The following is a 72,089-nucleotide window of genomic DNA, read 5'->3' as shown; positions in this document are numbered from 1 at the left end:
TTTAATAATGTATAATACCTACTAGAATGCAGAAGTATAGAGTTATTTTAGGTTCACTTCTGCTCATCCAGGCAGAAGATACCAGCCTTTAAAGGAAAAATAAAGAGATTTTGAAAAGAAGAAGAAATACAATGAGGACATAATATACAAATAGAATTAAGTTTAGAAATATTCCATGCACAAGATAAATTGAAGAAAATAAAATGTAAACAAATTGAATTTATTTGATGGATTTGTTCTCAGTAAATTGGCAGTATTACAGAAAGCAATAAAAGAACATTTGGAAGTAATTGTGAAATTTAAAACTAAAACACAAAAATGCTGGCATTTTTTGTTGCATAAATGTGCATCCAACAACAAATAATTATATTTTTCCCTACTCATTCAAATTTTCAGTTTTACCACATTTTTGTTTGTTATCTATTAATAGAAACTGAGAGGGGTTTTTGGAGGTATCTTGGCAGAAAAGCAGAATAAAGAAAAGCAAAATAAAATGTTTTGGAGACATCAAAAATCACCCATATTTTACTTTCTCCATGCATAAAATAGCTGATCTATATTCAGATTACCTATAAAATGTCATAATGTTACTTTACAGTCAGCTGCAGGCAGGATGGAGGAATGAATATGGTGAACAATGACTAGTGATATGTTTGAGGGAGAAAAATCAAGAGTTGAATAACAAAGAAAATAGTTCTGAATTATAGGGCTGAGGCAAGTTATTATGCCCCATAGTCTGTGATTAATATCCTTAAGAATGTATGTGTATTATTTTAGCCTCTTTGGAAAGTCTTCCTTCTTATTATTTGAATTAGAGAATCCAGCAATGAGAAGATAAAACCTTAATTAAAAGTTACATTTAAGTCATATAAAGTTCTAAATGTCATCCCTGGTTCATTCTATGTCAATCTATCTGAAATATCAGAATTATAATATTCTGCTCTTAAACAGAAATCTTATTAACTATTTTGGTTAAAGAAGGATATTATCAACTCAAAAAGATAATTAAGGCCTGAAAGCAATAGTGATGGAAGCAAGAGATGATATATATTAAAAAATACAAATCATCACGAACATGTAATCATTTCAAAGTTAAATTTATGTGGAGCTTTTAGGAAGCTTTCATTTAAAAACAACTTTATAATAATGTTCATAATTGTTTAGCATTGTTTTTGCCATTAGAAGAATTCTGACTTATAAAAGCATTACATTCTCAGAAATAGTCATAATCTCTCAAAGTATTTTCACATAAAGGCCATCATGCAAATTTCAGGTCATATAATTACAATTGAATACAAAACACATATTTCATATGGAAAATAAGAAAGTGCCAAAATTGATATATGGTCTATCTCATCAAATAAAGAGAATTATTTTTCTTGTAGATTATAGAAGAAAAGTTCATATCCAAAAATACATTGTAACTTAAATTCCTAATGATATTATAAGAATTTCTTCCTCAGTTTCCATTTTGTTTAAACATTTACCAATCACATTTTTCAGATTTACATCTGAGGCCAATATCAATATAGTACAAAATGCATAAACTTTCACATTCTGAATTAAGGTTTGATACACTGCCACCTTGTGATTATATGAAGAAAGTTCAAGTCTTTTGGGAAATAATGTTGAGCTGAGAGCTCAAGATCACATTTACTTGAATGTTGAGTATGAAATTAGCACTCATTCATCTATCTTAATAAGAAGCAAGCTGGTTAAAGGTAAGACATAATAGTAAAGGGCAGTTTGAATCTCTGCTCCATTTACATTGGGACGCAGAGAAAGTTATATTTAGTATCTCTGAGCCTCACTCTACATCTCTGTAAAGTAGACTTTATTATATGATGACTTCAAAGGGTTGTCTGAAGAAATGAACACGATAAGGATACATTGTTGATTATAGTACATGGCATATCACAAACCCTGTTAGTAATCATACAACTATTTTGAAAAGCCAGTTTGCAAGTGATTTCATGACCAAGGCCAATTCTATTTTCTCTAAAATACTGCTGAAGGTACTTTTACTTGTATAGCAAAAAGAAAAATTGGATGGTTTACAGTAGGATTAGTGACATTTATAGTTGCCTTTCAAAAATGGAAAGAATACATGAGAATTCTAGGTTTGAATCATAACATAGTAATGGGTCCAGTTCCAAGGTGTATTTTCCAGTGAATTAGCAGCTATGATATTGTCTTTTACTCTTTTTTTTTTTACATCAAGTACATAATTATAATGACTATCACATAGTAGGTGTTCAACAAATATTTTTGTAAGATCTGAATAGCATATTGCCAACATGCTAGGTTTAGTTCAATGGGCACTTAGTCCCTGTTACAATTCAGTAATTAAAGTAGGTAGTTACAAGAAAATGAATGAAACATAGTTCCAAATTTTTAAAGGATAGAACTATGAATACAACTGACTGAATAAGTCAGAAGAATATGAAAATTCTTCAGGCAACAGACTTATAAACAAAAGAAGAAACAGAGTGTATAATTGAGGTAAATTAGAAAAAACAAAAAATAAAGAGAAGCACTCCATTTCTCTGCTAGACACTCCTTGTATCCACTAGCAATTTTTAATGGTTCATTTGGCAAAAATGGGGATGAAGGAAGTGAATTTGTACAAGCAGACTTAATGACTTCTTAAAAGATCAGTACAGATGAAATTACATCCGAGTAGATGATCATTTCCAGAATACTTGTCTTAAAGTGGAAAACTATTTGGAAAGTTTTCACCATAAAATTGCACCCCGTTCCTATATATCTTTTTAAAAAGAATTATTTAAATTTTAGATGGTCAAGAGAAGATGCATTTCAAATCAAAGAGCAGGGCAGCTGCTTTTGCATCATCATACCATGCAGCATAAAAGAAAGGCAAAAGGCGGCCTGAAAACCTCCTCTTTTTCTACCATATTAATGAAATAAGCTAGTGCCCCTGAGTCAACAGATCTGGCCATAAATGGATTTTGATAGTGGAGAGAGGACAACAGACAAGGAGACAGATGAAGAAAGAGTCTAGAAACATCGGTGAAATTCTCACCATAGTCAAAAAATATCAAGTAGCTGTCAGAGTACATGTTGATTGATGTTATTAAAACCTACTTGGATCAATAAAGATTGCTTCGCGGTCACAGTGTGGCTCCCAATTCTACTCTTGGACTTGATGTGCTGTAAATCGTATTTTAGTTGAACTTTAGTAATTCTTCATAGATATCCTGTGATATATGGTGCAAAGGTGCTCCTGAAGGAGAGGTGCCAACAAGGAGCATCCTATGCAGCATTTTCAGCAATGCCTGCCACAGGCAGAGAAGAGCAAGTAGGGAATAATCCATCATATACTCTAGAAAACATCATTTTGTCAACAATTCAAATTAGTGATAAGCAAAATATAGCAATTCAGTAGAAGACATATTTAAGAAGTATCCATTATATATATATAATATACAAATAATATACAAAGTTATTGTGGGAGCTGAAACATATAAAACATAAACCTGTAGATATCACAATTTCTGTTTACTTTCTTGCAGAGAGAGGAAATGAAGCAGAAGACAATGGAAGGAGACAATAAAGGAAAAGCAAAGAGAAAGTAATGGCCAGGGCTTTTCCATGCATTACCAAGATCATTCTCTAAGGAGCAATAGAATGAACAATGAAAGGAGATAAGAGCCATGCTTTATTCATTCATTCATGAGTATAATAAATAATAAAGATTATTTATTTATTTATTTATTTGAGAGAGAGAAAGCGAGAGACAGAGCATGAGCAGAGGGGAAGGGGCAGAGGGAGAGGGAGAAGCAGATTCCCCACTAAGCAGGGAGCCCGATGCTGGGCTTGATCCTCGGACTCTGGGATCATGACCTGAGCCAAAGGCAGATGCTTAGCCAACTGAGGTGCCCTTCATTCATTCATTTAACAGATATTTATTGAGTGACTAATTTATGCCAGGCAGGCACTGGGGCTGGCCCTGTAGATACAGTAGGGAGCACAACCAAGAAGCTTACCTGCTACTGGGAATGATTAAACACTAAAATGAAAAAGCAAAAGATATGTTAACTAACTTGCATTTAAATTAAAAAAAAAAAAAAAAAGCAGCACAGGAAAGATAATTTCACAAAGTGAGAAGCAACAAGAAAAAAAAAAAAAAAAGAGGGACTCCTGGGGCTCAGTCGGTTAAGCAGCTGTCTTCGGCTCAGGTCACAATCCCAGGATCCTGGGATTGAGTCCTGCAATGGGATCTTTGCTCAACGTGAAGCCTGCTTTAGGCCAGATTTAGGCCCCAAGGAGTGAAGGAGGACTGAACAAATCGAGTGAAAGCTCTTAGCAAGATTAAGATTACAAAACTGCATGCCACAAGGGATCTGTTGCACAATTTCCCCTCCAATGTATTATTTGACAAGGGACAAAATGACCTGCATTTGAAGGAACGGTCTTTTTAAATTAGTTAGTACTTTATTTTTCTTGTCCTTTCACCTACCTCTGGAATTTTATTTGTCTCTTTATTAAAAAAGAGGAGGGATTTCGGGGCAGAAGTCTCATCTAGCTAGCATTAATTAGAACCCACAGCAGAGTTTTCAGTGTCCATGATGTTCTTTTCCCAGGAACATTAACTGTTTATGATTCATATCTCTTGGGTACATCCTCTTTGATTCCACTGGGTAGAAGACTAGCACCTTTAGGTAGGGGGTGAGGGTTTCCTGGAGTTCTAAATCATCTTCCTAAATAATCTTCTTGCCCATTACAGTGAAATTCCACAATTTCTTTTTTTTTTAATTATTATGTTTAGTTAGCCAACATATAGTACATCATTAGTTTTTGATGTAGTGTTGAACGATTCATTAGTTGCCTATAACACCCAGTTCTCATCACCACACATGCCCTCCTTAATACCCATCACCTGGTTACCCCATCCCCCCACTCCCCTCCCTTCTGTAACCCTCAGTTTGTTTCCCAGAGTCCATAGGGGAAGGAAGGGAAAACTGAGTGGGAAGAAATCAGAAAGGGAGTTCCACATTTTCAATATGGCTTTAATTAATTCCAAATGAACTAAGGTCACGGGTACTACATCCTTACTGCCTTAGTATCTGGGAATATCCTGAGGTATAACTGGATATATATCCTCCTTGCATTTGTTTGGGGACTGCCCTATTTTTTTTTTTCATATTCATTACCATCGAGACTATTGCTGCACGGATTTGTAATTTTTTTCTTTGATCAAGAGAAATGCTTCAGTCTTCTTCCTACCTTTTGCTGTTTCTATATGGAAAAGAATAAATGCTCAATAAATATTTGTTAAATGAATAAGTAAATAATGAATAAAATATTAATACAATTTATGGGACCCCTACAATTCCACAGGTAAGGATGGTTCTTAGCAGCAATCAAGTATAGGTGCCAACATGCCAAATCCTTCTCCAGTGTGATTGATGCTCTTGGACACCAGGCTAATAATGTCCAAGACAATTATTATGTGTATTTTACATTGCATGACTTCTCACTAACAACCTTTGGCTTAAAACAGGCAATATATTCATAGATAGGGCATTCTCTAATGGCAATTCCATGATAATGACAGCTTAATTCATTTCTCCATTCTTTTCAGATATATCTATGACTATATATTACTTACAGAGAATCTTCTCTAACAATAGTTAGTCCCTAATAGCTTTTCAGATCAAGAGATCTTCACTGGTTTTTTTACTTTCTAGTCCTAGGTTTCAAATATCTGGGGCAGTTCTTTTTATCACTGATTTAGAGGCCATTTCATTCAGGGCTGGTATCATAAGGAGGTTCTTTGTAGATGTTTCCTGCTTGTAGCCAGAATGGTGCTCTAATGATTAACTGCACTGTTTCTGAAGATCTAATCCCCCAATTTTCACACATAAGTCCCTGACTTCCCTCCATGATGAAATTCTAGTTATGCATCTTAGCTGCTCTGAGAATAAAGTACTTACTTGGGTCTTTTCTCTCTTTTTGGTAGTTGTTCTAAGAAGAACCTCATTGTTAGAATTTCATTTCCTGCTCCATAAACATAAGCTATAAAGCCACAGACCACATTAAGATATCAATGATAGTGGGGCGCCTGGGTGGCTAAATCAGGTAAGCATCTACCTTCAGCTCAGGTCATGATCCCAGGGTCCTGTGATCGAGGCCCACATCTGGCTTTCTGCTCAGCAAGGGGGTCTGCTTCTCCCTCTCCCTTTGCCCCTCCCCCTCCACTCATGCTCTGTCTCTCACTTTCTCTCTCTCTCTCAAATAAAGAAATAAAATCTTTAAAAAAAGATAACAATGATAGGCTAGAATCATTAAAAAAAAGTAAACTGTGGCTAGGACTAACTGGCCAAATTGTGAATTTGGTTCACAGTTCTGGACCTCTCCTTGCCCCTTGCCCAACCATGTTTATGGCCATTGGTCATCAACTTGAGTCTTAACTAATGGATGGTAACTAGTATCAGAAACACACATTTTTAGGGGCACCTGGGTGGCTCAGATGGTTAAGCGTCTGCCTTCAGCTCAGGTCATGATCCCAGGGTCCTGGGATCGAGCCCCGCATCGGGCTCCTGGCTCAGCGGGGAGCCTGCTTCTCCCTCTCCCTCTGCCTCTCTCCCTGCTCATGTGCTCTCTCTCTCTCTCTCTCTGTATCTCTGTGTCTCAAATGAATAAATAAAATTAAAAAAAAAAAGAAAGAAACACACATTTTTAATAGGGAGTTTATCATTATGGTCCAACCCCTTTTTGTCAAGATCCAGTTAATATAGTTGGTCCTCAAATTCCAAAGCAGGGATTCAAACTCAGCAAAGAAATGGAGAGTAAAAAAGGAATCAGGGTAAGACCCCAGTTAAAGTGACTTGGAATAAACACCCTAGGTAAGATTATAGTTTTGTGGTTGCATTACCAAGAACCTTAGGGAGATAATACAGAGTAGGCCAAGGACCAGGATAAGGATAACAGAGTAATCCTCTACTCATCAAAAAGTGATGGGTATCCTAATAAACCACCAGATTTAGTTCTTACCAAAATAGGCCCTGCAGAGTCAGAACTCAAACCTATTCTCCTGATCCATAAAGTTTTATTTTAATATGCCATACAATCATATGTACAGGAAAGGAAACTCATTTATTGCACATATACTGAAGATAGTTCTATGATAGGCACTCTTTTGAGTACCAAGTACACAAAGACAAGAATAACAGTCTTCACCAAAAATCACAGGCTGTTAAAGAAGACAGAAAGTTAAGCAATTACAATACAATAAAATAATATGTGCAAAAAGTACTATGTGAACCCAAAGGAGAAGAATACTTACATAAATGTTTGAACAAAGGAGGTAACACAAAGTGACACTTGAAGGATTATTAGGAATTCAATAAAAGGACAGTGTAGTCATTTATTTTATAAAAAGTCATAGTCAACTTATAGTGGAAAAATTTTTCTTATTTTGATAAATATCTACTCAAAAACTACAGCAAATATCATCCTTTAGTGAAATCCAGGTATCTAGGATAACCATTATTACAAGCTATGCAACATTTTTTCTAGAGGACATGACAAAGAAAAAAAAAGATCAATAACATAGGCTCTAAAAGGAAGAACAAAATTCCCATTATTAGATCATATAAGTTTCATATTAGAAAGCTAGTAGGGCAAGTAAGCCAATAAGATGCCCAAACACATAGATAGGTGATAAGTTTAAGAGTTTGGCAAAGATGGATTTAAGAATCAGAAGAAAGGAAAGAATCTAGAAAGACTATGTTTTCTATGAGATGATGTCATCCTACAAAACCGGTACTGGATCAAAAACACATCTGGGGTAGGTAGAAGGCAGAGATCAAGGAGAATGAGTCTGATTTTGAATACAATGTGTTCAAGGTGACTAAGGCATTCCAGGGGAGAATTAATGTATTAATAGGAATAGATTATATATTAATAATTTATATATTAATAAGAATAGATTAGGCTATAAGATAATAATAGATAACCCCCAAATCTTTGTGTCTTGTACCAAACAAGATTTATTTCTCACTCTCACAAAATCTAGTACAAGTTGGAAAGATATAAACCTATCTTATCCTGTAGCTCTGTTACCTGGGGGAGCAAGGGAGGAAGGAACTGGCAGGTGGCATGACATGCTTTTAAGGACAAGGTCTTACATTGCTTTCATCCATAATCCACTGGCCAAAACTGAGTCATGTGACCCAACTTAATGGTAAAAAAAGTTAGAAAATGTACTCTTTCTATACACCTTGGAAGAGTAAACAGTACAGTAACCAAAGAACAACTTCTCTGACAGAAGGGGACTGAGAAATAGAAGTCTGAGCTTGGGGATGACATGATTTTCATTACATTCATATCTTGGGTAGTTAATGAAGTTCTAAATCAGAATTCCAATTTCTTCAAATGGAAAGAAAGTATAATAATATCTACATTATCAGGCTGCTATAATAAAATTAAATGATTATAGCAAAGAACTAAATTCTAAAACAGTATATAAATAAAACAAACAAGTGTATTTTATGCAATATTGACTCTAGAAGTACCAGCATAACCAGAAAGGACAGCAGTCACTCTCCATTCTTGTTTGATATTTGCGTCTTGTACAGTAAAATGGAGAGTATCAGATAAATTTTCTTTTCCACTAATTTAGCTCGGACGTTAGCAAACTTTTTATGTAAGAGGTTGGTAGCATATATTTTAGGCTTTGTGGGCTATGAGGTCATGGCATATCGCTGGCATGACTACTGAATTCTGCCACTGTAGCAGGAAAGCATTCCAAAAAACATTATTTATAAAATATAGATGGCATGCTTAAGACCACTGTTTTAGCCAAAAGAGCCTCTTTTGCATATATAAAAAAGTTCTTAGATCAAAAAGTTAAAAATAGAACTATCCTATGATCCAGCAATTGCACTATTAGGTATTTACCCAAAGAATACAAAAATACTAGTTCAAAGGGTATATATATATATATATATATATATATATATATATATATACACATACATATATACCCCAATGCTTATAGCAGCATAATGTACAATAGCCAAATTATGGAAACACATGTATCTTTCCAACTTGTACTAGATTTGTGAGAGTGAGAAATAAATCTTGTTTTGATGGCTGATCAAATCCCAATTCCATTATATATGGAATATTACTCAGCCATCAAAAAGAATGAAATTTTTGCCATTTGCAAGGACGTGGATGGAACTAGAGGGTATTATGCTAAGAGAAATAAGTCAGTCAGATAAAGACAAATACCATATGATCTCATTCATATGTGGAATTTAAGAAAACAAATGAGCAAAGGGGTAAAAAAAGAGAGAGGTGAACTAAGAAACAGACTTTTAAGTATAGAGAACAATCTGATAGTTACCAGAGTGGAGGCGGGTGGGAGTTTGGTTTAAATAGGTGATGGGGATTAAGGAGTGAACTTGTGATGAGCACTGGGTGTTGTATGGAAGTGATGAATCACTCTATTGTAAACCTGAAACTTGTATTACACTCTTTGTTAACTAACTGGAATTTAAATAAAAACTTTTTTAAAAAGTACTTAGATATTAGATAGAATTTGATAGTTTGTACGTGGTACTCAAAGGCATTTTTTAAGCCCCTGAACACCCTTGTTTTTAGCCCCTAAAATAATCAATGTCATCCTTGTTTTTAGCCTATAAAATAATCAATATCTATCAGTAGCGTTGAGTGAGCAAAAAAAGTTTTCTCTTGCTCCAGGATAGGCACGGGGATATATAAATAAACTTATATGGAATAATGAAATATTTTTAATAGGGAAATCTTCATGGATGTTATTAAACAGTAAAGACAAAATAGAAAAAAGATCAACTATTCATAAGATTTACACAATGGAGGTCAAGAAACCAGAAATGTCTGGCCCTTGAGAAGTTCGGGGAAATCAATCAATCAGTCATGATCAAATTATCCATTCCCACTACTTATTTTTAGTTGAGAAATCCTTATGTATTACTAGCCTTTCTTGGATAAAGAAACACAGTAACTATAATAAACAAATAAAGCAACACTATTTGTAATTTGTGACGCTGAGGAACTTATAAACAGACTGGTTGTCAATAGTCTCATCTGTATTATTCTTCAGCCTGTAAAATACCCAACTGTCGAAATATTTATTTATGAAGGGACTTCACAGCTACCATACCTCTTATTAATGTTTTTCTTTCCACTTTTATATTTTAAATCACACATTTACACAGTCCTCTGTTGCTTTTAGAATGATATAGTAGTTTTCAAAATAGTAAATTCTCTACCAGTTACAATATGTAAGAACATAAAACTTAACCTCAGCAGGAAAGAAAAATGTGTATTGTCATGAGATGCCTTTATTGTCTTTACAACAGCTGCTAAAGGAAGGTCTTGCTCCAAGGGCAATGTTACTGAGTTGGGGAAAAATTCTCTATATTCACAGTAGTATGTGCTTGTATTTTCTAACAGGTTAACACAATGGAAGCTAATTATTCTGTTGGGTCAGAGGCCATTTACAGTAAAAAGACAGCCTGTGATAGAGGAGAAACCTCTTTTCACCTTTGCCCATAGGTTGCTGAGTGATGTCAGCTCAGTCACTCTGATTATATTACAACAATTATATATAAAGTTGCTTTATACTTTAGAATTATCAGTAATACAACTGGACACAGGACTGAAACTTTGCATATACTTTCTCATTTTCTCACCCTTGATTATTGTCTCCTTCATACAGCTGCTTATTGATCTTTTACTCAACCCCTCGACAATTGGATATCTGAAATTTCACTTGCTAATTGCATTTGCTGGGTTCCAAAACAGACTCATGCCAGTGAGGCACCAGCAAACTTTATTTAATGGGCATAGTATTAATTTAGAAACCCCTTTATTCCCACCTTCATTTGCAATTTTCTTACAAAATTAAAATAGGAAATTTTCCTATAACCCCATCTACACAGACATTGCATTTTGAAATTTAATGTAAAATTATGTTATTGTGGTCTTATATTTGTTATACTTAATGTTATTACAAATCTGTTATTTAGAGATATAAATCCAATACTTTCAACAAGCATTTACTGATCACCCATTTTGTGGAAAGCATTGTTCTAAGAACAATGGCAGATACAATGAGATGAACTATAAGGAACTATTGTGATTAGAAAGAGCTATATGAGGGGCGCCTGGGTGGCTCCGTCGTTAAGCGTCTGCCTTCGGCTCAGGTCATGATCCCAGGGTCCTGGGATCGAGCCCCGCATCAGGCTCCCTGCTCGGCGGGAAGCCTTCTTCTCCCTCTCCCACTCCCCCTGCTTATGTTCCCTCTCTCGCTGTGTCTCTCTCTGTCAAATAAATAAATAAAATCTTTAAAAAAAAAAAAAAGAACTATATGATAAATCATGGATGATAAAGGTTATAACTGAACTTCAAACAAATTCTGTGAGAGTGTCAAAGAATGATAATTAACGAGTTAATTCGATTATTAACCTGGAAAATAAATAAAATTCAAGAATATCTTCCCTAACAAATGTTCTTTCGGCTCTTTTCTTGTGTATTGCCGTTATCATCAAAATTCACTCAATTATCCAGATCTGAAGCTGGGAGTTGCCTTTTGCAAGGATTTACAATGACAAGACATGGGTTCAAACTGTGCCTTCCCAAATCACTAACTGTGTAACTTCAGGCAAGTTGTATAATCTTTCTAAATTTCAATTTACTCATAACATGGTGGATAATTATTCCTACTTCTTCCACTGGCTTAGGTTGAGGATCAAATAAGATATTATGAATTGAGGTTAATGTACCCACCTAACTCTTAACAAATGTGAGATGTTTCTTTTTATATTTCATTTACCCAACATTTATACTACTTAGAGCAATCACTATTCTTTTAATTCTGTCAATTTTTATAATTGAAGACCACAAAGAATGGGGACAAGTAAAGAGCAGAATTATAATCAATCCCTGAGTCATCCATGGACCAGTTTCATGTAAAATATATTCCTTCAACATTAATGTTCTACTCTTAACAATCTGTTTGACCAATACCAAAATTATTAGTCATGATTATTGTCATTGCAAGGAATAGAAGTTCAATTCAAAAGAGCTCAAGCAAAAATGATCATTTTTGGCACACATAATTGGGAAGGACACTGGGTGGCTCAACTCAAAATCAAAGAAAGAAATGTAGAAAAACTATGAACTCAGGACAAATGTTTTCATAATTTCCTTGGTCCATTTCTGATTTCTGCTTGTCTCATTATTAACAATGCATCTTCAGAAAAAAAAATCTCTGGTATTGTACATAGTAGATTTATTGACTCATTCAACAAATATTTACTGACTATCTGCTATCTATGTGGTACTGTGCTTAATGTTGTGAATAGCATGGTGTAGAAGAGAGACACAATTCCTGTTCTAATAGATAGCTCTTTAGTGATGAAGAAACCAATACATAATTACAATATAATGAGAAATGCTTTATGCTAGAGGAAGTCTTGGGATTTCAGGGACACATAGGAAAGACACCAAAATTAGCCTTGGAAATCAGAAAATGATTCCAGGAGAAACATTGTCCAACCTAAGATCAGAAATATGATTAAGAGTCAACCAGGTCAATATTGTTAAAGACTAATTTTTTTAATTGAATCCAATTTTATGTTCTTCATTCTGAAAATATATTTCTCATATTTTTTTAAAGATTTTATTTATTTATTTGAAAGAGAGAGAAAGCAGAGTGTGAGAGAGAGCATGAGCATGGGGAGGGGTAGAAGGAGAGGGAGAAGCAGACTCCCCACTGAGCAGGGAGCCCAATGTGGGGCTCAAACCGAGGACCCTGGCTGGGATCATGACCTGAGGTGAAAGCAGATGTTTAACCGACTGAGCCACCCAGGCACCCCATATTTTTAAGGTTTCCTGTGAAACTCTAAAAAGAAGAGATTTAAGCTATAATATGACTAAACCTAAAAAATTTTAGACTCATATTAGCAGGAGGTCAAAGAACTGAACTCACCATTCTTTTCTAAGAAAAGGGAAAAAATTTTCAACTTATTTGCCATGATGAGGAGAAATAATAAGCACAGTGAAAAGCAAACATTTGATATTCCTTGTCCTCCTAAACATAAAATCAATTTAAAAGAGATTAAGTTGATAATGATGAAACATAAATTAGTTTAATGGGCTCATCTTATAAACCATGTTGTTGGGGAAAGCCTGATAAGCAGTAAACCACTTTCCAAAAAATAAAATATCTTATATTTCTTATTTAAAAACACATTAGAAGAAAATGATATTTCTGAAAATCTCAACCTGTGGGGAAAACATCTTTTATTTCCTTAGGAACTACATGCATAGATTTTGTTCAACCAAATTAAGTAACTCACTTATTCTCTTTTCACAGCATTTCCATCTTCTAGGTCAGAAAGGGGTTGAAATGTGAGAGAAAACAATTCTCAGAGAGCCTTGGAATTGAATAAGCTCTACCTTATTCACTCCAGCTAAGGGAAGCTTAGAAATTTGACAGACTTTGTTCATGACTAGAATGAAAACCGTATACAGAGGATTAACTTGATATAACAGCAGTTTCATCAAACCAAGTACATGCTACTTGGTGAAAAAAGCAAAAACCCAACTGCAATTTAACAAACCGAGCAAAGAAGGTGGATGTTATATATTGAAACCCTGAGAAATGGCTACATTCCCTTCTTATTAATGATATTGGATCAACCCCAAGTGCATTCATTGCATGATGCAGTCTGCTAAATCTGTGAACGCATGAAATAAATTGGTTAGTATATGTCAAGTATGGTGCTCGCTTAGTCATTAAAATAATTATGTTAGAAATATTATTATCCCTATTTTTACAATTAGGGTAATAGTGATACAGAAATAACTTGCTCTGTTTTAAAAGAGAGTTAGCATCTCTGATAAGATTCAATCCTATTTCTAAATCTAAAGATTTTTTCATTTTCCCTGCCATATATACAATAAAAGAATAAAAGAGATTAATGAATACATCATGTTTTAATTATAATGATATTTTTCTATGAAGCACCTCTTCCTAAGAGTATTTTTTTGTGAATAATCTGAAGTAATATGTTTCATGGTGTATTTTGGCAGGTGGTCTTTTGCTGACACTTCTAGGAATGGCTAAATTATATGACTTCCACTATCATATTAAGTATATATAATTGGTATAAATCAGTATATGACATGTATACATATTACAAATTACTTCTTTTGTAGAAAATTATTCCTGGGTTACCCTATTTGAATGAGCTCACCTCATCACAACTATTAGCTAACATCCTGCCCCCAATAATTCTGTATATTAAACATAAGGATGCATTACTCCTTATGAGTGAGGCATTTATAGATTCACAACTGGCCTGAAATTCTATTGTACTTGCTCTAGGTTCTTCCTCCTTCTAAACCCACAAATGATGCATATTCATCAGGATCTGTTGCAAATCCCTTTCTCAGAGATACAACACTTGCTCTAGGAAAACTCACATGTAATTTTTGACATTGGCAGAAAACTCCCTTCAATCCACCTCTAAGGAACTGTTACTTTTCTGACAACTTCCAGGAGATTTACTTGTTGCTCGCTGCCTTGTTTTATATCTCAATCTTAGAAATCACATTTCCAAATTGTTGGTGACAGGAGAAAACAGTTTATTTCTCTAAAACACTTGGTCTCCATATTTTATAGTTTCTTCCACCCCTTCCAGATGTCTTCACCTTCATGCACTTTTTCTCCCCCATGCTGTCATTTTAATCTCTTTGGAGACTCTTTTCATTTCTCAGCCAGCCCTTCAGTGCCTTCTTTTTTACTCTCCTACCTGTTGATACATTTTTTTAAAAGAAAGGGAGAAACAAAGTAGTCTTTTCACACAAACCACCTATAAACACATTGTACAAAAAAATTGACAAATGAGCTTGACAAAATAATAGCTATGACCAGAAAGATGTGGCGAACTTGAAGATAGTGTAATAGAAATTATTCAACCTGAAGAACATAAAGAATAAAGTTTTTTAAAAAATAAAAAGAGCTTTGGGAACCTAAGTGACAACATCAAGTTGTCTTGTGTATTTCAATTTAAGTTCCTGAAGGATATGAGAGAGAGAATGGTATAGAAAAAATATTTAAAACAGAGTGGTCAAAGTATTTCCCCCAAGTATGAGGAAAAATAATTAATTTTGGGAATCAAGAAAACTAGTGAATTACAAGGAGGATAAGTATAGAAAAAATTATGCATAAGCACAGGATAGTAAAACTGCTGGAAAACAAAGATAAATAGAAAAGCTTGAAAGCAGCGAAAGAAAAAGAATATGATATATACAGAGAATGATTCAAATGTGCAGTGACGTCTAATCAGAAACTATGAAGTACAGATAATGATGGAAAAATATCCTTAAAGTACAGAGAGAATAAAATAGACAAAAAAAAAAAAAAAAAAAAGCTTTTAAATTCCTAACTGTAGGGGTGCCTAGGTGGCTCAGTTGGTTAAGCGTTTGCCTTTAGCTCAGGTCATGATCGCAGGGAACTGGGATTGAGCCCTGTATTGGGCTCCCTGCTCAGCAAGGGGTCTGCTTCTCCCTTCCCCTTTGCCCCTCCTCCCCGCCTGTGCTCTCTCTCTCAAATAAATACAATTTTTAAAAAAATAAATTCCTAATTGTATATCCAATAAAAATTTATTTAAGAATAAATAAAAATAGTCATTTTAAAATAAATGTACATTGAGAAAATTTATTACCAGTAGATCTTAGTTAAAGAAAGTACTGGGGCACCTGGGTGACTCAGTCATTAAGCATCTGCCTTAGGCTGGGGTCGTGATCCCAGGGTCCTGGGATCCAGCCCCGCATTGGGCTCCCTGCTCCATGGGAAGCCTGCTTCTCCCTCTCCCACTCCCCCTGCTTGTGTTCCTTCTCTCGCTGTGTCTCTCTCTGTCAAATAAATAAATAAAATCTTTAAAAAAAAATACTAAAAATAGTTCTTCAATTTGAAAGAAAAATTCTTAGAAAATGCTAAATATCATGAAAATACATAGCCCCCTTTAAGGCAAATATTATATAATCGCTTCATGAGGTTTATAATATAAATAAATGTAATACATGTGACAACAATAATGCAATAGACAGCACCAGTAAATGGGCTGACATATTGAATTTTTCCTCATTTTCTGTGAAGAAGTACAATAATAAATCTAACTAAACTATGACATATATTTTATATCCCCTATAAAGCCACTAAACATCATGTATAGGGATGTAGCTAAAAATCCAATAGATAAATTCAATTTACATCTTTAAACACTTCACATTAACCAGAAGATGTTAGAAAAGAAGATTCAGAGCAACAAAAAGCAGAGGGGAAAACAGAAAGCAAAAAGTAAAATGTTAGACCTAAATCCAAGCATTTCAATCATTACATTGAATAATAATACATTAGTCAAGATATAGGGCAGAGATTTTTCAGAAGGAAAAAAAAGGGGGGACAAACTCTATACTATCTACAAGAGACACATTTGAGACATAAAGACAGACAACTTGAAAGTAAACAGATCAAAAAAGATATATACCATGCAAATAGTAAACTTAAGAAGTAATTTTGACTATATTAATAACAGACAGAATAGACTCCAAAACAAAGAGTATTAACAGAGACAAATGAGGACATTTCATAATGAAAAATGGTCAACTAATCATCAATTCATAAGTATCATAAATGTATTTTCAAGAAAGAAACTGGGAAGGTGGAAGATTTTACCCTATTTGAAAGCTAGTAAGTTAGACTGTCACAGTTTTATAGATAATAGCAGAAAAGACAAAGCTTTTGGCTCAGAGACAAATGACACTTTATTACCCACAGTGGTAAGAATAGCCAGAGTGACATTTTGTGCCATTTTCCTGAGCTCCAAGTCTCACAGAGTGATGTGATGAGGACCTAGTTTTGCCCATGCAATGGGATGAATTATAGGAGAGAAACCCCAAGATTAGGCAACCCTGATCTATTATGCACATTCTCCCCTCCAGAGATGGCACTTTCTTTATTTCCATGTAAGGTAAATAAATTGGGTCCAGAGAGGGGAGGGAGACATCCCTATCTTTAATTTCGGTAATGTAAATAAATATATGTATGCAGAAATGAGAGAGATCCAGGGAGAATTGTCCCCCATGGATTCCATTCTTGGTTTCTATAGTCTTGGCCTCTAGCAAATTTTCTATTGTGCATACGTCTCTGTTAGGCACTCTGATGAATCTCACTAACAAAGGCTGAGATTATATCCATTCAGTGTGTTCCATGCGGCATTTAACTAAAGCTATTTTCAACAAGATTCCAGGTAGTACCATGTGGCAAACATGCAGTACTGATCCAAGCTAGAAACCCCAGTGTCTCTATTCTAAACAGCTGAAGAGATCCAATAAATAATCAGGGTCTACATTAGAAATCCAAGTAGCTTTCACCTTAAATTTCTCTAAAGACCCTTCCACTTGGCAAGTAGCATTGACCCAGTTATAATAGGTGTATTACCAACTGCACAGACTCCACACTGGCCCACAAAGAGGAAGGGCAATTCTGTCATCAATATCAACCTTGGCCAGGGAGTTGAGACTGGGTCTAATGCCTTCCAGGGCTAAGGTGCTGTCATTGATTACTTGAGCCAAAGTCAAGGACAAATTCTAGACTACCTTTTCTAATTAAATGATTATTATAGGTAAAACTGACCACCAGGTGTGCATAAATAACCAATTTATTATCCCTCTGGAAATCACTCATATAACCTAGGATTACCTCATTTGCAGAGAGCTCTGCAGTCACCTGAGGGCTACATGATCTTCTGGTAATGTTTCCTTAAACACTTGAAATTCTCTTATAACCATCCCTAAGGTACAAGTCATCATGTTTCCATAAGAATAACATGTTCAAGTATGGCCTCCATACAAGAAGTAAAACACCAGGAGTGTACATGGTGCCCCTTGAAAGAAAATGTGGTTTACAATATTCAGGGCTCCCAAGGGAGACTTCCATTCATTGAGGGCCACTGGTTGACAGCGCCTCCCATGGAGTCTGCACATGGCCTCCCACCTGTTCATTCAAGTGCAAAGAAGAAAATCCAAAGCAAAAGTTAATTCAAACATGGGGGTGTTAGGGAAGAAATGACTAGAGATAAGTATCAAATACTATTTTGAAAAAATATGGGAGAAGTAAATACCATGATAAACTTCAAAATGTAAAAAAGTTTGATATCAAAGCAGGGGTGGTTCAATATCCACAAATTAATCCATGTGATACACCACATTAATAAAAGAAAGGATAAGAACCATATGATCCTCTTAATAGATGCAGAAAAAGCGTCTGACAAAACACAGCATCCATTCTTGATAAAAGCCCTCAACAAAGCAGGGATAGAAGGAACATACCTCAACATCATAAAGGCCATATATGAAAGACCCACAGCTAACATTATCCTCAAAGGGGATAAACTGAGAGCTTTTCCCCTATGGTCAGGAACATGACAGGGATGTCTGCTCTCACCAGTTCAACACAGTACTGGAAGTCCTAGCCTCAACAATCAGACAACAAAAAGAAATAAAAGCATCCAAATGAACAAGGAAGAAGTCAAACTTTCACTCTCCACAGATGACATGATATTTTATGTAGAAAACCCGAAACACCCCATCAAAAAACTGCTAGAGCTGATATATGAATTCAGCAAAGTCACAGGATATAAAATCAATGTACAGAAATCTGTTGCATTTCTATACACCAATAATGAAGCAGCAAAAAGAGAAATCAAGGAAATGATCCCATTCACAACTGCACCAAAACCCACAAGATACCTGGGAAATAAACCTAACTAAAGAGGTAAAAGATCTCACTTCTGTCAGAATGGCTAAAATCAAAACCATAAAAAACAAGTGTTGGTGAGGATGTGGAGAAAAATGAACCCTTTTGCACTGTTTGTTAAGAATGTGAACTGGTGTGGCCATTGTGGAAAGTAGTATGGAGTTTCCTCAAAAAATGAAAAATAAAACTACCTTATGATCTAATAATCACAGTATTGGACATTTACCCAAAGAATACAAAAACATTAGTTCAAAGGGATACATGAACCCCTGCGTTTATAGCAGCATTATGTACTATAGCTAACTTATGGAAATAGCTCAAGTATCCATCAATACATGAATGGATAAAGAAGATGTAGTATCTATACTCAATGGAATATTACTCAGTCATAAAAAAGAATAAAATCTTGCCATTTGCAATGACATGGATGGAGGTAGAGAGTACAATGCTAAATGAAATAAGCCAGTCAGAGAAAGACAAAAACCATATGATCTCACTTATATGTGGAATTTAAGAAACAAAACAAATGAGCAATGAAAAAAAGAAAAGAGTGACAAACCAAGAAACAGGCTCTAAACTATAGAGAACATACTGATGGTTCCTAGAGAAGAGGTGGGTGGGAGGATGGGGGAAATAGGAGATAGGGATTAAAAAGTACACTTATCATGATGAAAAAAATAAAATAAAATAAAAAACCTAAAAGTTTGAAAACATAATGGTGTAGAATAAGTAGACGTGTATTGAATTTTCAGTACTTTTTATAAATGTCCTGAGAATATTTACTAAAATTGCTAATAGAATATTTCACAAAATATATTTAAATAAGATTCAAGAAATTGTTTATTGCTCAAGCTACATTTTTCTAAAAAATAAAGATTTAGAATTAACATTTTAAAAATCCCAATTATATTTAATGTTAAATAGTTTCTTTATAATTTTTTAGGTCAAGGAAGATTTTAAGAATTTATTTAAATACCAAAAATAACATCAGATCAAATTCCAGGAGTAAGGAATGTTGTCTGAAAATTCTGAAGGAAATTAGAAAGACTTTGGATAATATTAAAAGAGAAAGGCACCTTTTTTGTTCTTCCAATCCATGAGCATGGAATGTTTTTCCATTTCTTTGTGTCTTCCTCAATTTCTTTCATGAGTATTTTATAGTTTTCTGAGTATAGATTCTTTGCCTCTTTGGTTAAATTTATCCCTAGGTATCTTATGGTTTGGGGTGCAATTGTAAATGGGATCAACTCCTTAATTTCTCTTTCTTCTGTCTTGTTGTTGGTATATAGAAATGCCACTGAATTCTGTGCATTGATTTTGCATCCTGCTACTTTACTGAATTCCTGTATGAGTTTTAGCAATTTTGGGGTGGAGTCTTTTGGGTTTTCCATATAAAGTATTATATCATCTGCAAAGAGTGAGAGTTTGACTTCTTCTTGCTGATTCAGATGCCTCTTATTTCTTTTTATTGTCTGATTGCTATGGCTAGGACTTCTAGTACTATGTTGAATAGCAGTGGTCATAGTGGACATCCCTGCCATTTTCCTGACCTTAGGGGAAAAGCTCTCAGTTTTTCCCCATGGAGAATGATATTCACTGTGGGTTTTTCATAGATGGCTTTTATGATATTGAGGTATGTACCCTCTATCCCTACACTCTGAAGAGTTTTAATCAAGAAAGGATGCTGTACTTTGTCAAATGCTTTTTCTGCATCTATTGAGAGGACCATATGGTTCTTGTTCTTTCTTTTCTTAATGTATTGTATCACATTGATTGATTTGTGGATGTTGAACCAACCTTGCAGCCCAGGGATAAATCCCACTTGGTCGTGGTGAATAATCCTTTTAATGTACTGTTGGATCCTATTGGCTAGTATTTTGGTGAGAATTTTTGCATCCATGTTCATCAGGGATATTGATCGGTAATGCTCCTTTTTGATGGGGTCTTTTTCTGATTTTGGGATCAAGGTAATGCTGGCCTCATAAAATGAGTTTGGAATTTTCCTTCCATTTCTATTCTTTGAAACAACTACAGAAGAATAGGCATTAATTCTTCTTTAAATGCTTGGTAGAATTCCCCTGGGAAGCCATCTGGCCCTGGCCTATTGTTTGTTGGGAGATTTTTGATTACTGCCTCAATTTCCCTACTGGTTATGGGTCTGTTCAGGTTTTCTATCTCTTCCTGGTTCAGTTTGGGTAGTTTATACTTCTCTAGGAATCCATCTATTTCTTCTATATTGTCTAATTTGCTGGCATACAGTTGCTCATAATATGTTCTTATAATTGTTTGTATTTCTTTGGTGGTGTTGTGATCTCTCCTCTTTCATTCATGATTTTGTTGATTTGGGTCATTTCTCTTATCTTTTTGGTAAGTCTGGCCAGGGGTTTATCAATCTTGTTAATTCTTTCAAAGAACAAGCTCTTAGTTTCGTTGATCTGTTCTACTGTTCTTTTGGTTTCTATTTCATTGATTTCTGCTCTGATCTTTTTTATTTCTCTTCTCCTGCTGGTTTTAGGCTTTATTTGCTATTCTTTCTCCAGCTCCTTTAGGTGTAGGGTTAGGTTGTGTTTTTGAGGCCTTTCTTGTTTCTTGAGAAAGGCTTGTATTGTTATATACTTTCCTCTTAGGACTGCCTTTGCTGCATCCGAAAGATTTTGAACAGTTGTGTTTGCATTTTTATTGGTTTCCATGAATTTTTTTAATTCTTCTTTAATTTCCTGGTTGACCCATTCATTCTTTAGTAGGATGCTCTTTAGCCTCCATGGATTTGAGTTCTTTCTGACTTTCCTCTTGTGATTGAGTTCTAATTCCAAAGCATTGTGGTCTGAAAATAGGCAGGGAATGATCCCAATCTTTGGGTATCGGTTGAGACCTGATTTGTGACCTAGGATGTGATCTATTCTGGAGAATGTTCCATGGGCACTAGAGAAGAATGTGTACTCTGTTGTTTTGGGATGGAATGTTCTGAATATATCTGTGAAGTCCATCTGGTCCAGTGTATGATTTAAAAACTTTATTTCCCTGTTGATCTTTTGCTTAGATGATCTGTCCCTTTCAGTGAGGGAGGTGTTAAAGTCCCCTACTATTATTGTATTGTTGTTGGTGTGTTTCTTTGCTTTTGTTATTAATTGGCTTATATAATTAGCTGCTCCCATGTTAGGGGCATAGATATTTACAATTGTTAGATCTTCTTGTTGGATAAACCCTTTAAGTAGGATATAGTGTCCTTTCTCATCTCTTATTATAGTCTTTGGTTTAAAATCTAATTTGTCTGATATAAGGATTGCCACCCCAGCTTTCTTTTGGTGTCCATTAGCATGGTAAATTGTTTTCCACCCTCTCACTTTTAATCTGGAGGTGTCTTTGGGTCTAAAATGAGTCTCTTGCAGACAGAATGTAGAGGGGTCTTGTTTCTTTATCCAATCTGATAGCCTGTGTCTTTTGATTGAGGCATTAGGCCATCTACATCAGGGTAACTATTGAAAGATAGGAATTTAGTGCCATTGTATTGCCTGTAAGGTGACTGTTACTGTATATTTTCTGTGTTCCTTTCTGGTCTATGTTACTTTTAGGCTCTCTCTTTGCTTAGAGGACCCCTTTCAATATTTCTTGTAGGGCTGGTTTCGTGTTTGCAAATTCCTTTTGTTTTTGTTTGTCCTGGAAGCTTTGTATCTCTCCTTCTATTTTCAATGACAGCCTAGCTGGATATAGTATTCTTGGCTGCATATTTTTCTCATTTAGTGCTCTGAATATATCATGCCAGTCCTTTCTGGCCTGCCAGGTCTCTGTGGATAGGTCTGTTGCCAGTCTAATGTTTCTACCATTATAGGTTACAGATCTCTTCTCTCGAGCTGCTCTCAGGATTTTCTCTTTGTCTCTGAGACTCGTAAGTTTTACTAGTAGATGTCGGGGTGTTGACCTATTTTTATTGATTTTGAGAGGGGTTCTCTGTGCTTCCTGGATTTTGATGCCTGTTTCCTTCCCCAAATTAGGGAAGTTCTCTGCTATAATTTGCTCCTATATACCTTCTACCCCTCTCTCTCTTTCTTCTTCTTCTGGGATCCCAATTATTCTAATGTTGTTTCATCTTATGGTATCACTTATCTCTCGAATTCTGCCCTCATGATCCAGTAGTTGTTTATCTCTCTTTTTCTCAGCTTCTTTATTTTCCATCATTTAATCTTCTATATCACTAATTCTCTCTTCTGCCTCATTTATCCTAGCAGGTAGAACCTCCATTTTTGATTGCACCTCATTAATAGCCTTTTTGATTTCGACTTGGTTAGATTTTAGTTGTTTTATTTCTCCATAAAGGGATTCTCTAGTATCTTCCATGCTTTTTTCAAGCCCAGCTAGTATCTTTATAATTGTCATTCTGAACTCTAGTTCTGACATCTTACTAATGTCAGTATTGATTAGGTCCCTGGCAGTCTGTAATGCTTCTTGTTCTTTTTTTTTTTCTTTTTGAGGTGAGCTTTTCTGTCTTGTCATTTTGTCCAGAGGAGAATAGATGAATGAGAGAACAGAATGCTAACAGGGTAACAACGACCCCAGAAAAATACACACTTCCAGAAAGTGGTCGCTTTTGTGTTCATAGATTGCTGCTATTTTATCTTCGATCTCCAGCTGAGTTTGTAGGTGTTCAGAATGGTTTGGTACCTATCTAGCTGAATTCCTGAGACCAGATGAAATTTAGGTCTCCTACTCTTTCACCATCTTGCTCCTCCCACCTATAAACTATTTTCAAGCATCAAGCTCTCTCACAGTATTATGAGCTATACATGATATAAAGACAAAAATGAAATAATTCCTTTTACCACTGGGTACTTGGATAATAAAAATGTCAACATCAAAAAAGAAATCAGGTAGTTGATGAGACTGAAACCTGGAGAAGAGAATAACCCCTCTCTGACAATCTTGAGTGGTAACAAATGTCAGACTGATCTTAGAGTTAGTGGTATGTGGACCACAGAATAAAAGGTGATGGAGCATAGATATGCAAGCGTAACCAGAAGTGGGGGCACAATCCAAGAAGCAAGTATGAAAATTAGAAATGTAAAGATTCAGGTATATTAAGTAAATACAATTCTTCAGAACCAGAGAATGATGAAAGGAAAGAGGAAAAAGAATAGTGTCATATAAGGAATTAAATATATACAATAGAGAGAAACTGAGGAGACGTATTTGGAATGACATGGAACAGCTTTTCTTTGTCAAAGTAACAGATTATCTAATTCAGAATAAATATTAACCTTGACATGTTGCTTATATGGGACAGCTGAATGCTTCCTTTTGTCACATAGTTAGAAAATTCTGAGGTATAAGACAATGAGCTAAGATCTTTGAGCTGGTCAATTATGCAAATATTCATACATAAATCCTGCAATCAAGAACATAAATCTAAAGGTGAAATGGATTGAACACAAGTTTTATTTTAGTAATAAGTTCAGTCTAGTCTCTGACAAAAATGTTTCTCAATATTGTTGACTAAATTCATTTTTCTGAAACTCATAATTGATTATATTGTTTTTATTTGTTTGTTTTAAAAGTTTCTCATATGGACGACCTTAGAATTTTCTTAATGGGTGACCTTTTCTCCTTGTGGGAAATCCACTGTGCCTCACTAAGGGCAGCCTGTTTTCAGCTTCACTATAATTTTAATACAATTATGGAAAAATATATGACATATAAAGCTATAATTCATTGGTAGGACACGGTAAGTAGAGATTCTTTGCCAGTAGAAGAATTAGAAAAGTCTTGATGGTGGCTTAACTCATGCCTCTAGCACTGAGTATGTTCAGAGCAAGCAAAGATGGACAAGAGGTGTTCAGAGCACAGAGAAGAGCACTTCAGCCAATAGAATGACACACTCAAAGGTCCTGTGGTAGAAGGAGGCCTGGCCAGCATGAAGAGCTGACAGAGGTCCATGTGGCTGGAATATAGTCACAGAGCTTAGTCCATGAAGAGGCTGAAGGAGAAGGCAGGTGTCATACCATGCCTGGCCTCACAGGATGATAGAAAATAGCCCCTGTGTAGCCCAAGACCAGTGGGAAGACAGTCATGGGTTTCTAAGGAATGGTTGGGGACCTAGTCATATTTGCATTTTGGTAATAACATGTAATGTAGAAATGTCATCATAATGTAGAAAACAGGGAAGGATTGAGTGAACCACTAGAACTGTTAGCAAAAGCAAAGTCTATATGCAATGTAAATGTTCATGAATTATTTGAATATATACCATGGACAAGTCATATGCTAAGTGCTGCCAGAGTAACAACAATTAAAAAAGAAAGGATAAAAAGTTACAAAAGTATAAAATTTATAAAAGAAGGGATATGTATATTTATATACATAAACATATGTGTATTTTATATATGTGTATACATACATGTATACACATATATAATACTAAAACGAAGGAAATAATCTACACAAAGGAAATCTTTAAAATGGTATTTTAAGAGTTAAAATATCTATTTTAAATATAAATATCAATAATATAAATATTTAAAGTTTATATTTATAAAAATAATATAAATGTTTAAATATTTATATCCAATGTCTATTTTTTATTAAATAACATAAAGAGTAATATAGGCCACAAAAGCTATGGAATATAATAAAAGAGAATATCAGAATGTGCTGAAGTATGTGGGCAATGCTTTATCAGAGAGGTGAAATTTAAGAATGAACCTCAAAAGATTGGCAAATATTCCAGTTATCTTTGCTGGATAGCAAGCCACCTCAGAACACATAAATCATTTCTACTGCTCATGATTCTGCAATTTGAGCATGGCTCAGGGAGGCAGGTTTGTCCCTGCAGTATTAGTGGGGGAGGGTCCCCTGGGACTGGAAAATCAACCTCCATAGTAGTTTAATCACATGGCTGGCAAGTTGGTACTCACTGTCAGCTGGGTTCTCAGCTGGGATGCTGACCAGTGGTTTTGGATCCATGCGACTACACATGAGGTTGTCTGGGCTTCCACACAGTGTGTTGGCTTAGAGTATATGGTCTTATTACATTGTGGCTCAGGCATTCAAGAGCAAGTATCTCAAGTATCCTGGTCCCTTGAGGCTGACCCAGAAATTGGTGTGGCATCATTTCTGCCATATTTTATTGATCCAGCCATCACAGAACCCATCTCCAATCCAAAAGGTAGAAACAAAAGCCACCTCTCAGTAGAAGGAGTAGCAAGGAGTTTGTAGCCAGCTATTATCCATTATAGGAAAATACAGATAGATAAAGTGGAATGCAAAATCTATTCAAGGTGAGGTGCACAGAAGTTGATCACCCTAACTAATAAGAATGATAAAAATTGAGATCCACTGAGCAATTAATATGTGCCAGTCGCTGTAAAATTTGTTTTGCAGGAATTATACAATTTATTCCTCACCAAAATCTTATAAATTATCATACTCGTTTTGCAGATGGAGAAACTCAGCCTAGAGAGAAAAATGAACTTGTCCAGTGTCACAGATCTGGTAAGGAGCACAGCCACTGTTTGAAATGAGAGTCTGATTTAGAGTTTGGCTGAGTAAACTACAACACATTACTAATTGGTTAAAATAGAACAAAAGTTTGAAATTTTCCTTTTTTGATATTAATAATCTTATTGATTTTAAATAGCCAGTTCATCAAATTGTAAATTTACATTTATAACCAGCATTGCTGTATCAATAATTCAATTATAAATCCATATTTTAATTTCATATTTGAACCAAAATGATGAATTGTTAAGCTTAACTATAGATTTAATGTTCATTGTACATGTAACTCTAACTCTATTTGAATACAAACTACATATAAACACAGAAAAAAAATTGTCTTCTAACTCTTCCTCATTGATTATTTGACAAACCTGGTGTTTTTCAGTCTAATTATGGGTAAGTATAAAAATGTAAATAAAATGTAATAAAAAATATTATTAAAATATATTTTATTGTGTTTGAGTTATACATTTTTAATATAACGAGCATTCTTTAATTGCTGGGCAAATATGATATGGGAGCTAACAATATTTTTACTGATGATCACAACTCACTTTTTTGTCGTATCCACCATTCTGACTTATCTGAGGCACCCTAAGAAATTTAATCCTCAATAGATTTACACCATTTTAGACTAAGGTTTATATTCTATTAAATTTGTTAATACTAAAGTACCTTCTGATTCAGTTCAGAGGATAGTAATATTTTTATGGGAAATTCATACAACATGGTTCTTAGCCTCACTATGTACTTAATCTGCCTGGTGATATTAATATTTGTAATAAAGTGGCATTTCTAATACTGAGAGAAATCATATTATCTAGCTAATCCTCAGAACATTCATCAGAACCAGCTTGTTGAGAAGTATAAGCTTTCTATTTCTAAAAGAAAAAAAAAAAAACAGACAATTTAAGCTACTTAACAAAGATGGTGAGTAATACCTGTTCTTTTCTTAGGGCATCAAATGAACTATTCCAAGGGTTAGGAAAAGGAACCTTCAGGACGGTTTTAGGACCAAGTTTTATAAGGCAAGACTGAGAGTCTGTTTAGAGCCTCCTGCACGTGGCTGAAGTTGAAGCACTCATACAAACTCCAATTTGAGGACTCACTGCCAAGTGAGAACCTAGAAGTTTCTAGTGGTACAGGAAGAATATTTTTTACTAACAGTCATTCAGCTTATGAATATATTTCTGACTAATAGCCCTTGGCCAAAATGAGCTCCTTTCCATGTACCTTCTCTTTTTAAAGACCCAACCTTTGAACTGAAATCAAAATAAGACACTCTCCCCATGTGAAACCTACAGGCTCTAACACAACTAACTCCCTCATGTGCCCTGTGGGGCGGTCCCACTGCAGTAGCCCTGCTGACACTGAAAGGAGCCACGGCACAGATCACAACCCAAAGTAATAACCCAGGTGAGAATAGGGATTTAGCCCTGAGCCAGGCTAGAAAGTCCTTAGAAGAATTATCAGTGATAGTGTCTATACAAATATGAACACAGACTCAGCACTGTTGCAGCCTCATACATTCTTGGCCACAGCGGAGCCTTTGCACCTGCCATTTGAGTCAGCAAAATTTGAGTCAGTAGAAACCTCTGTATTATTGTTGGGTATTCCCCCACTTCCCCAAATCACAAAGAATGTGGAGTCATCTTGGACTACCTACCTTCTGCCAAATTCTTCTGTAACCCATTTACTACTAAAGGGGGCTAGTCTAACTGCAACTCAATGACTTAGAAAGGGAAACAAGAGCCAGGCCACTACCAGGAGCTGGTGAACAAGATCACAAAAGAGAAACTAAGTGATAAGAAAATGTGTGAATGCTCAGGCAAAGCAATACATTAGAACAATAAATTAGCCAGCCTTTTCATGGAGTACTAGAAGGTATACAGGCTTTGGATTTAACTTTTATTTATTTATTTAAAATGCAAAAACCATGTAGTGTCCTGAATTACACATGCATGACCTTTAGCTTCCGTAAGAGAAGGAACAAGTGAAGGGATTCCTGTCCCAGGGCATGTTTGTGTATTGTTGTCTGCTTATGTTCATGTTCATCTCAGAGACTCCAGAAGAGAGAGCAGGGCAAGGGAAGAAGAAGAAAGAATATGTGAGGAAATCTTTGCCCTTGGGGAAGATGAGGAACCAAAAGGGACCTGAGCAAAGGGGAATGACCTCGAATCAAAAACTTCTGCCCTTACAAACAAGACATCATAGGGCGCCTGGGTGGCTCAGTTGCTTAAGCAGCTGCCTTCAGCTCAGGTCTTGATCCTGGAGTCCCTGGATCAAGTCCCACATCGGGCTCCCTGCTCGGCAGGAAGTCTGCTTCTCCCTCTGACCCTCCCTCTTCTCATATGCTCTCTCTCTCATTCTCTCTCTCTCTCTCAAATAAATAAATAAAATCTTAAAAAAAAAAAAAAGACATCATAGAAGGGACCTTTCCTATTTGTTTTCTTCTTTTCGCATCTGATAGACTTAAATTTCCATCTCTTTTACCTTTCTTGATCCCCACAGAGCTTAACACACAAGTGGAAGATTTGCAATATATACTGAGATGAGTAGGGCATTCAACTTTACAAGAAGTCATAATTTTGTAGGTTTCAACTAAAAAAAAAAAAACCCATGTCTCTTATACTCATCATCATTCAGTCATGTGTATACTTTCCTTTTATGGAGAAAAGTTCTCTTCCCCAGTGCTTCCTGCTGTTTTGACTTAATGCAACCCATTCGGTTTGCTAAACATAGTAGCTTCTTCTCAAGTTGAAAACACATCTCTAATGGCATGGAATGTATCCCCCCCAAAGCCCTTGAAATAGGAAAAAGGAGGGAAAAAACCAATCCTTCTGCTACGCTATTGAGGAAACTGTATATTTTTTAATAAGTTTAGAGGAAAGTACAGCATTTATTTGGTGACCTTTGGAAAGTCTCCATTATCTGCTCTATTTTAAGATGGAAAGAATGCAGTAGTAGCCTCACCTAAATTTAATGATTAGAATTTGCCTGTCCCAGAGCATTGAAGTTTCTCTGGACTCAGCCTCCCCATACATCAAATGGGGAAAGACTGCAGGGTTGATGACAAATCATGTATCTGAAGGACTGAGGACAATGAAACATGATGAGAATTCAACAGATGACTGTGGTTGTCTTTATTTTCTTTTGTATTATTTAATCACAATTTTATCAGGAAAATGGAAGAAAGGTTTTCCTAACAGCAGCTCTGTGTTTCTTCTCCTCGATAATTGTGCTTGTATGTGTTTGTATGTGTGCAACAGGTCCCTCCACCATGGTTTAGACCACCCACCGCACCCATACACACCTTTTCTCAAAAATTAGTATTCCAAGAAAAATAGATTAATTCAGCAAGAACAACAGTTCACACTCCACATAGGTAGAGGAGTAAAGGACATAAGGAGGAAAAGAGAGGGGATTACAATCTACCATGAGCAATAAAACTTCTTTTAATAAAAAACCAAAATCTACTATAACAACATCTACTATATCATGTTGTCAGAAAGATCCAATTCTATCATTTTTCTAAATGCATATATCTCTCATCTTTGTTGGGCAAATATCTACATTTTTGTCTAAAATTAAGTATTAGTAAAGCACATTAAATATACTGCTCTTGGTATTCGTCAATATCCTTGACCAATTTTTAAGCTACTGGAAAATTATTTTTTCAAGTAATATTCAACTACTTTCCCAGATGTCTGTCAAAATGTTTTGTATCAAATTCTCCCACTTAATTGAGAGCCTTATCTTAACTTTGCTGCTTTGTTACAATTGTGCAGGCTGTAAATCTGACTAAACTTACAATATCAAATAGAATCATTTATTTTATTTTGGGAAAAGCACATGTAAAATTTATATGGTTTTATTTTTTAAATGCTTCCACTTATTGATTTACTATATATTTGTTTTGATTTACTATATATTTGCTTTCCATGTGTCTGTAGAAAATATTTTTCATTATATATATGGTTTTTAGACAAAGTTCACTGTCATTTTTCTTTCAATTTGGATAGGTTGTATGATTTTTATTCCCCCATTAAAGTGAGGGAGAGTGGAGTCCTCCCACTCAGATAGCCATGATTTATTACTGACTGAAGCAGCTTAGTTTCGTAAGTTCACAAGCTGGTTCTCTTTAATACCCTATTGTGCATGCCATCTGGGCCTGCTATTTCAGTGCATTCCAGTTTTTCAAATATTTCCTCACCTGTGTGTGTGTGTCATTCTAAAGATATGCTGCTATTTTGGTAAGCTTTATATTAACCTCTGATTTTTATTTTTCTATTTTCCTTTTTATAATATATAAAGTATAAAAATAATAAATGAGTCTAAATCAATGTCCTAGACGTTTTCAAGAGTTATGCATTTCCCTGATCCATGTTTAAGGGACTACTTTATACCCCTCCATGGAACTTTGATAAAGTATATGGAAGGTGCCCTCCTACTCTCTTGCTCTAACACAATTCGGAATAACAAATGCATGGTAATTTCTATTTTCTATGTCTAACGCAAACTACTTTTTGTTTACTGACTAAGGGATGCAGTATTCAGCTCTCGAGTCAAAAGATAATACTCCCATTTTCTCTCACCCTTTCTTCATTTGTAACAATGACTCCTCTGTGTTTCTCACAAGAAAGCGGAATTTGTTCACACAATGCCCCACAGCTAAGTTCCCTTTCCATGGCACCAAAACATTTCCATTCCTCCACTGCTACTTTGTAGCAGAATACCTATGAAACTTTGACCTATATAATTCATGCTGAGGTCAGTATCAAATTTGAAGAATCATAGCCCCCAAAGAGAATTTTAGCTTTATTTGCATCTTATCATGTAGATGTTCCACAGCAGCTCATATTAAAAATTACCTGACCTTTCTGATTATTTAATACCTTATAGTCTGGAGAAGCATCTCACCATGATTTCTTGAAAAGAACTGATTTCCTCAGCTATACTCTTCTGTCCTGCCATTTTGCATCCTTAATTCCTCTCTCTCCTGTGGACTATACCTTCTTACCTAAGAATACCCCAAAACTTCCTACTCCCTTCCTGTCTACATCAAGTGGTAGATCTAGTTCCTCTTCAATTCTGAGTACTTATTTTAGAGTTTTATAAAAACTCAGTTCCCTCTGCTCTTTGTGTCATCAGACTATGGGTAAAGAGAAAGAAGCTAAGGAGACAATTCCAGAACATTCCATGTCAGGATGGAGTATGAAAGAGCTATTAAGCTCCACACATAAATAATGTTTGTTCTCTGACATACATAAAATAACTCAAGTACTCTTATAGGTCTCTGGACGCATACCCAATTTCCTTCAAGGACAGTCAGAATTGGCTATAATATTTTTTAATTCCACAAACATATTTATTCCATTCACACATAAAAAGAAAAATCAAAGGGAAGCATAATGTTTGAAGAGCTACGCTAGATCCAGGGTTTGTTTACTTACTAAACCTCACGAGTGATTTTTTGCCTCACGTGTTTTAGGCTTCAAATAAGGTACTAAATATATACAACACTTGGGAAAGAAATTGAATTGTGTGATAACAGCCACCCGTAATGTCTATCCCAGGGTCTGTCTGTGCCTTTTCCCTTCTCCGGCCACATCTGTGTGTTTGGGTGTATATGATCTCAGACGCTCTTTAAAGAAACAAATGGGCTATAAAAAGATAACCTGGCAGAGGTGTACTGGAACTGAAGGAGGACAACCCAAGATGTTTACCTCATTGAAGGGGAAATAGTTATCAGCTAATTGTATGAACTTTCTCTTTTAACATCATGGTGGGATCATCTTCTTTGTTGTAATTCCTTACGGTGCTTCCCTAAATCATCCCCAGATGTTAGGTCACCGAGTCTGTTAAACATGAGGTGAAGTAAACAATTCCATGCACTCAAATTCTGAGTACTTTAAGCCACTCAGTCACTAATTCAGAAATATTTCTTGGGTGCTCACTGTGTTGCAGCTACTCTTATAGGCACCAGGAATAGAGCAGTGAATAAAACACACAAAAGCTTCTGTGAATTATGCCCCCCTCCCTATTTCATATGCTGAAACCCTAACTTCAATGCAACTGTATTTGGAAATAGGGTCATATGATTGGGCCCTAATTTGATGGGATGTCTGTCCCTATAAGAAGAGACACCAGAGAGCTCTCTCTGTGCATACACACTGACGAATGGCGTTTTTCAAACTACTCTCACCACTGGTTGTTCTTCCTTACCTCTTTTTCTCAATATTTTTCTTCATAAAATTCATAACTTCTAATATACTATAATATCTTACCTATTTTGTTTATTGTCTATATTAGTCTTTCTTGTGATGGCAACCCAAGCAGAGTAATATAGACAATAAACAAAATAGACAAAAAGATATTATAGTATATTAGAAGTTATGAATTTTATGATAAAAAATACTGAGGAAAGGGGGACAGGAAGTACCAGTGGTGAGAGTGGTTTGGAAGACCTCTCTGAGGAGGCGACTTTTTTCAAAAGTTGACATAAGTGAAGGAGAAGGCTGAGTGGCTCTCCGGGAGAAGAGTTTCCAGGTTGCTTCAGTCCATGCAAAGCCACTGAGGCAGGAAGGTGCCTGACATATTCACAGAAAGCAAGGAGCCAGTGTGGCTGGAGCAGAGAAGAAGGGAGAAGGAGGGGGCCACCTGTTCCTGATGTCCCTGTGCCTGGTGAGGAGCAGACAAGACTGTAGCTTGGATATCAGGGCAGAGGAAGCGCAATCAGGAAGTATGCTCTGAGGGATAGATTACCTGAAAAATAGAAACATTCTCTGCTAATGAGCTTAATGAAGTGAGGCTTATAAATTGTTGGTTTCCCATTAAACTTTATTTTCAAACTAGTCAAAAAAATTTAACAGGATACAAATCAAAATGATGTCAGAGGTATTAGTCTTTTTTTTTAATCACCTATCTTCATATCCACTGTGTACTAGAAAGTGTCATTGTTAGTTTTCAAATTAGCCAAGAACTTTTAAATTAGTCAAGAAATTTAAACTACACTATTTAGAGTTTTGTGTGTTGGGCCAAGTTCTCTGCTTCTAAAGTTGGATAATGATGGTCTTTCTTATTTTGTTAAAAACAAGTTTAAGGAATATAAGCCTTTCAACTAATCTCATTGATCTTTTACCCCTAACATTCTATTTTTAAAACTTTACTATCAATCAATGAATATCTGCTCACAAGATCTAGCAGATAACATATGAATTAATAAGTAACAAATTAATGTTAATATAAATCCAGAAATAGTTTATCATGCTAAGATGCTCAATCTTTTCCTGGACATATGTACTTATGAATATAATTTAAAGTAATACATGTAAAATGCAAATATAGTTATGCTATCAAATTTGCTCTGGTTCATTTATCAAAATTAAATAAATCAATAATAAAAATTAACTTGCAGAAACTCTAATTCCACAGTTTATCCCTTGGTTTCAGCTCCCATATAGGATCACATTTTCACTGCATTAACTTTTGCAACATACTTACGACTAGAGTAGCACTAAGTGTGATATACAGGAAGAGGCTATCAAAAATCAGAGACAAGAACCAAAACTGGACTCAGGGTCTCCTGGTTGTGTGGAGTCTTTATGGATGGCTTGTGGGAACCACTCCAGATCACAGAGAGAAGAGTGGACCCAATCCAGTGGGATACACTAGGCACTAATGGTAATCAGTGAGGACAATGTGTTGATGCCCAACGGGGCATATGAGGTTAACAAAGCGTTAGTGCTTTAGGAGATCATTTCCCAAATAGTGCAATAGATGATCCAGAGGACCCTGATGCAAAGACCAAAGTCTAAATAATAGCTATTAGAAATCGGGTAGATGAGTTGTTTTGGCTTCAATATATTCATCGATAAATTGGAATAATTACATCTTTTGTGCCAATATCAAAGTGTTGCCATAAAGATGAAATAAACCAATGAATTTGGAAATTTTTATATTAGTTTTTATCAAATTAATAATAATAATATGATTACTTAATAAAGAAGAGTAATTAAACTAGAGAAGGAAGGAGGGGATTCTGTTTAATACCGTAACTAATTCATGACATATTGAATATTTATGTTTGTGTCCTTACTCCTAAGGTTATTCTAGAAATAGCTGTCTCTGGCTTCCTGGACTGTATCTCAATGAGCAGGGGTATTTAGAAGTAGGAGTATGATGTGTTACCTCCACACATAACCAATAGCATTTGCAAGAAATATATTAAAGGATTTTGTTTTCCTCTAATAGCAAGTAGAGGATGTTTGACTCTGCAATAAGTCTGTGGGAAGATAAAAGGAAAAATGAAAATCCTTATGATGAGCAATATTAAAAAACAAAAAGAAAATAGTGCAGTGTAGGAAGAGAAAAGGAGACATTAATAGTGAATTTACTCAGTTTTGGTTGGCTTAATAACAAATGTCCAAACATCAAATCAAAGTAGTATTTTTAAAATCCAACTTCACTTTATACTCTGAAAATAATTAATAGTCCAACAGAGAGGCATTTATGAATTGCATGGATTATTTATAAGGCACAATATTTCCTGTTTGCTCTCCTATTCAAAAACTAGGGCATTTTTTATCTTCAGTCAAAAGGAAAGGGAAGGAGTGGTAGATAATATTATAAAGGAACAACTTATAAAACAAAAACAAAACATTAAACTCAGTTATTAAAGGAAATTTATACCAACCAAAGCTCTTAAAGTGATCGAAGTTCCCCTTTGTTATTATAAAAACTATGTAGCCTACCTTTGTCTGACAGTCCATCAACTTAATAAAAATATGTCTTTTGCAAATGCCATTAGTTTTCATAGAAGAAAAACCTGAAGAAGTGCATGACAGCATTTCACTGCATGAATTCGGTAGGATTATAGGGTCTTTACACTTCAGGAAAAGCCCTAGGTCACACAGAATTCCCTCTGTTAACAAGGTAATTCCAAAGTACATGCATGAAATAGTCTTATTAATCCTATCTGGCCTTTTCTCAGTGTTCCTACACCTAAAATATTCAAATCTGCCTTGTTTTACAATTAAGTCTTGGCTTTGCGTCTTCTGGGTCATACCCTCAGCCCACTATTCTCTTACCACAATAATACTTAAAAAGAAAACAAGACTACAGTTTACCTGTTTTAGTTGGTGTGATTTTCTATCTAGTAGGAGGCTGTATGTAAAAGATGAAAGAGTCTGAATTTAAACTATAATTATACCATTTATTATTCTCATGAACTTGGGAATTTAAAAAAAAAAAATCTCTGACCTTCATTTCCACATCTGTAAAGTTGCTATAAGAGTTAGTAACAGTGTATCTATATGCAATGCCTGGCATATATTAGGTATAAAACAAATAGCACTGTTATATTTTATTGCATTTCTACAATTAAGTTAAAAACTCATAATCTGGAACTACTAAGTAAGTCTAGGTAAAATTATGAAATCTTAAAACTTTCTACTATAAACACATTAAAATGTTTTCACATGAATTATCTCACTTGTTTCTTCCCCTAAAAAACTGTAAGGTAGACAGGACAGATATTATTTCATTTTAAAGATGAGGAGATGGGTTCAATGAGTTGTTCAAATTGCTACTATATAGGAGATCAAAGAGGCAAATTCATGTCTTATGGTACTGAGCACTCCCCACTATGTTATTGAAAATAGCAGCAACTAGAGGGTTTTATGGTCCTTTCTCTTAAAATCTTCCATATTTCAGTTGATGGCAACTTTATCCTTCCATGTAGTGACCAAAAACCTTGGAATCATTCTTTATTCCCCTCTATCATACTATCATAGTTCACATTAACTCAACCAAGATTTTTTAAAAATTTATCTTCAAAATACATCCAGATTTCTTTTAATTCTCACCACCATCACCAATGGTCATCTGTCTTTTGAATTTCTCCCAAATTTCTACTCTTACAACTCAGCACTCCCAACCATGGTCCCTTATCAACACAGAAGCCAGAGTTACTCTTTAATAATACAAGTAAGCTCATGTGACTGGTTCTCTCAAAACCCTCTAATGACTCAATTTTGCTGTAAACACCAACGTCTTTGCAATGGTCTAGAAGGCTGTATATTACCTGACCCCAATTAATTCCTTACTTTCCCTCCCATTTTCTTTGCTCTACTCCCATAACAACTAATCTTTCCCTGAGGGCCCAAGTGAGACCCTCTGGAATCCTCTTTCCTCAAGTATTTTCACAGTCAATTTCTTCACCTTCTTCAAAGACCATGTCTTTTCTAAAATGTCACCTTCTCAATGAGGTTTACCCCTGGCCTCCCAGTTTAAAATTAGAACTTATCCCTCAGGAAGTTCTGATTCCTTTACCATGATCTATTTATTTTTATTTCCATAGTATTTTTCTCCTTCTGACACACATATAACTTATTAAGTGTATTAGCTACAGTCTGACTCCCCCTGACAAAATTTAGTCCCCATGAGGGTAAGGACAAGTGCCTAGCAGGTAAGCAAGTGTTGCCTAAATGAATACTGCCTTCTGATTGCCATCTCACTTTTAGAACAAAACCCAAACACCTCCTCCCAAACACACACACACACACACACATACACTCTCACCACAAACATACGTGGCTACTTCTGACAGACCTAGTCTTCCTCGGCATTACACCACAGTTTCTCAAAATACTGTTCATGTATCAAAATCTTCTTAGAATCAAATTACAAAGGATTATTGATTGAAAGAATAAATTCTTAGCGCCCCCTCCAGAAATGCTAACTTAGAATTTTTTGGGATGAGTTTTATGAATATGACCTATTTGCATGCTGGAGCTTGAGACCATTGGTTAGCCCTATGTCTCTTCTCCTTCTGTTTTCCTCCATCTTAGCCATAGTCTTTCTTGCAAATATCTGTAAAACCAAACCAGGCATCACCTAAAGCACCAATAATTGAAACATCTACCAAAGAAATCTTCTCCCACTTTCTGTATTCCACTCTGAAAAACAAAAAGCATTGATATAGGTCAGGGTCAAGTGCCAGGTCAAAAAGTTTTAGTTCATGACAGAATTAAAATAATGTGGCAGCCATGTCACATGTCCATTTTGAAGTAATCTTTTTATATTTCTTTTGTTTTCTATTCTGCTTGTTAGGAATAATTTTCTCTTATGCAACTAACAATCATCTGTCCTCCTCCATCTCTCCTTATCACCACTACCACCTCAAGAAAACCTACAAGGGATCCATAGGCTGGCTATGCTCTAGATTGTGGAAAGAAGCCTGTTTTTTCCCTTGGCTCTGATTCTCTTTGCCTCATCTCATACTGTACTGGTGAGACAGGATGAAGAGATCAGGAGCTTGGCCTAGATCAAAGGAACTAAGAATTATTTAAATTCTTAGACCAGAAGCATATATATGATTTAATCCAGCTTCTCTGTTCTAGGTGTGTCAAATAGGAAAAGGGTCTTTAACTTAGACCAATGGAAGAGCTTTGGAGAGTCCAAGAACTCCGTAAAGTTGATTCACAAAATGTATTTTTTGTATTTCTTATTTTTATGATAACAGGTTACAATAGCTTTCCTCAAACTCAAAATATTCTGAAACTCAAAAAGATTAAAAACCACTTCCATTAGGATTCAGTTTTCATTATAATAATGTCCTCAAAGAAGATCCTGTTTGCGTAAACAAAGAAGTGTTCATATTTTCCTTGCAAAAGTATTCTTATTAAATATCCTTAATTCTGCTCATTGCCAACATCCATCACCACTCCAAGATAATATCCTTGTATTTTGACTTCTCCATTTTGAGATTCAATCCTAAGAAATGAACAAGCAGAGAATTCCAATGTCTTTGGACAGCCTACTTTGAGCAGTACTTTGACTTCAAGCCCAGAATCTATCACCAAATCCTCAAATTCTATCAATCCTAGAGTTTGTCTTTGAAAAATTATTTGGTAATGAGAAAACATGAGACATTCTTCACAAAATAAAAATTTAACTTAAGTACATAAATTCATTCTTCAATTTTTTTTATTTTTTTATTATGTTAGTCAGCCTATGGCCCTAGCAGCCTGATGGCAGCGCATCTATTATGTTAGTCACCATAGAGTACATCATTAGTTTTTGATGTAGTGTTTCATGATTCATTATTTGCATACAACACCCAGTGCTCATCACAACACGTGCCCTCCAAAAGTAAATTTAAAATTAACTTTAAAGACACAAAAAGATCCCATGCTCATGGATCAGAAGAATAAACATTGTTAAAATGTCTATGCTGCCCAGAGCAATCTAAACTTTCAATGTCATCCCTATCAAAATACGACTGGCATTTTTCCAAAGTGCTGGAACAAACAATCCTAAAATTTGTATGGAACCAGAAAAGACCCGGAATCACCAAGGAAATGTTGAAAAGGAAAAACAAAGCTAGGGGCATCACGTTGCTTGATTTCAAGCTATATTACAAAGTTGTGATCACCAAGATAGCATGGTATTGGCACAAAAACAGACACATAGACCAATGGAACAGAATAGAGAGCCCAGATATGGACCCTCAAATCTATGGTCAACTAATCTTCGACAAAGCAGGAAAAAATATCCAATGGAAAAAAGACAATCTCTTCAATAAATGGTGCTGGGAAAATTGGACAGCTACATACAGAAGAATGAAACTCGACCATTTGCTTACACCATACACAAAGATAACTCTAAATGGATGAAAGACCTTAATGTGAGACAGGAATCCATCAAAGTCCCAGAGGAGAACACAGGCAGTAACCTCTTCGACATCGGCCACAGCAACTTCTTTCAAGACATGTCTCCAAAGGCAAGGGAAACAAAAGCAAAAATGAACTTTTGGGACTTCATCAAGATAAAGAGCTTCTGCACAGCAAAGGAAACAGTCAACAAAACAAAGAGGCAACCCATGGAATGGGAGAAGATTTTTGCAAATGACACTACAGATAAAGGGCTGATATCCAAGATCTATAAAGAACTTCTCAAACTCAACACCCAGAAAACAAATAATCAGTCAAAAAATGGGCAGAAGACATGAACAGACACTTCTCCAAAGAAGGCATATAAATGGCTAACAGACACATGAAAAAATTGTTCATCATCATTAGCCATCAGGGAAATTCAAATCAAAACAACATTGAGATACCACCTTACACCAGTTAGAATGACAAAAATTGACAAGACAAGAAACAACAAATGTTGGAGTGGTTGTGGAGAAAGGGGAACCCTCTTACACTGTTGGTGGGAATGCAAGTTGGTACAGCCACTTTGGAAAACAGTGTGGAGGGGCCTCAGAAAATTAAAAATAGAGCTACCGTATGACCCAGCAATTGCACTCCTGGGTATTTACCCCAAAGACACAGATGTAGTGAAAAGAAGGGCCATATGCACCCCAATGTTCATAGCAGCAATGTCCGCAATAGCCAAACTGTGGAAAGAGCCGAGATGCCCTTCAACAGATGAATGGATAAAGAAGATGTGGTCCATATATACAATGGAATATTACTCAGCCATCAGAAAGGGTGAATACCCAACTTTTGCATCAACATGGATGGACCTGGAGGAGATTATGCTAAGTGAAATAAGTCAAGTAGAGAAAGTCAATTATCATATGGTTTTACTTATTTATGGAACATAAGGAATAGCATGGAGGACATTAGGAGAAGGAAGGGAAAAATGAATGGGGGAAATCAGTGGGGGAGAAGAACCATGAGAACCATGAGAGACTATGGACTCTGGGAAACAAACTGAGGGTTTTAGAGAGGAGGGGTGTGGGGGGATGGTGATGGGTATTAAGGAGGCCACATATTGCATGGAGCACTGGGTGTTATATGCAAACAGTGAATCATGGAACACTACATCAAACACTAATGATGTACTCTATGTTGACTAACATAACATAATAAAAAAAGCAATAAAAAATAAAAAAGTAAAAAGTAAATTAAAATTAAAGTAAATTTAATCTGAATATTTTACTTTCTATTTGTTTCCTACTGGCACATTAGATCTTTAAATAATCTGGGCTTTACATTAGAAGTAAAATAATTTCATTTCAGCAGGAATTTGCATTTAACTTCATTTTGTTCTTTTTTAAAATTTAAAATGAAATATAATTTTTCATATTATTGAAACATTTAGAATAAATTCATAATAAATTATTATTTCTCTTTTTTGTTTCATTCATCAACAAATGTTTTTCAAGCTCCTTTATTGTTCAAGATATGGTGTTATGAAGAAACACCATATGAAGAAACATTCAAAGCCTCATTCTAGATGGAAATGGCCACTGTCATTCATGGTGTCCAGAAATTGTTAATGTGGCTACACTGAGATATGGGTTATGTTTCCGTCACAGCAAGTTTATTGCAGTGGTGACAATGAGACCTGTAACATTTTCTGCTAGGTTCATGGAGTAGAGTGGAAGAAGACTTTTCAATATTAGGAACAACTAAGGAATAATAATTTTAGATCATGTGCCAAAATAGCAATCAATGTACTTCCTACAATTTGACTTCTAGGGCCCTAAAGTAAATAAATTGGATCCTGAAGAATACAGATGGGGAATTTCTGAAGTATGTCCATATTCAAGTGGAGGTCAAAGGAGCCCAACTGAAAGAAATCTGGATTGACAATGACAACTGGGGATTGAACAGAAGTTCTTTTTAAAAAGGCTATTTTGAAGATTATGATTCTGACTTTGGAGAAACTACAGGGATTGGCAGTGGAAGGAATCACATGTAAAATTCCTTAAATAAAAATTTATTGACTTAAAATTAAAAAAAATAAACATTCAAAAATGTAAAGATGTATACAATCTCAGTCTTGCCCTCCAGATGCTTATAATCTTATAAGACATTTGAAATGCATACACCAATACTCACAAAGCAAAGCATTAAAAATGTGATTTAGACAGTAGGTCAAATATAGGCTCATTCACTGAGAGCTCTCTTGGTGTTGGGATGTGCTAATGGAATGCACCACCAAAAAAGAAATGTTACCTGATAAAAATCATAGTGTTCAACATCTAAATTTATCATTTAGTGTTGACCAATCATTTTAAAAATATGTGTAAATTGATAATATACTTTCAGAATGCATTATGTATGGCATGGTAAATACAGGCCAAACGTTTCCAGTGAAGATTTAGTCAATTAATCCACCCATAGCATTGAAAGTTTTACCAACCCTATGCTTTGCTGGGAAATGAAGGATGAAAGAGGGCCAAGTATTTGACATAGATCAAGTTCAAAATTTCTTAACCAGCATCTGCTGTGATATAGAAATTACAGTCCTGAGTCTCTTCCAAAATGCTTACCATGAACTTTGGGTATGAGATAACTGAGTAAATATCTTCTTCATTTATTAGCCCATAAGTGTTGAATATTAGAAAATTCATATATATATATGAATTTTCTAAAATATGTATAGTGTGTAAGATACATATACTATATGTATATATGTGTATATATACATAGTCACAATTTCTCTAAAAAGGTAAAACACAATAACATACTTGATTGAAAGTTGACTCCTGAGGCTTCAAAAGGATTATCCTTTGTAAGCTTATGGGAGATAAACACTGCAGCATTATTTTGCTTAATATACATTCAGGCATCTGGATTTCTTCCACGTGTTTATCTGACACAATAATATCTACCAACTTTTTGAGAATGGAAACCATAACACAATACTCCCTATTTCTGTAAACAACGAAGCAATTATTTTGTCTTCATTGATGCTGAATACTGTCAGAGAGCCAGATCACCTGAGGTATCCCTTCTGTAGCATGATTAAGTTTTACATTGATTTATGGATAAAGAATAGGACACTTGTTACAATTCTTTTTGCTGAGAATTTTTTGAGTCTCCAAATCTCAAGAGAATCTCAAACTTTTTTTTTTTTTTTAAGATTTTATTTATTTATTTGACAGAGAGAGACACAGCAAGAGAGGGAACACAAGCAGGGGGAGTGGGGGAGGGAAAAGCAGGCTTTCCGCCAAGCAGGGAGCCCCATGTGGGGCTCAATGTGGGGCTTGATCCCAGGACCCTGGGACCATGACCTGAGCCGAAGGCAGATGTTTAACCACTGAGCCACCCAAGTGCCCTGAGAATCTCAAACTTTTAAAATGAGAGTACAATAGGTATGCATATTGTTAACTGGGAACAATGGACAATCCATTGTTACATAAATTACTCAATTTTATTCAATTACATAAAGGTTAATCTCTCCATTCAGAAATTTAAATTCCATGAGAAATTTACTGATGGACATTAAATAAAAGCATATATTCTTTTTAATCAGAAATTATTTTAGTTTCCTATGTCTCCTATTTTGAGGAAATGGAAGAAACATGTTTCGCTTATTTTCAAATTATATAAGATATTATGAAATTTCAATCAACTTTCACATAAAAATAAGCAACATCTTAAACTCTAAATAAGTAGAAATTATTCATTTATTCCAGTACAAAAATGTCTTCACCCCAAAATAATTACAGGAATCAGTAATTCTGTATAGCAACATTCTTTAAGACAACTCCTAATCAGCCATGTACATTTCAATCTTTAGAAATAATTAAAAATCTTGAAGCTATCGATTAAATAAGATAAATTAACAATACTTCTAAGTATATTCCAAAAACTTAGTAAGTTTTGCTATCTATGTACTTTTATCTAACCTCTTATGTATTATTTCAAAACATGAAAAGCTTATAAAAACAATAGAAAAAACCCCAAAAGCTCCTATAATGATGTAGCTGGTGGTGCTTGGCACAACTGGCCGATTGTAAAATACGCTTCCAGAGCATTCAATCAGTGTGAGTACTGGTCATCATATTGCCCTTTTAAATTTTCAGCTTTCTGATGATGAAAGAATAATCAACTATTATTCTATTATAACTATATATATATTATAACTATATAATGTTCTATTATCTATTATAATATTCTATTATAACTATATATAATATTCTGACATATTATAACTATATAATATTCTATTATCTCCACTGCGTGGACCTTACTGAATGTTTTAAGGGAAGTTTTCAAAAGACTCAATTTTGCTGGCTCTCCAAGCTTTAATGGAAATGCAATGCTCCCAGGGTCAGTCTTTCTGGCTGCCCTACTACCCTCATTCCCTATCCCCGTGCCACCCACCCTTGTCTTGCTCATTCTGATTTCTTCAACAGCCTTGATCAATTCCTTGTGTGACCCTTACCTACTACTACACACAGAACCCTTGATGTTTAAGGAAGCAGAGCAAAATCTTCTATTTCATGAACTAATGACACAAACCCCCAGAACATTGTTTTTCGGTATTCCTCAGAACCCCATTGCCCCGTAAAATGTTAGCTGAGTTTTATTAGGAGTTCATAACTTGTCAGGAAGTGAATAAGTGATCTATGTGCATTTAATCCTCCTAACAAACCCATCAGATAAGAAATGTTATTGAAGCAACTGAAGGTGAGGAAGACTGAGAACTCTACCCAAGGTCACTAGTTAATCAGGGGTGAAATCTGAATCCAAGCAGCATGACATCAGAGTCCATTGCCTTCTCGTTAATGGAAGGAAAGCTTCTGTCTGCATTCTAACAAATTGGTTAATACTGTTTTCAATAGATCTGGCAGGAGATGCACACTGTTCATTGTTATTTATCATGCATTTCAGCAGTTTCTAGGCTCTGTGAAGCTCCATGGTTTACTTTGGGTGGTGGACTGTATAATGTCTACCTCTCTGCAGGAACATTGATTTCCTCTGCTTTTTTCAGGTCAGGCTGAGCCATGAACTTGATTTGACTAATGAAATGTGAGCAGAAGTGATATGTGTCACTTCTAGATGCAGACATTAAGAGCCAATGGGTGCTGCCCAGGCTCTTTTCCACCTCAGTCGCAGCAACATAAAGTATTCCACTGTTCCAGTGGCTTCTCTGTCCAATTGCTCTCACAATAAAAACAGTAACACAGACCAGAGGCTGCAGCTGACCCACGAGGGACACTTGTGAGTGAGAAATAAACCTTAGTTGTTTTAAGCTACTAAGATTTACTGGCTGCTAACTGACTTATCCTGGTGTTTTGGGGGTTTTGGTTTTGGTTTCTACCAAGTTTGTTTTACTTTGGAAACTGTTTTTTCATAAAACACCCATTAATATCTGATGAAGTACTGGTATGACACAGAAAATGGCTAGAGAAACTCTTCCTGATGCAATATTATTAAAAGATAAAAAGGAAATGTTTGGGAGACAGTGTGAAAGCCTTGTTCTTGTTACAGCATGACTGAAGCCTGAAGAAAAGAATACTTAAACCTGGCAGTTCTTTTACCTATGTTCTCCCCAGCAATAACTTCACAAAAGTACCTATGCACAATACACCTGTCCCCCAAGGGGTTGCTCCCTCAAATGTATTAATTCATTCATTCAATAATTATTTTCTGAATGCTCACTAGATGCTACCAGTATCAGGTGCCCACTCTCAATCCACCATGTGTTTGTGCCCCTAAATTGCCGGGTGATGATGTAGAAAATTCCAGCTTCTCAATCTTACTCATAAAATCTTTAAGTATTTAATTAATCTCATCATAATGACTTTTTTGAGATGTCAACTTGCCTAGGATATAGTTCCCTGTGACTCTCTGGAATCCCTGTCTGGGTGTGCTGAGGATGGATTTTGCAGATGTAATTGGAGTCCCTAATCAGTTAACTCTAAGCAATGGGAAGAGGGGGAGACTATCCTGGATAACTGCGTGGGCTTGACTTAATCAGTCAGAAGGTTAAAGGCAAGGCTGAGGTTTCCCTGAGAGAGAAGAAACTGCACTTTGGCTTTTGTCCACAACTCAAATGCCACATATTGTTCTATGACTTATTTTGCTCAATTTAACATTTTTTTAAGATTTTATTTATTTGTCAGAGACAGAGAGAGAGCACAAGCAGGGGGAGCGGCAGGCAAAGGGAGAAGCAGGCTCCCCACTGAGCAAGGAGCCTGATGCGGGGCTCGATTCCAGGACCCTGAGATCACGACCTGAGCCGAAGACTGACGCTTAACCGACTGAGCCACCCAGGCACCCGGCTCAAAATAATATTTTGAAAATTTATCTATATTAACTAGTTTAATTTTCTCCCTTTGATAATCTCCCATTATATGAGCATACCAAAAATAATTTATCGATTCTCCTGCTTATGGACATTTATGTTTTTCGATATTATTGCCTTTACATAAAAAGCCTCCATAAGCATTCTTATACATGTCTCCATGTGAACATGTATAAGAGCTGGTGCAAAGTTCATATCTAGAAGTAGAAAGTTTCTTCAGCATTACCAGATATTCCCAAGTCACTCTACAAGGTTGATTAACAAGACTATAATACCACCAGCAGTGTATAAGTAGTACCCTTACTATATATATATATATATATATATATATATATATATATATATATGTGTATATATATATATATTTGCACTTCTTTCTCTGTGCATTGCCCACTCATTTCCTTTATATACTTTTCTATTGAGAGTTTTGTGCTTTTCATACTGATTTCTTAATTTCTTAATATAATCTACATAATTTATTGTCAGTTACGGTCATTGTATATATTTGTTTCTGTTGCTGAGATGTTTTTTCTACTCTTTAAAAAGTAAATTTTTATGCAGAAGTTTCTAATTTTAATGTACTCAAATGATCACTGGTTTCTTTCATAGTTTACTTCTTCATGCCTACTCAGCCTTATTTTTTGGTCTCCCAGCAATTCTGTGATCCTTGCATATTCTTTCAATGAATGTACTTTGGTTAAAATTGGCCAGAGACATTCTCTGTTGCTTTCAAACTAAATAATACAATCCTAAAACCACACTATGACTTTATTTGAATAACAATTAAACTTTAGGCAGAGAAGTCTTTGCACAATAACACAAAAGACCTGTTTATACCCTGAACAAATTTCTCATCACTTTAAAAAACTTGAGACAGATAGCAGATATAACAGCACATGGGTGAAGCTACGAGTATTTTTATATTTCTGTATTATGTAAACTCATACACAACCAAAAAGGACAGCCATATGGCTAATGACTACTTGAAAAAGAAGATAAATATTGATTACTGAATATAGTGTGAAATGAAGATTTTTTTATTAACATAGAACTTTCTGCATATTTCTGTGAGTCCTTGCCTTTTATGAAGCTGACTTTGAGCAAGTAAGATAAGTACAATTAAGATAGAATAGAATATAGTGCAAAAATTCCAAAGTTGTAACTCTCAAGTCACTTCTCAAAATTACACAAACTAAAACCATTTGCAAAATAATGAGAATAACTATAAGGAGTATAAAAATTTCAGAGGCTTATAAGGACCAGGCTCTTTCATCTACTGGGATTTGCCCTTAGTCATCCAGACTTAAGAATAATAAATTGTTCTTGGAATCTCTCAAGGGTCAAGATATGAAACCAAAACAGTTTTTTTTTCCTTTCTTTCTGAGAAGGCTAAAAAAACATTAAGGAAGCATAACCCATTAATGCAAAAAGTTGCATCTTACTGAAAAGTTCATCTGGCGAACTACAGAAATATTAAGCAAGGTTTTCAAAAGGTTGTGCACACAGTCTTGCTCTCTCCTGCTAAGTGATACTGAAGATTGTTGTCTTTACCATCACAACAAAGTTGGTGTTATGTTAACCAATTCCATGACACAGAACTTCCGGGATCCCAATGCCAAGACATGTATATAGCATCTATACACCTAGCAATGAATGTATTAATCATGTGTGTGCAGCTCTGTGCGTGCATGTGAAAACATGCATTTAGCCATGACCCTAATTCAAGATTCAATACAATATAGAATATAGCAAGACTCTCAAAGGATACAATTCCTATTTGGTCTTTTCACCAAGTTCCCATCCAGATTTGTTTCTTTTGATCCATGTGCCAAAAGTCCTGATAAACGTGATGGTATGAGGAAGGAATTTTAGAAACTGAGGAGTAGAAGCCAACTATACCTTGGCCTGAGGTTTATTTTTCCAAGGGTTCCATGGATCAAGGGTAAATGCTAACTTTCTTATTGAAAATTCATCAGCTTTCTTCATGTGCACACACCCGTCCTAAGTGGCTCATAATCCAATTTGGAAAAAAACACCATTGGTGTGTTTAATGCTTTAACTGGGTGTCAGAGTGCATTTTGTTTGTGTATGTTTTGGAGTAGTCAATCCATACAGAAAAGCCTTTCTCTTGTTGCTTTTATTTGGTTTTCAGTTTTGTGTTAGATGTTCCTTTGCAAAGAATGCTTACCTTAAGGCAAAATGTTGTCATCTACTCTTACAGGTGTTAAGAATTCATAGGAATACTCACTAACAGGTAACACCTAATGAATAGTACCTAATATTATTATGTTATAGCCAGTGTATTTGCTGTTCATAAACGTAAAAAAGAAAGAACAATATTAACATTAAAGATGAAAAATAGTCCTCTTAATAATCTCCCAAATCATTTTATCTCTAATTAATCTGTAGTCAGAACAGGCAGTTGACATAAGGTAAAAGAGATTGTCCTGATAGGACCTCTTAGTTGGGTAAGAGAATTTTAATTAAAATGAGGCAGTTCTGAGGCGCCTGGGTAGCTCAGTCGGTTAAACATCTGAGTCTTGGTTGTGGCTCAGGCCATGATCTCAGGGTCGTGAGATGGAGCCCCGCGTGGGGCTCGGTGCAGAGACTGCTTGAGATTTCCTCTCCGTCTCCCGACTCCTCTACCCCTCCCCCCATTTGTATGTGGGCTCTCTCTCTCTCCCTCTCTCTCAAATAAATAAATAAACAAAATCTTTTAAAAAATGAGGCATTTCTGAGTACATGTTGTTTCTAAGTGGTGGGAGTTTATGTTAACACATAGCATTAACTATTTACAAATTCAAAAGCAAACTGGAAAGAAATAGGAAAAACTGGTTGCACTCACTCTTTCTGTAAATGTTCTGTCTTTCTACAATATATACTATAGCAAATTGTTAATCGCCACTGAGGAAAATAAAGTCATTCAAAAAATTTTTTAAACAATTTAGTATCTGTTTTCAGTGCTCACATTTTAGGGTCTTCAAAAGTAATACACATATTAGATTGTTGGTCTAGATATATTAAAAAGATTTTTCATTTTCATTTTACAGTCCACACTTCAGAATTGTTTTACAAATCCCAGTAGTACTTCAGGGCTGAGTACTTGGCAAAGTAGATATTGGTGCCTCATTATGGCAAACCAACTGACATATGTGTAAGTCATTTCTAGCATAATTAGTTGCATATATATTCAAGAAAAGAAGGATCTGTTCATTATTTTCTTCCTCGGGGTGGAGCACATCAGGGTCTGCAATCAAATAGAACTGTACTGAGACAACATAAAGTGAAATACCTTTACAATAACTAGAAGAGTAAATATTTGCTTCTTTTTTAAGAAAAGAGAAAGCACTCATCTTCATTGGCAACATCAAGCCACGACAGTGACATGCGTCATTTGCCCTGTTGTCTCAGGAAAGCTTTCTCCCTGTCCTGGTGAGCAGGGTAGACAGTGACAACTCAGGCCCTTTGTGATGGCGTCACAGTCCCCATGTGATGCATGGCCCGGGAAGCATACACAACCAGAACACTGCTTTGGAGTAACTCCAGAACAAACTGGACTTTTGAGAGGAGTCTGTTAAGAGTAATGGTGCTGCTTCCCACAACCCTGAAATTGTATGATCCTGATCTTGCCAATAAACATACGCAATGGCCAGAACATCACTGCTGGAGAGGAGCCTGCTCCTCACGTTGCCTTAGTGGGAAGGGAACTTCTAAGGAGGGCCGCTGTCCTCACTTGCCCATGTTTGTCCAAATGGCAAAGATTCCTGCTCTCATGAGTCTTAGAGTGTTGCATCTTGCTCCCTGTCACATTGTCAACTTAATAGATTTCTGAAGGCAGGGGCTCATCTGTGCTTGAATAACCACCTCACACCAGTCAGAATGGCTAAAATTAACAAGGCAGGAATAACCTATTCATTTTTGATGGAAGTATAAAATATTCAAACTTGCTGGATAATTAAAAATATGCATCCCCAATATTCATGGAGATATTATTTGTAGTGACAAAATTTCTATATAACCCAAATATAAAGTCATAGAAAATGGGCTGGATAAGCTAAAGTATGTACACATGACTGAATTCTTTGCAGCTATAAAAAAGAATGAAAAAGGTCTCTATAAAACTGATGTGAGTGATTACCAGGATACATCATTAAATGAAAAGGTGAAATCAAGTGTGTATAGTGTACAACTTCAGTGTAAAAAAAAAAAAAAAAAAAAAACACAGAAAAAGGAAAGAAGAAAGGAAGGAAGGGAAAGAAAAGCCATAAACTGATGAAAATGATACTTGCAGGGATAAAAATGGTAAAAAGTATACCTTTTATATAGCTTAAGTTTTGAACCATAGCAATATTTTATATTTTACATATTTAAAAATAAAATGAAATCAAAAGTGGGAAAAAATAAGCCCTAAATTATATATAGAGGGAAATAAATGAACTTAACTCCAAGGCAAATTGATAACATTAACTATGAAATGAAAATAATTTAGAAAAGAAAATAATTTTAAAGACAACTTTTGAATACAGTACTTAATGTACTATCTTAAGAAAAGAAATAAATCCAATGTGGTCTTAAAATTGATTTGGTAAGTTTCTTATTAGTGGAAATATTAGCAGCATGATTCTAAAACTATTGTCTATGTGTGAATGTATATTAAGTAGACTAAAGCTAATATGCAAATATAATTGTGTCACAGTAAAAAATGTTCACTGTAAGTAAGAGGAGATTCAACTATAAAACTTTAAAAACAGTGGATAGAGCAAGATGACGGAGGAGTAGGAGACCTAAATTTCATCTCGTCCCAGGAATTCAGCTAGAGAGGGATCAAACCATTCTGAACACCTACGAAATCAACAGGAGATTGAAGAAGAGAATAGCAGCAAGTCTCTGAACAGAAAAGTGACCACTTTCTGGAAAGTAGGATGTGCGGAGAAGTAAATCCGAGGTGATATTCGGGAGGATAGGCAGCAGGAGAGGGGCCTCCATCGGCTGCTTCTGGCAAGTGATAGAGCCACGGAGCACAAAATCGGAACTTTTAGAAGTCGGCTCTGCTGAGGGACGTCACTCTGGTGGCGAAGTGGGGGGTGGAACCCTCTCTAGGACAGTGTGGTCTCAGGACCCTCGGAGTCGCAGAAAGACTGGGGGTGCCTGAGTGCGGCAGAGTTCCCAGGTATTGGAGTGGGAAAGCCGGCTGCAGAGACGGAGCCGAGGCGCAGGCTCTCAGCTCGGGGGTGCCATAAACCATGATCCACAGCACAGTCGGTCCACTGCTCCTCCAGCAGGGACCCAACAAGTGGCAGATCTGGGGAGACTCCCCTTCCTCCCCGGGGAGGAGCGGCGCGGGAGCGCACCGCAGGGATCTGCTGGGTTTGGAGACTCCACCCGGGGTCGGGTGCCAGAGATAGAAACGCTCGGTCACAGGCCAGGTGAGCACGGAGTGCGGCCGGAGACCGGGGAGACAGGAGTGACTGATTGCTTTTCTCTGGGGGCACACTGAGGAGCAGGGCCCTGAGTTCTCGGCTCCTCCGGGGCGGACATTGGGAGGCCGCCATTTTCACTCTCGGCGTCCAAAGCTGTACGGAAAGCTTGCAGGGAACAAAAGCTCCCGAGAGCAAACCTGAGCAGATTACTTAGCCCAGACCAGGCAAGGGCAGGGCAATTCTGCCTCTGGCAAAGACATTTGAGAACCACGGCAACAGGCCCCTCCCCCAGAAGATCAGCAAGAACAGGCAGCCAAGACCAAGTTTACTGATCAATGAGAACGGCAGAATGCCAGCACTAGGGGAATACAGCACATAGAATTCATGGCTTTTTTACCCTGATTCTTTAGTCTTTCAGAGTTAATTTTTTTAATTTACTTTTTTTTCTTTTTCTTTTTCTTTTTTTTTAATTTTTCTTTTTCCCTTTTTCAACCAACATCTTATTAATCCCTTTTTTAAAAAAACATTTTTATTTTTCATTTTTAGAGTCATATTCTATCCCTTCAGAGTAGTTAACCTTATTTTTGGTAAGTATATATAAGTTGTTCTCTCTTTAAAATTTTGGGATACAGTTTCTTCTAACAGACCAAAATATACTCTAAACCTCTAGTGTATGGCTTTGTTCTAGTCTTCTGACTGATCACATTCTCTCCCTTTTTTTTTTAAATTCCTCTTCTTTCTCTTTTCAACCAACTTCTTACCTTATCAATTCCTTTTATAAAATCTTTTATAATTTTCATCTGTACAGTCATATTCCATCCCTTTATCGTATTTACCCTTATTTTTGTACACATATAAGTTTTTCTTTCTTTAAAATTTTGGGAGGCGCTTTCTTCTAACAGACCAAAATACATACATAAGTTTTTTGTACATATGTAAGTTTTTCTTTCTTTAAAATTTTGGGAGGCACTTTCTTCTAACAGACCAAAATACGCCCAAAATCTAGTGTGTGGCACTGATCTATGCACCAGCCTGACCATATTTGATCATATTCTTTTTCTTTTTTTATCTTTTTCTTTTTCCTTTTTTTTTCTTTTTTCTTTCTTTCCTTTTCTTTGCCCCTGGTTTCAGGTCTCTTCTGATTTGTTTATTGTATATTGTTCTGGGGTACTTGTTACCCTGTTAGCATTTTGTTTTCTCATTCATCTATTCTCCTCTGGACAAAATGACAAGATGGAAAAAATCACTTCAAAAAAAAAGAACAAGAGGCAATACCAACTGTCAGGGACCTAATCAATACGGACATTAGTAAGATGGCAGAACTAGAGTTCAGAATGACAATTTTAAAGATTCTAGCTCAGCTTGAAAAAAGCATGTAAGATATTAGAACACCCTTTCTGGAGAAATAAAAGAACTAAAATCTAACCAACTCAAAATCAAAAAGGCTATTAATGAGGTGCAATCAGAAATGGAGGCTCTAACTGCTAAGAAATGTGGCAGAAGAGAGAATTTGTGATATAGAAGACCAAATGATGGAAAATAAAGAAGCTGAGAAAAAGAGAGATAAACAACTACAGGATCACGAGGGCAGAATTCGAGAGATAAGTGATACCATAAGACGAAACAACATGAGAATAATTGGGATCCCAGAAGAAGAAGAAAGAGAGAGAGAAGCAGAAGGTATATAGGAGCAAATTATAGCAGAGAATTTCCCTAATTTGGGGAAGGAAACAGGCATCAAAATCCAGGAGGCACAGAGAACCACCCCCCTCAAAATCAATAAAAATAGGTCAACACCCCGACATCTACTAGTAAAACTTACAAGTCTCAGAGACAAAGAGAAAATCCTGAAAGCAACTGGGGACAAGAGATCTGTAACCTACAATGGTAGAAACATTAGATTGGCAACAGACCTATCCACAGATACCTGGCAGGCCAGAAAGGACTGGCATGATATATTCAGAGCACTAAATGAGAAAAATATGCAGCCAAGAATACTATATCTAGCTAGGCTGTCATTGAAAATAGAAGGAGAGATAAAAAGCTTCCAGAACAAACAAAAACTAAAGGAATTTGCAAACACAAAACCAGCCCTACAAGAAATATTGAAAGGGGTCCTCAAAGCAAAGAGAGAGGCTGAAAGTAACATAGATCAGAAAGGAACACAGACAATATACAATAACAGTCACCTTACAGGCAATACAATGGCACTAAATTCATATCTTTCAATAGTTAACCTGAATGTAAATGGGCTAAATGCCCCAATCAAAAGACACAGGCTATCAGATTGGATAAAAAAACAAGACCCATCGATATGCTGTCTGCAAGAGACTCATTTTAGACCCAAAGACACTTCCAGATTAAAAGTGAGGGGGTGGAAAACAATTTCCCATGCTAATGGACACCAAAAGAAAGCTGGGGTGGCAATCCTTATATCAGACAAATTAGATTTTAAACCAAAGACTATAATAAGAGATGAGGAAGGACACTATATCATACTAAAAGGGTTTATCCAACAAGGAGATCTAACAATTGTAAGTATCTATGCCCCTAACATGGGAGCAGCCAATTATATAAGTCAATTAATAACAAAAGCAAAGAAACATGATGACAACAATACAATAACAGTGGGGGCCTTTAACACCCCCCTCACTGAAATGGACTGATCATCTAAGCAAAAGATCAACAAGGAAATAAAGACTTTAAATGACACACTGGAACAAATGGACTTCACAGATTTATTCAGAACATTCCATCCAAAACAACAGAATACACATTCTTCTCCAGTGCACATGGAACATTCTCAAGAATAGATCACATCCTAGGTCACAAATCAGGTCTCAACCAATACCAAAAGATTGGATCATTCCCTGCATATTTTCAGACCACAGTGCTTTGAAACTAGAACTCAATCACAAGAGGAAAGTCGGAAAGAACTCAAATACATGGAGGCTAAAGAGCATCCTACTAAAGAATGAATGAGTCAACCAGGAAATTAAAGAAGAATTTTAAAAATTCATGGAAACAAATGAAAATGAAAACACAACTGTTCAAAATCTTTGGGATGCAGGAAAGGCAGTCCTAAGAGGAAAGTGTATAGCAATACAGGCCTTTCTCAAGAAACAAGAAAGGTCTCAAATACACAACCTAACCCTACACCTAAAGGAGCTGGAGAAAGAATAGCAAATAAAGCCTAAAACCAGCAGGAGAAGAGAAATAATAAAGATCAGAGCAGAAATCAATCAAATAGAAACCAAAAGAACAGTAGAACAGATCAATGGAACTAGGAGCTGGTTCTTTGAAAGAATTAATAAGATTGATAAACCCCTGGCCAGACTTACCAAAAAGAAAAGAGAAATGACCCAAATAAATAAAATCATGAATGAAAGAAGAGAGATCACAACCAATACCAAAGAAATGCAAACAATTATAAGAACATATTATGAGCAACTATATGCCAGCAAATCAGATAATCTGGAAGAAAAGGATGCATTTCAAAACTGAACCAGGAAGAAATAGAAAACCTGAACAGACCTATAACCATTAAGGAAATTGAAGCAGTCATCAAAAATCTCCCAAAAAACAAGAGCCCAGGGCCAGATGGCTTCCCAGGAGAATTCTGCCAAACATTTAAAGAAGAATTAATACTTGTTCTTTTGAAACTGTTCCAAAAAATAGAAATGGAAGGAAAACTTCCAAACTCGTTTTATGAGGCCACCATTACCTTGATCCCAAAACCAAACAAAGACCCCATCAAAAAGGAGAATTAGAGACCAGCATCCCTGATGAACATGGATGCAAAAATTCTCACCAAAATACTAGCCAGTAGGATCCAACAGTACATTAAAAGGATTATTCACCACGACCAAGTGGATTTTATTCCTGGGCAGCAAGGTTGGTTCAACATCTGCAAATCAATCAATGTGATACAATACATTAATAAAAGAAAGAACAAGAATCATATGATCCTCTCAATAGATGCAGAAAAAATATTTGACAAAGTACAGCATCCTTTTTTGATTAAAACTCTTCAGAGTATAGGGATAGAGGGTACATACCTCAATATCTTAAAAGCCACCTATGAAAAACCCACAGCGAATATCATTCTCAATGGGGAAAAACTGAGAGCTTTCCCCCTAAGGTCAGGAACATGGCAGGGATGTCCACTATCACCACTGCTATTCAACATAGTACTAGAAGTCCTAGCCACAGCAATCAGACAACAAAAAGAAATCAAAGGCATTCAAATCAGCAAAGAAGTCAAACTCTCACTCTTTGCAGATGATATGATACTTTATGTGGAAAACCCAAGAGCCTCGACTCCAAAACTGCTAGAACTCATACAGGAATTAAGTAAAGTGGCAGGATATAAAATCAATGCACAGAAATCACTGGCATTCCTATACACCAACAACAGGACAGAAGAAAGAGAAATTAAGGAGTCGATCCCATTTACAATTGCACCCAAAACCGTAAGATACCTAGGAATAAATCTAACCAAAGAGGTGAAGAATCTGTACTCAAAAAACTATAAAATACTCATGAAAGAAATTGAGGAAGACATAAAGAAATGGAAAAACGTTCCATGCTCATGGATTGGAAGAACAAATATTGTGAAGATGTCAATGTTACCTAGATCAATCTATGCATTTAATACAATCCCTATCAGAACACCATCCACTTTTTTCAAAGAAATGGAATAATCCTAAAATTTGTATGGAACCAGAAAAGACTCCGAATAGCCAGAGGAATGTTGAAAAAGAAAAGCAAAGCTGGCGGCATCACAATTCCAGACTTCAAGCTCTATTACAAAGCTGTCATCATCAACACAGTATGGTACTGGCACAAAAACAGACACAGAGATCAATGGAACAGAATAGAGAGCCCAGAAATGGACCCTCAACTCTATGGTCAACTAATCTTTGACATAGCAGGAAAGAATGTCCAATGGAAAAAAGACAGTCTCTTCAACAAATGGTGTTGGGTAAATTGGACAGCCACATGCAGAAGAATGAAACTGGACCATTTCCTTACACCACACACAAAAATAGACTCAAAATGGTTGAAAGACCTCAGTGTGAGACAGGAGTCCATCAAAATCCTAAAGGAGAACACAGGCAGCAACCTCTTCAACCTCAGCCACAGCAACTTCTTCCTAGAAACGTCACCAAAGGCAAGGAAAGCAAGGGCAAAAATGAACTATTGGGACTTCATCAAGATAAAAAGCTTTTGCACAGCAAAAGAAAGTCAACAAAACCAAAAGACATCCAACAGAATGGGAGAAGATATTTGCAAATGACATATCAGATAAAGGGTTAGTATCCAAAATCTATAAAGAACTTCTTAAACTCAACACCCAAAGAACAAATGATCCAATCAAGAAATGGGCAGAAGACATGAACAGACATTTTTCCAAAGAAGACATCCAAATGGCCAACAGACCCATGAAAAAGTGCTCAACATTGCTCGGCATCAGGGAAATCCAAATCAAAACCTCAATGAGATACCATCTCACACCAGTCAGAATAGCTAAAATTAACAAGTCAGGAAATGACAGATGTTGGCGGGGATGCGGAGAAAGGGGAACCCTCCTCCAGTGTTGGTGGGAATGCAAGCTGGTGCAGCCACTCTGGAAAACAGTTTGGAGGTTCCTCAAAAAGTTGAAAATAGTGCTGCCCTAATGGGTATTTACCCCAAAGATACAAATGTAGGGATCCAAAGGGGTACGTGCACCCCGATGTTTATAGCAGCAATGTCCACAATAGCCAAACTATGGAGAGAGTCAAGATGTCCATCGACAGATGAATGGATAAAGAAGATGTGGTATATATATACAATGGAATATCATGCAGCCATCAAAAGGAATGAACTCTTGCCATTTGCAACAACGTGGGTGGAACTGGAGGGTGTTATGCTGAGCGAAATAAGTCAATCAGAGAAAGACATGTATCATATGACCTCACTGATATGAGGAATTCTTAATCTCAGGAAACAAACTGAGGGTTGCTGGAGTGGTGGGGGGTGGGATGGATGGGGTGGCTGGGTGATAGACATTGGGGAGGGTATGTGCTATGGTGAGTGCTGCAAATTGTGTAAGACTGTTGAATCACAAACCTGTACCTCTGAAACAAATAATACACTATATGTTAAAAAAAAAAAAAGAAGAAGAAGAAGATAGCAGGAAGGGAAAAATGAAAGGGGTGAAATCAGAGGGAGAGATGAACCATGAGAGACTATGGACTCTGAGAAACAAACTGAGGGTTCTAGAGGGGAGGGTGGTGGGAGGATGGGTTAGCCTGGTGATGGGTATTAAATAGGGCACGTACTGCATGGAGCACCGGGTGTTATATGCAAACAATGAATCATGGAACACTACATCAAAAACTAATGATGTAATGTATGGTGATTAACATAACATAATAAAAAAAAACTTAAAAATAGTGGTAAGGAAACACTGTAATATTACATTTGACTTGGAAACATCTGTATAAATTCATGACAAGATGTATATTTCCTAAAGCTCTATCCATTAAAAGGGCCTAAAAGAAATGCCACTTCACTAACAATGAATATATTACATCTAGAGATTGTTTTCTAAATTTCCTTCTTCACTGAAAGTTCTAGTGATCCTTGGAAAAACAGCTGATTTCAGATGTGGTACAGAAAAAGTAGAAGGAGACCCAGGACAGTGTGGTTCCAGAAAGCAAAGGATTGCTCAATGATTAATGGGGATACAGGAGGCAGCTTGCAAGAGATACCAGCAGCCAAAAAAGAAAAATGCAAAGGAGATAGATATAAATGATATAGATAGATAGATATAGATAGATATAGATATAGATATAGATATAGATATAGATATAGATATAGATATAGATAGATATAAAGTTTGGCCTTTCATTTTAACCCAAGTGAACAGACAAATGTAAGGCTACCGATATTAGGATAATCTAACACTTATGTACCTCCTGATTTAAAACCATAAGAAGTTCACATCATTTATTGTAGCATTATTTTAAGAAATGCTTATCTAATATTTAATCATGAGGAAACAAGTAGACAATTCCAGCATGTGTGATTTTCTATGAGCCAACTGGTGTGGGTTCTTTAAATATCCAAGATCATTAAAAGAAACAGACAAAGGAGGCATAAGAATTAAATTCAATTGTAAATCTTAATTGGGTCTTCAATGGAAAAGAAACAGGTTTAAAAAATAATTCAGGATGTGCTATGGTGAGCACTGTGAATTGTGTAAGACTGTTGAATCACAGACCTGTACCTCTGAAACAAAGAATACATTATATGTTTAAAAAAAAAGAAGAAGAAGAAGATAGCAGAAAGGGAAGAATGAAGGGGGGGAAAGCAGAGGGGGAGATGAACCATGAGAGAGACTATGGACTCTGAGAAACAAACTGAGGGTTCTAGAGGGGCGGGGGTGGGGGGATCGGTTAGCCTGGTGATGGGTATTAAAGAGGGCACATACTGAATGGAGCAGTGGGTGTTATACGCAAACAATGAATCATGGAACACTACATCAAAAACTAATGATGTAATGTATGGTGATTAACATACATAATAAAAAAATTAAATAAAAAAAATAATTCAGGAAATAATTGAGAAATCTGAATATGGACTCTGCACAGTCCAGCAATTCCTCTTGGAGAAATTTATCTTAGAGATATAGTCACATAAATAGACCAAGATATGTACAATCATTTGTAATAGGAAAAAAAAAAAAAGAGAAGAACCCTATAGTCCATCAACATGAGAATTGTTTAATCCAGGTATTATTATGCAGTCATTTAAAAACAAAATAAATTCATTTGTACTGAAATGACAGATTGCCTCCTGTATCCCCATTAATCATTGAGCAATCCTTTGCTTTCTGGAACCACACTGTCCTGGGTCTCCTTCTACTTTTTCTGTACCACATCTGAAATCAGCTGTTTTTCCAAGGATCACTAGAAATTTCAGTGAAGAAGGAAATTTAGAAAACAATCTCTAGATGTAATATATTCATTGTTAGTGAAGTGGCATTTCTTTTAGGCCCTTTTAATGGATAGAGCTTTAGGAAATATACATCTTGTCATGAATTTATACAGATGTTTCCAAGTCAAATGTAATATTACAGGGTTTCCTTACCACTGTTTTTAAAGTTTTTTTTTTATTATGTAAAGTTAACATAACATATTCAGGATTGTCAAACAGAAATACAAGCAAGCCCCAGGACAGAATTATGTTTTGATACAATTTTTGTTTTAAACCATCTTCACAACTATTGAAAAAATTAAAAGATTATTTATATTATAAACAGTAATATTTCTACATGGAAGGATTTGAGGGTGATTTCACTCTCTATAACATAAACCACAGAATTCAATCTTTCTACAAAGCATGTATTACTTTATAATAACTTCAATTTAAATTCCCCCATCTCTTGTTACCTTTATTAAGAAAATGTGTGCAACAGAAATGTAAACCTAAAACTACAAAATTTCTAGAAGAGAACATAGAAGAAAATCTCTATGACTTTAGTTAAGGCAAATATTTCATAGATATGACATCAAAAGCATGATCCATTAAAGTTGATAAATAAATTTCATCAACCTTAAAAATATCTACTCTTCACGGGCGCCTGGGTGGCTCAGTCGGTTAAGCGTCTGCCTTCGGCTCAGGTCATGATCCCGGGGTCCTGGGATCGAGTCCCACACTGGGCTCTCTGCTCAATGGGGGTCTGCTTCTCCCTCTCCCTCTGCCTGCCACTCTGCTTATCTGTGTTCTCTCTCTATGTCTCTGTCAAACAAATAAATAAAATCTTTAAAAAGAAATCTACTCTTCAAAAGACACTTAATAAAATGAAAAAGGAGGTTGCATATTGGCAGAAAATATTTTAAATAACATAATATGGGGGGTGCCTGGATGGCTCAGTCGGTTAAGCAGCTGCCTTGGGCTCAGGTCATGATCCCAGGGTCCTGGGATCGAGCCCAGCATCGGGCTCCTTGCTCAGGAGGGAGCCTGCTTCTCCCCTGCCTGCCACTCCCCCCTGCTTGCTCCCTCTCTCGCTCTCTTTCTCTCTGTCAAATAAATAAATAAAATCTTAAAAAAAAAACATAATATGGTAAAGGATTTTGTATTCCAAATATATTAACAAAAGACTCTCAAAACTTAATAATAAGAAAACAAACAACCATTAAAAAATGGACAAAATTTCAACAGATGTTTCAGCAAATCAGCCCATGATAATATTTTCAACATCACTAGTCACTAGCGAAATGTGAATTATAACCATAATTCAATACCATTACATCTATTAGAAGGGTTTCAAACTAAACACTATGATATCAAGCGTTATTCAGGATGCAGAGCCACTGGGACTCTCACATGATATGATCAGATTGAAAAAAGTTTGTCAATTTCCTACAAAGACTACACAGACTACACTGACCATATAACCCAGCAACTCTACAGCAAATACACAAAGGTATTTGCCCAATAATAATCAAAATATAAAACACTATTCATGAATGTTTAGAATAGCCAAAGACAAGGAGAAAACCTCAAGTGTCCTTCATCTAGAGAATGGATAAACAAACTGTGGTAGATCCATAAGACGTCATAGTGCTCAGCAATAAAAAAGATGAACAACTGATCAACATGACAACATGGGTGAACTTAAAAGGCATTCTGGTATGTGAAAGAAGCCAATTCAAAAAGGCATATACTGTATATAGATTCCAATTATTTGACATTCTTGCAAGGGTACAATTATAAGATCAATTCTTGAGAGGCAATAGAGATGTTAGGAGGATTTATATAATAAAAAGCATGGAGAGTTTTTTTTAATGAAGGAACTATTTTAACTCTGTTATGGTGGTGATTACACCACTGTCTACATTGTCAAATGTCACAGAGCTATTCATCAAAACCGGTAAACTTTACTTCATGTAAATTGGGTGAAAATAAAGACATAATATATCAAAATTTGTTAGTTTTAGCTAAAGCACTGTCTAGAGAGAAATTTATAGCATTTATGCTCATATTTTTAAAAAACCCTTAGAAATTAGAAAAAGATAAGCAAGTGTAACCTAAAAAAAGGAAACAAAAGTAAGCACAAAAATCAATGAAATAGAAAACAGAAAATTGATATAGAAAATGAGCTAAAACCATCGTTCATATCAGATAGAAAAAAGCTACCAAAGTTTACTAAAGTGATGTCGAAATGATTTAGGAAACAACTTACAGAAGTTCTGACAAAATAATTGAGATAATTTATGCTCCAATAAGGATATTAATTGGAACAGATTAAAACAGCAAATATATTTAAGTCTGTTAGTTCATAATCAAATTTAAAGAAAAACTGATTAACTTTGGAGAATGACAGGGATCCAATTGTTAATTATCTTAAAAGAATGAAACATAGCTTTCTTATAATAGCTATACCATGTTACAATAAAATAGTAAATGAAGGGAAACATCTATTTATAAACGTATTCCAACTAATAAATAAAGCCAAAGTGATGGAATTAAAATCTCATCACTTCCAATCCCAATGAATTGATGGACCCAGTCATCAGACACCAGTGGTTAAGAACTTTCCAAAAGAGAGATAGCGTCCTGATAATAGAATACACTACTGCCTATAAAGTTAGCTCATTTAAAAAGGAACTTAATCAAGTCTTTAGATCTTACTACCAAGTTATAGGGAATACAGAGGACATGGGAAACATACCATGGATATCAAATCAGCAACACTCAGACTATGTGAAACTACAGTTAAAACCATCTGATTTTCCAAAATAATAGATTTTAAGAGAAAAAAAAAAAACAAGACGAAGGAAAACTGGGCCTTAACATGTGTGTGGAGAAAAATTATAGTGTTTTTGGTTGCACACTTCAGTGATAAAATCATTTTTATAGAAACAAGAATGTGATTTCCACAAAAGTCAGGATAAGTGGTTTCTTTCAGTGTAGAGAGTAAAGTAGCAATTAGGAAGGGTGTGTGGGTGGGGTTCTTGAGCTGGGTAGTTCCCAGGGTTTTTGTTTTATAAGAATTTAAGTAAGAATTTATTTAATGGACTTTTCTGTATCTGTGTTATAAAAACTATTTTTTTCCAAAAAGACTTTAGATGTGAAAAAGCTAACCAAGCTCTTCTCCTGGGGTGCTTAAATGCACTGTTTAAAACTCTAGGTAAAAAACGTAATAAATCCAGTGGATTGGCTTAAAGGTCTATGAATCCCTCAAGATTATTTCTAAATTTGTATGTGTCTCCATGTTTGGGAGCCAGGAGTCAAGAAGGGTAATTTCACTCCAGTTCTGTTTTTATTGTTTCTGACTTCTTAACCTTTCCTAACACAAGAAACGTGTCAAAGAACAACTGTTGAGGAAAAGATTTATTTCTATAAGCAGAGGAGAGTCAGGGTAGTGGGAGTTGGAGGGGGCAGAAAAGCATTAAAGAACAATGATAAAAAATAAAATACAAGCACCCCCCTCCCCCCCACAAAGCTACACTAAAACTAAGGTGATCTTATTGCTTTCTCATCATTCTCTTATATTTGTTCATTTTGCTTCTGATCTATGCAGGTTTGATAGACTGGCTTTTTCCTCTTCATTAACTACTTCTTGGATAGTCCATCTATTTTAATTTCCTTTCCCTTGGTTTTCATTACCAAGGGAATTCTTTCTTTTATTTACTTTAGCTGGCCCTTCACCAGAAGCTCTTCTCTTCCCACCCAGCTCATCTCTGTCTTCCGTCAGCTTTTACCGCTACCTGTGAAACAAAAGTGTGGATAAGGAGCATGCATGTTGCAATTACCTGAACTGCCGGTTAGAAATTCTTATTCCTAAACCCAAAGTCCTCCATTGCCAATCACTAGGGTAAGGACCCTTTGGAGTCCATCACTTCAAAGATCCCCTCGCCCATGAGAGCGAGGCACTGAAACACAAGAAACCAGAAACCACTGGTCCACAGGAGGACTCTCCTTTTCTTCCTGAGAGGAAAAGTTGTTTTTAATTCTTTTTAATTCTTCTCCTTCCTTTTCTTTTTAGCAGATATACCATTGCAGTTTAGCTCATTTTACCTGCTTATCTTGCTCTGTTAACACAACACAAATGATGTACATCTCTTAAAATATGACCTACTCTTTATTATAGAATATCTATTGCGTAAGAACTCAACGTGTATGACAGAATTTACAAATACCTTGTTATTTCTGAGGCATCAGTAGGATTGCATCCATCCCATGAATTGAGGAGAAAACAACAGAAGCTAAACACTAGGTCAGAAAATGTAGAACCAGAGGTTTTCACGGAGCTCTTGTTTTCTTTTATTTCATTTGCTAACTTCATATGAGTGATTGTTTAAAGGCCATCACTTTTACAATAAAATAAGAATGAAAAGAAACCAGTAGCATGGAATTGAGCATTATACCAACATCTTCAGTTTCTAATTCTATAATCTCAGACAAAAGCTCCAGACAGTCCGCATGATTAATATTCTGTCTGGCCTAGAATAAATTCTAGGTTTTGAAAGACAATAAATTATGAAAATTAAATTATGCCTAGAGATAGTTTTATTCACAACATCACAAACTCCAAAAATTAGCTTCACAGGGAGTAACTGGAAACATCACACACAATTTACTGGATGTGAAGTGGCCCAAAAGTATCTCAGTTTTTAGAAATATGGTTGTTGCCAAAAGAAGTTTGGAAAACTATTTTGAAACTCATTTTTTTTTCCTTTTTCTATTACTGTCATGAAAGGAGGGGTAAGAAGGGGTGGAAAGGGGGTGAGGGGAGGTTCTTGAAAATAATTCTCAAATTTGACCTCCCAGATTAATTTCTTCCTATGTCTGCATTTTAACTCTAAAGCTAGATGATCACAAGGAATGTTTACCAAGTGCATATCAAAAGAAAACAACAGCCCGTGACAATGTCCTTTCTTTCCTCTCAAAGTCTGCTGGTTTATTCTGGAATAAGCATCTTATCATGCACATTAGCCATGAGCAGCTGGTGTACCTTAGGTGAGAATGGCACCTCTTGTAGCACTAGTTTTTAAGATGCTTGTTAAATTTGTGTTAAGGTAGTTTTGGGATTTGAAAGACTAGCATATCTACAAGCAGAAATAAGTTTGTTTGTTGCTTTTCTATGTATTAGTGAAAGCTGTTTTGGGGGGTACAAATTTTCATTTTATCAGGCCAGATTACAGTTTAAATTATGTCCTTTTTACAACAAATTATCATAAACTTATGCAAAGAACTTTGTAAATATTAATAAAGCTCTTACCTCATGCCGGCCCACTGATGTAGCTATGAATAAACAGAAGTGGGTTGACTGGAACGCTACACAATTAGGAATTATCAATGTTGAGAAATGACCTCTTAAATTTTGATTTGGAGGTTTCTGCTAAGACTTTACCTTATTTTTTATTAGAATGTGGTTTCCTTGTGTACAGCATTCTGAATTATTTATTAATTGAAGTTGAGCCTAACCACAGCATCATTAATAATTAATTCTTCTTTCGGATCTGTGTGCATTCATGTGATTAAATGTCTGTGCTTTTGCTTATGGAACCCACAATCTGCTATTTTGCCTTGATTAGAAGGAATGCACAAAGAGCAAGCACCCATTATGGAATTCCCAAAGGATAATCACAGTAACCTTTTCCTAAGTGTATCTAACCTCTGATGCACTATTATGTGGGAATGGAAAAACAAACTCTTCTACCCGCATTTTGCTGCATTTGAAACATGGCGTTATAGTTAGGAAGAGCTTGCTGCGCTTCACAGTTATTTTTATGATGCTTATTTTTCTCCCCGGATCAGGGAGACGGGTGGTGAAGAGGGAGGATAACCTACACAAAGTGTCCTCATAAACATGAAGGAAAAATAAAACTTTTTTTTTTTTAAAGGTCCGCTTTCTACAGAATTTTCAGCTTTACCCAACGTAACTTGATAGGCCAGAATATGGTTAGGAACAAACCACTCCCAAAGGACAGGCACTTAGCATGAGAAAGGTTTATTTTTCACTCAGGGCTCATGCCTCCTGTGCAGGATGGCAGGAGGCTCTGCTGCATCCTGCCTCTCAGAGGTAGATCTGACAGTGGGTTCTCCTCCCGTAACTGTGCTATCCGGAGCAAGGGGTATGTTCAGCCTCCACATCAGGGAAAGAGAGGCTGCAGACCATGAGTGGGCTTTTCACTACCTCACCACCAAGTGCTCCTTTGCCTCCCCTCAGAATTCACTGGCTATCACTAGTCACATAAGGGGAGATGAAGAGGAAAATGGAATATTTGGTGAACATTACTGTCTATGCTGCAGTTTAATCTTCTAGTTACCAAATATCCTTTGTTCTCTTCTTCCAACAGATGGGCCACATTTAACAACCTTCCAAGGAGGGCCCAGGGTCTCTGGATGATGTGCAGTCATCTCTATGTTAGCCCATATGTGGCTCGTCTAGACCGGGAGACTTATAGACTAGAAAGACCTGTTACTGCTCTCTCTAATGAAACACAGTACTAGAAAACATCCATCAGGAGAGAAAAAATACAAAATGCACAGTAGTGATTTTCTTGTACCAATGCCAAAATCCCACTGAACATACATTGCCAAGGGCATGCTGGGCTAGAATGGGAAATAATCCTTGATTCCCTTATTTTGACTCTCCTTGTCCACATCTGAATTGGGCCTTGGGAGTATAACCTTCATCACAGCTGTGCAAATCTTTGAGCCAAATTCCTGCCCATAGAACATTAGTAGCCTGTAGAACCCTATTACTGTTCACCAATGTTCACAGTCCCTGCATGCAAGGGATCCTGTGCACCCCTCAAACTCTGGGTTTATCAGTGTTTCAGCCAAGATCGCCTAGAAGTGGCATGTGTTACATCTAGGGTGGACCCTGCTCCCACGCCCTCTGCCACTTTGATTTGCAATGTACCGGACAGTGGCTGTTTCCAATGGGACCCAAAGAGTCCCAGCCCACTGTGATGGTCACAGTGCCAAGGAGAACTAACTCCGCCTGTGGTAAGCGAACAGCATGTTGTGTTGTTTGTTGCCACAGCATAATTCAACCTATCCTACAGCTGGTATAAGCCTAGCTAGGGTCATTTTAAGGCTCCATTTTGTTTAGTTCAGTGGTTTCTTTGGCAATATAATTGTTTCAAAACCTTAACAGAGCTCTTGTGTAGTCCGCTCCAGCTAGCCCGTGTGCCAGTAAATGCATCTCCCATTCTCTCTGAGACATAGTTCTCATATACAAAATATTTATTTGCTTTCTCACCCTTTAACTTGCACTTTCTCTGCACTTAATGATGACTTGAGTCCCTTGGGCTTCAGTGAAAATGTTTTTTCTGCTTGGCTCCATAGTTTAATTTTGCCCTTAAGCATTTTAATTAGTTGAAAAGGTACTGAGTAGGTTTCTCAAAAAGGCTTTCTCAAGCCTATTACTGCTGGGTGCCAAAACAGTTGACTTTCTTAACAGTGAAAGGCCTGCATGTCCTCATTCCCTTTCATTAAGCTGCAAATTGACAATTTGCTGAAATCACCTCTTTCTTGTCATGCCGTATGAAATACAACCCAAAGGCAGCCCACGCACACTATTAATGCTCTGTCTTCCCACTTCTTCCCAGAGAGATACGTCGGGTATGCTACAAGATCTGCTTCCCAATAGAGCCCAGGTTCCAGTGTTACAAAATATTTTACCCCTGCAAAAAATAGATTGCCACTGTAAATCTAAAACAGTTCTAAAAAAAAAAAAAAAAAGCTCATTTAAAAAATAGATTGGTATCTTTATAGCTCAATAATCATTTCCTCCAGAGCCACCAAACCCACGGCCATGTACTTAAGGACGCTGGCTTGTTTATAAAGTGGCACATCTTTGCTGGTACCAGTTTCTCTATTAGATTGGACATGCTAGGGGATGCTGGGGTAATTAATAACCCCCAAATCTCTATGGTTTCACATACCAAATGGTGTTTTGCAGTCACAGCATATGTCCCCAAATCTGCAAGGGTTTTGCTCTCTAGAGCAGCCCAATGGATCCTCACTCTGGGATTTGCACTGGTTGGAACAGCAGCAACTCTTTACAAAGCAGGACTTGAAAGTGACACAGAGGATTCTGCCCACAGTTTTTGGCCAGAACTGGTCTCCATGACCCCACCTAATTGTAAAGGGGCTGAAAAAATGTAGAACAGCAAATGGAATCTTTGGTATTACTATCTCTACAAAAAATAATGTAATACACCAGTCAAATTTAAAAACCAAGTGACTGTAAATACGAACACAATGACAGGAAAGAGGAAAAAAACTTATTATAATAATAACCAGGCACAGGAATTATGGAATAAATAATCAGATTTCTGACATGCCTGTTTGCATGACAGCAAAATAACATAATCATTTCTGAAGGATTCAGAAGTTTACTGTCTAATTTGCATGTTTTAGCTCTTCCTTGCTCATCCTTTTCCTCCTGGTAGTTACTATTACCTCCTGGTAGTTACTACTAAATATAAGATATGAAACTCAACACAAGCTATATCTTACAACTGCTCTGGCAAAAGATACTAACAAATACCACTAACTTGTATTACTGGTACAACTTGGAATCTTCATCCATTGTGTGGCTCTATAATTCATTGCCCACACCAGAACATTTGAGAGTGAAAAGAGGTGATATTAAGTCCACAGAGACAACTCATTTAGTTTTATTTTTTTTCTCTTTAAAGATTGTGTAGAGAGGAGCTGTAGGGAGGTTTAGGAACTTACTGAGGTCACAACATTAAGAGGCAGCATGTTTAAACACAGGCTGCCTGACTCCCCCATGTAAGTTCTTACCCATGCTGCTATCTGAAAGACCTCCTCTCCTCCCACTCAAGGGCCATTAATAGAAAATTTTCTAAGCTGAGGCAAATATAAAAAGAAACTTTGAGGATATGGGAAAACTTTGTGTCATATTCAGTTGTAATGATTCCATTTTGATCAGGAAAGAGCAAGAGGGTGGGAAATGTTGAAGAATAAAAAGAGCCTAGTTGGCCAAAATCACTGCTTGAAGATGGAAGGAGATTAAATTGGGTGAGAAGTCAGGCCAAGGTCTTTAGGGAGTATAGAAGATTGGCTCAGTTCTTCATTTTTAACACTAATATATATTAAAAGTATTCAGAAAAAAGTAATAAAAAGGGTAATATCCAATTTAGTTTAAATGACTAGTGTATATTCTGGTATGCCAGGAATGGCCAGCAATCCCTGTACCGATGGATGAAAGATGACTCCAAACTTTGCCGTGAAAGAGAGAAGGCAAGGGGGTCATCGCTCAGAGAGGAACACCCTTTGCTCATCTTTGCTCTTGCTTTTATTGGTCCTTCAGGATAATCACAAATCCTTATCACTGTTTCTCAACATGTGATGTGTGACAAGGGGTCTTATTGGAACTAAGAGGATCTGTTTACGGAGAGATAGGATATGCTAATCTGCCTGTTCTATGAGTTCTACTAAACGTAGCCTAAGGGACAATGCATACATATTTTAGATCACAGAGTGGCTGTTTGGGCTAAGAAAGCTTTGGGGAAGGCAACTCCCTACGGCATTCCTATGGCAGAGCGGTCACCCAGGCCTGGGCATTCCGAAGGCCTACGCCCTTCTCCGAAACCTTCCCTCGCCCCCAGCAGCCTCTATGTTACATTTTAGCAAGCCAGGTATTATGGCTGATTTCGTGCTCTACATTAACCCCAACACTGGTATACAACACTAATGTCCATTTACTTCTCTGTGTCTTTCAAGAGCTCTAATACCTGTATGTAATTAGATGTGTCATGTTGAAATTGGCAATGGAAGTTACTAGACAGGATAACCTGAGAGAAGAAACAGAAAATGCCAAAGAAGTGAAGTCAGCAGAAAAGTTAACAGAACTCAGAAGCATTTCATTTTCATAGTATGGCCTGTGAGTTTTGATTTGGTTTTGTTTTTAGCATTATACTTTTTTTTTTTTTTTTTCAAAGATTTTATTTATTTATTTGACAGAGAGATAGAGAGAACAAGTAGGCAGAGAGGCAGGCAGAGGGAGAGGGAGAAGCGGGCTTCCCGCAAAGCAGGGAGCCCGATGTGGGGCTCGATCCCAGGACCCTGGGATCACGACCCGAGCCGAAAGCAGCCGCTTAACCAACTGAGCCACCCAGGCGCCCCTTTAGCATTATACTTTTTAAGACCACAAGACCATTCGTTAATTTCCATGCCCATTGACAATCAAAGTTCACAGGTAATATTTTGCAGGAATCTCTTGTCCATCAAGCACAGCATAAGCAGTGATAAAAGGAGCAGATAAATACACATAAGGTACAAGACAATGAATGAATGAATGAATGAATGCAGAGTGAAACTAGAATTTAAAAGACCCAATTCTGTCTTTCCACAGCCACCACTCCTCAACACTATGTACTGAAAACCAGTCAGACAGTGCTCTTTTTTCATCTCCGTGAACATGTGACTTTGATCCCAAACACTAATGCGGTCAGTCCTATAGTGGGCAGGACAGCTGTACTCCAAATAAAATGGTTATTGGGCATTTTTTAAAAAAACATTTGCCCTATAAAATTGGCAGTTTCCACTCACATTCACCAAGGCTTCCCTCAGAGAGTCCCTTATTGATTAGGTATGGATTAGGTTAGGCTTATTTGATAATTAACAAGGTCAGTTACAGGTTTCCCACAGTTCAGATTAAATTTGAATTTAATTTTGGATAGATATTAGATATCTGATGTCCTTTAAAGAGATGGTACTACTTTTATTAACTAATTTATATACTTTTTGCTATAGACAGTTATTTTAAATGACCTACAAATTGTCAGAAACTGATTTAGATTTTGCTTTAGTGTTTCAGCCAGATAATGGTCACAATCAAATTAGTCCTTAATGGCAAGTTAAGTACTCTGAATATATCTTAGGTATTTTTCATCACATGTATGCGGGATGATCATCTGTGATTGTATGTAGGATTACCAGCAAAAAGAAAATTGTTAATAATCAGAGATAAACTATGTGTAATCATGAAGCTACACTGGGCATGTATCTAAGTATAATGAATTCATAAATGTGTAGTCAGGAAGCCTTGTTGTCTAATTCAAAGATCTAGCTAATCAGCCGTATAGATTTTTCTTTTAAGTGACTAACCACAGATGAGCTAATGGCATTGTTTTATGGTTGGAATATCAGTACCATATGACCCAAAATTGCTAATGGAGTGGTGTACATATTTATTTGATAAAAAGAATATTCTGGATCTTAGAAAATGGTTCAGCTGTGTTATTTCTACACTTCGAAAATAATTTGGAGACCTCTCTTCTCATAGCCCAGACTCTTTTTCTCCCTTATAGCAGTTCCCACAACACATAGGCTGTTTCTTTCTCTTCTTCAAAGCTGTTACTACCAACATTCTCCCTTAGGATTCTGTGTTCCTCACAAGCCTGGTTATAGAAACACAGTTTTTTCAGCTTACTTATCTCTTGCTCTTTTAAAAAAACAAAACAAAATAAAATAATAAAATGTAATAGACCTACTGACTAAGGATTTTGTTGCTGTTAGAAAATAAGAGGTCCAGCATACGAAAACAACAAATATGGGAACATTAAAAAGATTGTTGAATTTTACATATTTTTAACAGTAATTCCAAATTTTAAAAACAATTTATAGGCTTCATTTTCTTCTAGACTTGCAAATGATGGATTTTATCCCTCCATTTTTGTTCCTGAACATGGCATGTAGTAACTCTCTGTGTGCTTTCTGATTCTACCTGAACAAGAGGACTATTTTTCCATGACCACTTCTTATCCCAATATGTGGAATCAAAACAAACCATAGGTTTCTCCTGTGCTTCAAGGAAATAATTCCTATTCCTAAGGTAATCTGGAATTAGTAAGCCCATTCTCCCAAATTCTGCCCCTCACAGGAAAGCTATCTCCTCACAGGGACATATTAAAATAAACGAGTGCTTGCTTAAAAGTTGTTTTGATTATTGTTAGAGTAGATTCGACTAGGTGCAAAATACCACCTCAGCTACAGTACCATTATATTTCATGGCATTTTTATAGCAGGGTTGCAATCCTTATTTTGAATTTGTGTAACAACAAAATATTTTTGCAACTTGATCATAAATACATTTTGAAAAGATTAAAGATTTATAGAAGTAACATGTAGTCTTTATGTCTAAATTTTTTACTCTATCCCAATTAAAACATAAATTAGGGAACAAATATGATTTGCCCTCTAGGTGGCATCTAACTATTATTGAAATAAAATAAAAAGTTTCCAATGCCATTGCTTGAGCACTTCCTACAGCTGCTGCATCTTTAAGGCAGTTTATAAACATGACAGCCACACCATCTCCTAGTTCTGGTGCTCTATGTCTGGTGCTATATGTCTGAACATTTGTGCCCCCTCTGTTCCCCCCATCAAATTCATATTCTGAAACCAATGCCTACTGTGATGGGATTAGGAGATAGGGCCTTTACAAGGTGATTAGATCATGAAGATGGAGGCACGGGATTCATGCCCTTATAAAAGAGGCCCCCCAGAATTTCCAAACCCTTCTTCTCCCATTTGAACTTACAGCTAGACTCCAAACTACGGAGTGCCAGCTATGGAGGAAGCAGGTCCTCACCATACACTGAATCTGTGGGTATCATCATCTTGGACTTCTCAGCCTCCATAACTGTGAGAAATAAATCTCTGGTTGTTTATAAGCCAGTCTGTGATATTTTGTTGTAGTATCCCAAACGGATGATGACAACTGGTATGCTCTGTGGTGAACATCAATTGCAAACTACAACGACCCAATTCAAGCAGGACTAGAAATGGCCCAGATCCATCAGGAATGAAGAAGGGGTCACCCCACTAGGTAAAGAACCTTGACCAGCTGAGGTGCTTACTGAGAGCAAAAGGAATATGGAATGTGTAATAGAAAAAGGTAGTTATAAATACCAGCTATGACCATAAGATCAGTTACAGAAATGAGGACTATAATTATTGTATTTTTCTTATTTTGTGATTAATATGTTTATATATATACACACAACACACAAACACACACATTTAGACACACATATACATAAATATATTTACGTTCTTCTGCCTCATCCCTTTTCCATATAACATAAGATATACTAACTTTACCTTACAGTACTTAAGTGTTGCTAACTTTATGCCATGGTAATTAAGGTACAGGACTTCAAGGAGAAAAGTGAATATCACCCAAAAACTTTGTACCCTCTTCTGGGGAAAGAGTAAGTGCATTTTCAGTTGTA

At 36.2% G+C, this 72,089-nt stretch overlaps 1 non-coding gene across 1 annotated transcript; it reads left to right on the top strand.

The window, feature by feature from the left end:
• Positions 1-40,566: 40,566 nt before the first annotated feature.
• LOC118521897 (small nucleolar RNA SNORA1) lies at positions 40,567-40,701 on the top strand. The gene has a single exon (XR_004910355.1). It is a non-coding gene; the product is annotated as a small nucleolar RNA SNORA1 (small nucleolar RNA).
• Positions 40,702-72,089: the final 31,388 nt, after the last annotated feature.

This window comes from Halichoerus grypus, chromosome 13 (assembly GCF_964656455.1).
Source record: "Halichoerus grypus chromosome 13, mHalGry1.hap1.1, whole genome shotgun sequence".
Taxonomy (NCBI): domain Eukaryota; kingdom Metazoa; phylum Chordata; class Mammalia; order Carnivora; family Phocidae; genus Halichoerus; species Halichoerus grypus.
Note: the sequence above shows the minus strand (reverse complement) of the source record. Positions and strands in the feature narration are given on the sequence as shown.